Source organism: Boleophthalmus pectinirostris, unplaced genomic scaffold (assembly GCF_026225935.1).
Source record: "Boleophthalmus pectinirostris isolate CB_2022bp ecotype Guang Dong unplaced genomic scaffold, ASM2622593v1 HiC_scaffold_14, whole genome shotgun sequence".
NCBI lineage: Eukaryota > Metazoa > Chordata > Actinopteri > Gobiiformes > Gobiidae > Boleophthalmus > Boleophthalmus pectinirostris.
This window is the reverse complement of record NW_026571047.1, coordinates 27,479,951-27,552,039: the sequence shown is the minus strand read 5'-3', so window position 1 is coordinate 27,552,039 and position 72,089 is coordinate 27,479,951. Positions and strand designations below refer to the sequence as shown.

Genomic DNA, 72,089 nt, shown 5'->3' with positions numbered 1-72,089 from the left:
TAGTCGGTTTGCATCTTCAAAGCTCAAAATGCTCTGCTCCAACTTCTGATGTCATGAAGCGGTAGTTTTCAAGTTCCCATATGTTTCAGACTATAAGGCACACTTAAAATCAACAGTGCGCCTTATGTATTAATTCTGGTTGTACTGACCCCGAACTGATTGTGATGGGGTTCTATCTTATTGTAATAACGATGGCGTAGTCAGAAGGATGTTTTTTGAGTGTTTAATTAGTGTTCCCAAATAAAGAAAGTTTGATGAGTGCTATACAACAAAAAGTGAAACAAGAAAAAGTATTTACAATATATATACAAACACACCAGCAAAAGTGGCTTTAAATTTCTGTTATCTTACCTTCCTCTTCCAGGTCCAGGTTTAAAACTGAGGGAGGGAGAGTGGCCAAAGCTCTTTTATCCCCCATGACTCCTCCCCCAAGCCAATTAACCAAGAAATGTGGGTTTTCACCCTTAAAACCCAATAAAGTCTGATAACAACAAAATTATGAAAAACCCAGAAAAATACAGTAAATTAAATGGCCCTTATAATCTGGTGTGCCTGTAGCAGCAAAAGGGAATTAGGAAATTAATATTTTATTATTAACTGTGTTTTTTTTAGTGATGACGTCGCAGTGGACGATTCGATGGCGAAAATGATCCAAGTGATTCTAGGAAAGTGTGTATGGAGTTTGAAAACACAGTGGGCACTTCTTGTGATTACCAGGATGGATAATGCACAAGGTAGATGGAAGACGAAGTTTTTCTTTTGAGAGAAGAACTTGTGTGCAACCAAGGCTACTGCAGTGGTTTGTGTGAAAATATGTACATCAAAACACAACTCCAGGTCTGTTTGTGATGAGGAAACAACATTATAACATAAATTAGAAAACAGCATAATATGGACGCCTTAAAATACTGAGAAATGAACTGAGAAACTAATTCAAGAATAATAAAACTGGTTTATGCCGATAAAACTACAGGGTGAGCAGTTTTTTTATGCAGAATAAGAAAGAAGGAAATTATGGTACTTCAAAATTTGCAGTCTTTGCGATATGATAACTGCCAATATGCCTCTCTGTTGGCCCACAGCAAGACAACATATGCGGGACTCACTCGGATTGTTCCTTCTGAATGGTCTGCTATCTGTCTCCATGGAGATGTTACTGTCTGGAATCTTCCACATTAGAGCATTAAACTTCTCTATCTGCAAGGAGAAAAGCAGGGAGAAGGAAACACCACCGACCAAATTACAAGTCAGATCTTTTGAGTCAAGCTTGCTCACAGTAAAATATTCTTTGCAGTAAAATCAGACCTGGAATGGAAGATTGAGAAGTTTAAAGACCTACTGTGGAACATTTCGGGCAATGCAATAACACCACCACGGAAAGAGGCAGGTGAAAGCAGCACTCTGGATCATTAAAGTTCCACCGTGGCCATATTACACTACCGTAAAATACCAAATAATAGCCAGGGCGTTTATTTGTTTCAATCGTTTAACAGACCAGGCTTTTATTTGAGACCAGGCGGCAACTTGGGCCAGGCAATTAAATCCTTCCTCTTTCCAAAAACCTTACTCAGCAAAAATATGGTGCTCAAATTCTTTTTACTAATATGACTATAATTTTCAGTTTTTAACGGTGCAGGCGTCGCCATTTTACGATGGCCTGGCGATGACTTTGCCAACCTTGTCAGCATGATTCCTGTCGCCTCGTCCCTTTGCCACAACTTTCCTCTTACACCACAGCAGCTACGATGACATTGCTGCTTCCTCTGAATTGCCAAACTGAAGTAAAATTACCAAAACTCTTCTGCTTCCATTTCCAGGCTGTTATGCCGCGCCATCTTTTTTTTTTTATGTCACTTCGAAATAGCAACGTCATCTGGTCTCCACTTTTTCGGTGAAGGTGATGAGGGTGAACGGACGCAACGCAGAGAATATAGCCCAGAGGTCACCAAACTTTTTTTCTGGGAGCCACATTATCGCTCCTGACCGTGATGGGTTCCAGGGTCGGGTCGACTGTATAACAGAATTGTACGACCCTGACGTTTTCTTAGAAAACCGCCGCACTTTCTTTACAGATCAGACAAACTGCACGGTCCTTGAACAAAAAAATTACTGGTTGTCCACTGTTCTTTGAAAACTCGGCACTCTCTGTCAACTTTTCATACTTTAACACTCACCATTTTTCTGTCCTTAACTGCACGACAGAACTCAGGTGACGAAAATTCGGCAGCAAATTAATTTTTTTATTTAAAAAAAGTCAACAAAAATACAAGATGCAGATGTGTTATTATTTGCCAAAAAGTAATAAAAAAAAAATAGGCCATGACAACTCGAGGATTGCCTCATATGGCCAGTTCAAGTGATGGGGGCAGAGGAGCTGGGGGGCAGTTAAAGGGACGTGGTGGGCAGGAGTCGACCCACAGGCCTTAGTTTGATGACCCCTAATACAGCCTATCCATTCAGTCACACAACCAGTCTGGTAAAGGCAGGACTTAACTGGAGTCCAACTGCTCCTATGTCGTCTATAAACATCATGCTCTCTGTGGTGTCGCTGCACTAATCATGATATTTTGGTTAAATAAAGCACAAAAAAAATGGGAAATGGGAGTTTGAGCAGCTCCATCGGCAGCAGCCAGTCAAACACGTGAATGAAACAATACAACTCCAGATGTTTTTGAGGAGGTAAACGCATTCTAACATGGCTTAAACGTCAGAAAAGCCAATTCTGCATAATACTGGACCTTTAATCTATGTTCTAAACTGGTGATTATTTTAAAAACACACACGGGAACAGAAAAAAAAACTGAATATATATATAGTCTTGAAAATTATACTGACTTTTACCTTTTCCTTCTCCACAGACTGACACACTTCAGAGACCAGCGGCCAATAAAGCATCTGTCATCGTCACGTCCATCTCCAGCCCCTCCATTTTGGACAGTCCTCCCGGTTACCACGGCAACTTCAAAATAGCCAAAACGTGCAGCGGCATCGCCAAGGACCCTCTGGACATCGCGCGGTTAGAGGCTACGGCTTTACCATGACGCCAACGGAAATACAGACATAAGTGACAAGTGTGCAATCTGTACGTGTGAATGGGAGTGTTATCGTAGTAGCTCTTATATTACGCTTTTTTCTTTTTTTTTTCCCAGGCGAGTGGAACTAGTCTTGGGCTTCTTAGTCTTGGTATTGAATAGAGTATCTCAAAACTATAGGGATTTCATGATTTTTAATGTTACGAAATAATTTTATAATTAATTCACGATTACTGACACCAAAAGAAAACAGGAAAAACCTTTAAATATGGATTTTATGGTAAAAGGTGCTAAATAAGAACAAAAAAAGACAAAACTAGAAAAGCACTCAGAGAGCGCAGACCTCCGCCAAGGACTACCCCCATTTTTTATATAAATTGCGATAAAAATCAGTCTTCTGGATCAGATCCGGATCAGCCTTTGGAATATGAAAGAGGATCACATTGTCCATCCCTGAGTCAAATTTCATGGGGTTTGGTCAATAATTAACCGAGATATTGAGAAACAAAATTTTTGGCCCCATTTACCACAATGTTAACTAAAATTTCAAAGTGATCCAGAATCCAGGATTTCTTCCGGATCACCCCCAAAATGAAATCAGTTCTTCCTTTTCACATTTCCAACAAATCCTGAAAATTTCATCAAAATCGGTTCATAACTTTTTGAGTTATGTTGCTAACAGACAAACAAACAAACAAACAAACAAACGCCAGCAAAAACATAACCTCCTTGGCGGAGGTAATGATGAAATGTAAAGTATAAAGTATTCATTTTGCATCGCATTTTCTCAGGTAATAACTAAAATAGAAGCTACGGAGCTACATAATGCAGTTGTTTTAAGTCTAAAAAACTAATTTCAAACACAAAATTCACCAGTTGCTTTAATAACTTAGTGGTTTATAAAGTTTCAGAAATAGATTTTAAATAAAGTTAAAGGTCTTGTGTTCATTAGTGAAAGACGCACTGTGCAACTTTTCTGGTGGAGGGTCAATCAAACGCTTTTTTCCATGGAGATGTCATTGTTTTTTTATCTGGAAGGTTCCACAGTATAGTATTAAACCTTTCTATCTTCATGGAGACCAAACCAGAAATTACAGGTCAGATCTGTGGAGAGGCAGCCCTACCCAGAGTCAGAATTAGAGTGTGGATAGGGACGAATTTTTCTGTCCGAACCCGGCTCACGTCCGACAGAGCAGTGATTGAATCCGACCCGAGCCCGACACAATTAAAATAACAATATTTTCGTAGGTCTAATAACACATGTAGGATATTGTTTGTGTTCCTCAACAATACACACGGACACAGAGACGCAAAATACAAACTCGGGATATGGCGAAAATAATAAGACTTTATGACTCGCCTTTCGTAAAATGGCAAATTTAAAGTGCCACATTATCCATAGAAATTGTCCTCTACAAATAATGACACCAAGTCCACAAAACCGCTCTGTTAAAGGTTGTATGGAGGATTTTTTTTTGTTTCAAATTGTCAATGATAGATTATAGAGGTGCAGTAGCCTTGTAATTATGATGACCAAAAAAAAGAGAATAAAAATTCATCAACTCTGGACGTGGTGGGGCTAAACATTTGCCAATAGATAACGACACTGCCTCGTTATCTGTGAGCTGACAGGCTGTCAATCAAATCTCCCTACGTTTTCTAGCGTAACTGACTTGCCTGCGCCACCGGTACGTGGTTTACGTACGACTGTCACGCAGTCCACAGACGCAAGACGCACAGACGCTGTTTACTCCACCAACGCAACAGTTCTTAGCGGCTTTTTTTGACCTATATCTTCCTCGCAGTTCGCACAAAGTTTGTTGCAATGGCGACAAGAATCCAGGAGCAGTTCGCCGCAAAAGAAAGTCTGTTTTTGAGGTCGCTGAAAGAAGAAGACAAGGGGAAAAGCAGCGAAGCCAAACTAAGGTGATTCTTGAAGATTCATTCCAGCGATGGCGCGACTGAAGCAGACGCAGGGTCTAAAGACTGACGCACTGGTCCACAAATTACTCCTGGACAGGAAACTTCTGCTTATTATGAAAACGTACTTTATTTCCAAGAGTTAGTCAAACGTTTTTCAGGACATGAAAGCGATATCCTATGTCTGAAAACGTAATTTTCAAGGCAAAGAAAGAGTCCGCTTGCTGCTGTGTGTTGTAGCTAGTTCATTCGCACTGAATCTCCGCGCAACCTTCTCTGCACCCCTTTCCTGCTCCTCTCCCCGCTGCCCGATCCGCTCTTCCTCCCTGCTCCGCTCTTCTCGACCGCGAACGAAATGTCCGCGCACCCCCCCCCCCCCCCGGCTCCTCACTTCTCCGTCTTGCCTAACCAACACTGTAGTTAGTTGTTTACAAGTCATGTGCAGCACCGGCTGTAAACAAACCTGTTTCTGGCGTAAGGAGGAGGAGGGAGGAGGCGTTTCTACGTAGGGAGCTGTAGGGGAGGGGGGGTGGTTTCACGCATGCGCAACATTTGAAAAAGGACAAACAGTCGCTGGATTTCTCGTTCCTTGGAAAATCCTCTATACAACCTTTAATCCAGTTTGAAGCATTAAAAGTAAAAAGGCGAGTAGTTCCACGTGTGTTTATTTACATCCACACTGCGCACAAATCAGGGTGAAGCTGCAGATTAGCGGTAGTGACTCTACTTCCTGTGGACTTGATCGCCAATATTTATGCTTTATGGCCGACATCCCGTCAGACTTCGGTTGGGTTTCCATGCTCTGGTCAGAATGTTGTTTTTCTAGATATTTTTGAGCTATAAAACCACCTGTAATTGAATAAATGTAAGGTAGAGCTGTTTAAAGTCAAACTGTGGAACATTTGAAGCACACTAATGACAAATCCAGAGAAACAAGCAGGTCACAAACTCTCACCAAAAAGTTACGCAGTGCACCTTTAACACGTAACTGTTTAGCCCTGAGCAAGATTTCAAACTTTTAATTAATTTACGTATTTAAATTTTTTGGGAAAGTCTCTGAAAAATGAATGGGGGGATTGGGAAATGTTCCGGAACTGGGAAGTGGGAATTCCCTGTTGAGCTCCAAAACAAAAACAACGGCATCATGACACAATCCCAGACTTTAGTTTGTGAGTCATGGTGCAATACTACAGCGCAACAAAGGACAAAGTGGGCAGAGCTAAAAGTTCAAACTAAAACTTGTTCCTGACTCGTGTTCTAAATCAGGTAGAGGCTCTTTAATTCAAAATTGTCCAGTTCCTCTAAAAATTCTCCAGATTTTTGTCCATTATCATCCAAATTAGTCATTATACATAATAAATCAGACTTTACTCAGCTCAGCTCCATTTTTGATCTTTTATTAACAGCTTAAATACGTATTTTTTATGGATTTTGAGCGAGCATTTGTCAGTAAAATTGTTCATATTCCAATAGTGGATTTGACAGAACAAATTTCCAAAAGGAGGTTACTGAGTATTGTTACCATAGCAACTCCACAGCTTGCACAAAATTAGTTAAGCGGCTTATATTGAGTCTTTTGTCAAATGCTAATGCTCTTGGATCTGTTTAAAATGTGAACTTTGAACAGATTTCTTGTGTTAAAACAAAAAACGCAAATCTAATCTCAATCACAACGGTATAGCTATTTTAAAAGGTGCATTGTGTGACTTTTCTCCATGGTGATACTGCCTGGAATGTTCCACAGTGTGACATTATAAAGCAGATGACACCACGGGGCAAGTTACATGTCAGATCTATAGGCAGGAGTGTCCACTCACAGTAAAAACACAAGTTTTTAAGTAAAAAAAAAACTGTTATTGAGTCCCGTATTTTTTGAACTACAAATCGCCCCAGAGTATAAGTCGCACCAGCCAAAGAATCTGTTATGAAAAAAAAAGAAAAACATATTTAAGTCGCACTTTCTGGGTGAAATTTACTTCACAAAATCAGAGACCAGGAACCGACATTTCATCTTGAAAGACAAGTTCTAGTAATAACAATAGAACAGAGAACAACAGACTGTTAACTTCACATATGAACAGTTCTTCAGATAAACTATAACATAAACAACAGAACAGAACAAGTTTAACAAACTCTCCATCTCACTCCAAATCACTAACTCCATTCAATTCTTCATCCTCGGTGTCACTTCTGAGCAACTCCACGACCTCCGGAGGTAAACAGAGCGACCACTTCCTCTTCTGTGTCGCTGTCATCAGACTCAGAATCAGTTCCAGTTAGAATTATTCTGGCCTTTCTGAATCCCGACAGGATGGTTTTGGTGTCACTGAAGTCCAGGCTTTGTCCATCCATCCAGTGTCACAAGTTTCTCGCTCACTCTAAACTTTCTTTCTGCTGCTCGATTACTGTTTTTTCGATTTCACTACTTGCAGTTTGTAATCTTCAAAATATGATTTTCCTTTTGAGGATATTTGTGTTCAGTCTTCTCAGTCGTTTTAAATCTGTTTAAATTATAATTGTTCAATGTTACAGAAGTAATGTTGCGATTGACTGACATGAAATGCAGACAGGACAGAGGCTCTTTCTGCAGGAGACATGTGCAGTAGAGCCAAGTGACAGTGGTACAGGAGGAACAGGAGCAGCAGATACTGACACACAAGACTAGAACCTCTCACGGCTGTCAGTGTGAAACCTTTAATATGTAAGTCACACCGTGTAGTCTATGTTGCAAGACCACCCAAACCATGAAAAAAAGTGCGACTTAGTCTGAAAAATACGATAAATGCAAGATGGATGTGTTTAATGACATACTGGGACATTCCAGACAAAACAATAACATCTCCATGGAGAAAAACAAGTGGCAAACCCTCCGCCAGCGATGTTACACAACACAGCTTTAAATATTTTTGAAAAGATATCCAAGTAAAGTTACCATAGCAACTTCAGAGCTTGCACAAAAACGTTATAACCAGACGATGAGCTAAAACACAGTTAATTAAGCTTAAAATATGACCTCCAACGCTCGGCAGACTCTTATTTTTATGAAGAACGAGACAAGAGCCCATTTTAAGCATGCTTTTGTGTGGATGTGAATGCGTGTGTGTCTCTTAACATATTTGACACGACAGAAGCGAAAACCAGCTGTTTGTCTGTAGCCTTAAAATGTGAAAAACTATATGTATATATTTAATTTCAGTTTACACTAAGTTTGATTCAGACCAGACTGTTTCTCTCTGACAAAAATGAGGTCAACTACACAACAGCAAAAAGTAAATAATACAATGTGTTGAGAGAAATTCATTTTTATACACTGCAGTTGTGTTGCCAGTGTACTACGAGGCAAAGGAATTCGTGAATTTTGACTTTGAGCATCTGTGCATGACTGTTCAGACATACTTTTCTGTTTAAAATAATGCTGTATTTCCCAGATAGATTTTGGTAAAGTTAAAGGCAAATTTTGATTATGCAAAATTGACTCTTGGAGCTTTTAGTCATGTTAGAATACTGGTACCTTCTCAAAAACAGACCTGGAGTTGTGTTTTGTTTCATTCACACATGTTTGAGTAAATCTTTATTATTAGTCTGTCTACATCTCCAAAGCTCAAAATGCTCTGTTCCACCTCGTGATGTCATGAAGTGGTAGTTTTGAAGTTAACAGCTACGTTTTACCTTTGTTCAGTAGAGATGGGAAATTCCAGAGCTGAAATTATCAAAATGAACAACACAGTGGATCACTTCACTTCTAAGAGTCTTTTCGGTTTGAGAGAAGAACTAAACATGCAGGGTTTGTTTGTCAAATGAGTGAATAAAATAGGGCTGAACGGTCTATTGTTTCGGATCGAAAATCGCAATCTCAGACAACACCACGTTTTTTTGCAGTGCTCCTAAAGCCCAATTTAAGAGCAATGTTTAGTTCTTTAGTTTAGACTCACACTGCCGACATCACCTTGTTGCTGGTCGTTGATTTATGGATCTGCGTCGAGGTCTGTGCGCCGCGAAGTAATTCACCAGCACAACGTGAGGAGGCGAGGATTTAAACCTGGCGTTCGTGTAAAGTTTAACACGAACCATCTCCAACGTGATAGAAGCACAGACCAGACTCACCATCAGCAGAACATCTTCTGTCCCAGAAAGAACACTCATATTCCACTGAGTCGTGTTCTTTATTCCGACAGAAGCTGAACCGCATTAGCAGCACAAGAAGCGAGCTGTTTTTTTCAGCGTTTATAGTTTATGCCAGGGGTGTCAAACTCATTTTGGTCCGGCGGCCGTATCCAACCAACTTTGATCCCAAAGGGGCCGGATCAGAAAACTCATGGCATATAAACCCCAAAAATAGCAATGAGTTCAAATATTTGTGCAGAGAAACACAAATCTATTACAGAAATCTTTTTTAATTGATGAACTCTTTCTTTTACATAATATTATAATATTATGAACAACCTGAAACTTTAAGAAAAATTCTATTTCAACACAATGTTTTAACATTAACTTGTTTGCAAATAGGAATAAGTCAGTTTTTCTTGGAAAATCCTGCACTCAGCTCCACTTTTCTTATTTCTGACATTTTGCTGATGAGGGTGTCACAGTCAACAGTCGAAACGATCGTCCTTTAAGAGCGTTTGGAAAGAGCCAACTGTTCTTTTGTGCTGCTCTGGTGGGAGGGGCCACGCACAGAGGCTCTGGAGACGCTGCTATGCTAAGCGACGCAGAAAATTACCAATATTTTAATAAAAAATATAATTCAAATATTTAAGTAGAAAATCAGCCGAGGGCCACATTAAAGGTCTTGGAGGGCCGGATCTGGCTCCCGGGCCGTATGTTTGACACCTGTGGTTTATGCAAATGAGCCATGTGGTTTTAAGTTTAGTTTCTGTAAAACGTAAACAAATGTGCGCAAAGCTGCATTAAACACATTATTACTCAAGGTATATTGAAAGAAAGAAAAGCAGAGTACAGGAAATGTCTTTAGAGCGCTGGAAGAGACGACCAATCACAGCTCTTATTGTCTGCGTAAATTGGGCTTTATAGTCCAGTGTCAAATCGTTGGTGCAGGACTCTGGTATGATGTAAGTTTCTGTGATCTTTGCAAATGTTTATGTTCACTGAAAAATCGTGGATGAAATCGAAATCACAATATCTGCCAGAAAAATCGCAATTCAGCCCCAGAATGAAACAAAACACAACTCCAGGTCTGTTTGTGACGAGGAAGCAACATTATAACATAGATGAGAAAAAGGCGTCATATGGGCTCTTTAACATAATTCAATTTAGCAGTGACCTGTTTTTGGTCTTTAGCCAAATGCTTGAGAAATGTCAGCAAATACTATGATAGAAAAAGCCCCTTCCTTTGACATATGCTTTTACCGGTCTGAAGCTTTGCCAATTTATTTATAGGCCAATAATTTATGTTGTTAAAAGGTGCACTATGTAATTTTTCAGGGTGGAGTGAGTCTGCCATCAACTTAACTCCATTTTCATGTTAATGGTTTGACTAAAATATTCCACAGTATGGCATTTAACATATCCATTGCACTTATCCATTGCAATTACAAGCCTTGAAAAACCTGGATTCTTACTGTGTGATTTGACCTGGTGATGTAAACTGCTTGTCTCATGGATATAGATATAGATATAGATAAGTTTAATGCCATACTGTGAAACATTCAAGTAGAGCTGGGCAATTATATCAAATGAATTTGATTAATTCTGTTTTTTAACAATTGAGATTTTGAAAAATTGCTAAATTGTGAAACTGAGTATTATTATGGAACAAGTTTACTCCAGACTTTCTTACATACAAAACAGAGTTGGTTTGTGATTACAGTTAGTAGTTGTAGTAGTAGTAGTAGTTTATTTTCTTCGGTCAATTAACATAATCATACATCATATAACAATGATTTAACAAAAAACTAATTATGCATATGTTAATGCTTATCAATAAAGTCATTCTATAGACCGAAGGGGTTTAAAGCTGAAGTTTAACACTTGTTTTGCCAAACCCTATAAACAATTATATATCTATAGAAATGTAATTTAAAGTGGTTTACAACTTCTTCTGCCAGCTTCTGCCATTTAAAAGATGAGCAGTCCCTCTTCTGACTTTTTTGGCCATATTGCCCAACCCTTCTAGCCAGGCTGGTGCCACCTAGTGCCAATTTCATTTCTCTGCAGCGACTAGGTCAGGAATCAGAAAACACTAGACAGTTTGCAAGAACGCCAGAAGTTGTAGAGCGCGCACCGGCCAATCAGCGAAGAGCTGTGAAACTCAAGCGTCTGTCTGTGTCCTTTTGTGGAACAGCACAACAGTAAACAAAGCGGTCGAGATGAATGTAGACGAAGACAGACATTCTGTGTTGGCAACGATTCCCAAGATCCAGAATTTAAAACTGGAACAAAGAGAATGTTTAGTGAATTTTATCAAAGAGAAAGACTTTACTGCCCTTCTTCCTACGGGATTTGGTGCATTACATACGTCATGACCAAATAGCAGCAATTGGTTAAATAAAAAAAGTACCCGCCTACTGTCAAGCGAACAAATCCTAAAGCTGTGAGGTCAGACGGTTTCCACAAAGTGAAACCGTCTGATGAATCAGGCTACAATTCTACATTTTAGGCACAGAAAAGTTGCATAGTGCACCTTTAACCGAAAAGCCACTGCACTTATTAAAACCAAATAACGCACCACTCACACTATCTGCTCACTTGTGTTGCCACGCTGCAGTAGATTGTCACTTTTCAATATTTTTTTCACAAACGCTAAACGGGTCAAAACAATCAGGGCTTTCATCCTCACACAATACTGTAAACTGCTCGATGACATTCACTTCAGAACATTCACACTCCCATAGAAAATATTATAGAGTATGTTTGGGAGATGTACAGATTATAAAAATGTATTTTGTCACTTTAAAGTTCATTTTTGGAGTTTTTTTTCTGACACTGCTGCACCATTGACTATGATTGTATTTATTTTCTGCAAATGAATCAAAAGTAATGTATAATGCTATAAAAATGGACAGTAGAAGAACAGAGTGCCGACGAATTAATGAGGCGAGTATGTGGAGTTTTAAGTTAGTGATCCGTTTCTCTGAATACATTTTTTGGAATAAATAAGTCATTTATTTCTTTTATATGGAAGATAATTTGCTCCATTAGATTTTGAATTTTAAAACCGGCAGAATTTTTCAACTTTAAAAAAAGATGTCTGAATCATTTTTATTCTGAATTTTAGTTGCTGAAATTTCTTTTTAAGTATTCTTTTTCAATGTGTATAAAATTTTCACCTTTCAAATATTCCGCACATATATTTTCAAGTCCTCGAATTCAACAGTCAAAATTCAGAGTGTAAAATTCACAGTGAAAAAATTCAAAGATCCAAGATTAAAAAAAAAGAAGTAGAAGCCAAAGCAGAAGCGAATCGATCATGTGTGAGTGAGGAGGGCAGAGCCAGCTGTTTCCTATTCACCTACCTCAAATGTTTTATAAAATTTCAGTCTAAAAATGTACACTTAAAATTTCATCAACTAACTTTCAGAATAAAAAATAATTTGAATAGGTTTGAAAATCAAAATGAGAAATTCAACAGCATCTAAAACTCAAAATCTGATGAATCTTCCATACTTCTACTATTTAAAAAAGGAAATGTACCTGATTTTTACTTCATATATCTGAGCAAAATTTGAGATACTAAGGATTTGCGTGTGACATGGCAATGATATAACTTAATTTTTTTTGCAGCCACACTGGAGGTCAAGGTTGGGGTTGATCCGGAAGGTTTTATTCAGTTACTACAATATAATCATGGCGACTTTAAACAGCACAAACAACATAAAACTGTCTGAAATTTCCAGCCGTCATTAGAAATACATAATACTAAAGTCATCCTCCTGGGTTGTGGAAAAGATCCCTATCTAATTCCGACGGACGCTTTGTCAGTTTTGTCAACGCTCGCCCTGTGCCCAACCTCCTCAACTACTTCATTCATTCTACATCCTCCCACACCAACCGAGAACTGAAAAGTTACAAGGGGTTAGAGGCTTATAAATATTTTGTGATGCGTGAGATCTTTGTTGATCACCAAGCCAACGCATCTGTTCCTGATAACAGCCAAGGAAAGTACAATGGGGGTCAAAATCAGAGCTGTAGCTACCCCGGGCGGTGGAAATTGAGGGGGGGGATCAGTACGGGCGAAAGTGAGGACCGGGTCGGGTGGGATTCAGTGCCGGCAAAAGTGAGGACTGGCGAGGGTGGGATTCCATAGTGGTGAAAATGGGGACCACGGCGGGCGGAATTCTGTGCTGGCAAAAGCAAAAGTGAAGACCAGGACGCGCAGGATTCTGTGCCAACAAAAGCAAAAGTGAGGACCAGGACGCGCAGGATTCTGTGCCAACAAAAGCAAAAGTGAGGACCAGGGAGAGTGGGATTCTGTGCCGACAAAAGCAAAAGTGAGGACTGGGGAGGGAGGGATTCCTTGCAGGCAAAAGCCAAAGTGAGGACTGGGGAGGGAGGGATTCTATGGCGGTGAAAGTGAGGACCGGGGAGGCAGGATTCCATGTCAGCGAAAGTGAGGACCGGGTCGGGCGGGATTCAGTGCCGCCAAAAGTGAGGACCGGGGAGGGCGGGATTCCATAGTGGTGAAAATGGGGACCACGGCGGGCGGAATTCTGTGCTGGCAAAAGCAAAAGTGAGGACCAGGACGGGCAGGATTCTGTGCCAACAAAAGCAAAAGTGAGGACCAGGGAGAGTGGGATTCTGTGCCGAAAAAAGCAAAAGTGAGGACTGGGGAGGGAGGGATTCTGTGCCAACAAAAGCAAAAGTGAGGACTTTGGAGGGAGGGATTCCTTGCAGGCAAAAGCCAAAGTGAGGACCGGGGAGGGCGGGATTCTGTGCCAACAAAAGCCAAAGTGAGGACTGGGGAGGGCAGGATTCCATGTCAGTGAAAGTGAGGACTAGGGCGGGCGGGATTCAGTGCCGCCAAAAGTGAGGACCGGGAGGGCGGGATTCCATAGTGGTGAAAATGGGGACCACGGCGGGCGGAATTCTGTGCTGGCAAAAGCAAAAGTGAGGACCAGGACGCGCAGGATTCTGTGCCAACAAAAGCAAAAGTGAGGACCAGGGAGAGTGGGATTCTGTGCCGACAAAAGCAAAAGTGAGGACTGGGGAGGGAGGGATTCCTTGCAGGCAAAAGCCAAAGTGAGGACGGGGAGGGCGGGATTCTGTGCCAACAAAAGCAAAAGTGAGGACTGGGGAGAGTGGGATTCTGTGCCGACAAAAGCAAAAGTGAGGACCAGGGAGAGTGGGATTCTGTGCCAACAAAAGCCAAAGTGAGGACCGGGGAGGGCAGGATTCTATGGCGGTGAAAGTGAGGATTCCATCAGCGAAAGGGACTAGGGCGGGCGGGATTCAGTGCCGGCAAAAGTGAGGACTGGCGAGGGTGGGATTCCATAGTGGTGAAAATGGGGACCACGGCGAGCGGAATTCTGTGCTGGCAAAAGCAAAAGTGAGGACCAGGACGGGCAGGATTCTGTGCCAACAAAAGCAAAAGTGAGGACCAGGGAGAGTGGGATTCTGTGCCGAAAAAGCAAAAGTGAGGACTGGGAGAGGGGATTCTGTGCCAACAAAAGCAAAGTGAGGACTGGGGAGGGATTCCTTGCAGCAAAGTGAAGTGAGGACCGGGGAGGCAGGATTCCATGTCAGCGAAAGTGAGGACTAGGGCGGGCGGGATTCAGTGCCGCCAAAAGTGAGGACCGGGGAGGGTGGGATTCCATAGTGGTGAAAATGGGGACCACGGCGGGCGGAATTCTGTGCCAACAAAAGCAAAAGTGAGGATCAGGGAGCACGGGATTCCATGCCGGCGAAAGTGAAGACCGTACAAACAACAGGTCATGTGCTTTTGTGACGTAAACACAAAACCTTAAAATTGTATAAGCAGCTCTGCATCTATAAGAAGCCATTTTATTGTCCATTAATCAGGAGGTGCACAGTTAGAATGCTAGTCGTATTAGTATTACCATAACAGCAAACTCTATCTTTGTAAATGAGGAATAACTTTGGGCCACTATGAACCATTTTCACATTTTTAAAGGCAGTAAAAATCAGGTACGGCACCTTTAAAGATAAAAAAGTCTATAAACGTTTGAGAATACAACAAGCAAAAGAGTTTAATTTTAAATACTGATTATTGTTTAGTCTTGTTTTTGACTGTGTGGGGCCACCGTAGTCTTATCGGGCAAACACTAGTATATCCTGATGGTTTGGTCGGGTTCTTTTACCGTCTTCTCTTCAAAACTCATTGATCAATCATTTTTGGCATTACTGTAAATCAAATGTAAAAATATGTAAAGCATAAATGTACAAATCTGACCTGTTTCTTTGATGGAGTGAGTTTCCTCCTGTGATCGTTACTGTTGATTTGTTTGTAAAAATGTTTTGTGTTGTTTTATTTATTTTTATAAATAAAGATGTTCTTCTAAGTCTTTCCTTTTTATTACAACATAAAGGCAATAAGATCTAGAGATGGTTCGATATGGATTTTCTGTTTCTCTCACACAGAAATGAGTTTAAATACACAACAGCAAAAACTAAATAATACAATGTGTTGAGAGAAATTTGCTTTTATACACTGCAGATGTGTTTCTTATGTACATGGAGCAAAGAAACATATGAATTTTGACATTTTGAGCATCTGTGCATGATGTTCAGACATATTTTTCCATTTAAAATAGTACTGTGTTCTCCAAATAGATTTTGGGTAAAGATAAAAGTCGTATATTATACAAAATTGTCTCTTGTGAGCTTTTAGTCATATTAGAATGTCTCAAAAACAGACCTGGAGTTGTGTTTAGTTTCATTCACACATTTGAGTAATCCTTTATTATTAGTCTCGAAATCTTTGGTTCCACATTGAAGCGAGTTTTTAAGTTAACCGCTCCCTTTTACCTTTTGTTTAGTTTGCTTTTTATTATAACATAAAGACAGTAAGTTCTAGGAATGGTTTGGATATGGATTTTCTGAGTCAATAACAGCTTCGGATATTTGACTTGGAGCTGTAGACGATAACTGACGAGTGACGATACCACAGACGGTTTATAGAAATCCTATACAAAAAGCAAGTAAGCGTGGGGGGCGTTTCGACTCTGGTTCCAATTGACTTTACATTGAAAAATTGTCACCCCTCTCTCTGTAATTACTGCACCGAGCCTCGTCATTTTGGTCTTAAAGTGTTCCTATTAACCCGCTCGACATTGGGGTCTTCTCAGAGATAATCATTACACAATAAAATTAATTACATTTACAACATTAAGAATAAAAAAACTGCTGTAATAAGGACAATGGCTGCGCTAATAATTAAAGAAAATTAAACTGAAAATGAGTCGAGCTTTAAAACATTTTACATGGTCATCTGCGGTAATTGAATCCAACTTTCAAGAGCAGGGGAGCCGATTCCAATGAAATATGGCTTTATAGGGAACTGTAGATGACTGAAAATTAATCATGGGCCGAGGAAGTTGAACATCACCACCTAGTGCTCTTCCGGTCAGATAAATGTGACTATTTTCCACAGAAACTAACTTTTCAGCAAAAAGTGGTAGCTGTTTTTAAAATATAGTACTCCAAATGAATAAGATGAGCCGTATTTGGACTTTGTTGTCGTCTGTGAGCCATGAGAGGCGTAAGTGCCAATGCAATCCTGTCCTGACACACCTACATGACCCTGGTGTTTTTTATTTTGCGCTTTTGTCCGTAAATAAATTCCTTTTCCTAATATGGAACTCCAAATTCGCTCTTATAACTGCGAGCCTCGATGAGCTTCATTTGACTGGAGCTCAACACTATGGATAACGTCACACTCCCTTAGTCGTCTTTAATGAGTCTACGGTCGATACAGATATGATGTATTTTAAAAACCATCCGTCCACACATGTAAGTAAATTCACAAAGTTTTCTGTCGTTTCATGATTGTGTAAAAAAATGCAGCTACATTTTCAGCCTAACTGGTCTTTTGGTTCTATTCCATTTTTACACATTTGTCTGTTCGAAAAGACCAATTTGACAACGGGCACATAGAGATAATAAATATGACAGCAAAAAAAAAATATCTAGCAAAATTAAAATGACTAAAATTAAGAACATTTGACTTTGACTTCAGCTTAACAAGTCAAAGTTGTTTTTCTTAATTCAAGCAACATTCGATTTTGTTTCTTATTTTAAGTGCAAAAAGTTGTTGTTTTTCTTATTTTAAGAGCAGCAAGTTGTATTTTCATATTTTACGTACAAAAAGTCTTGCTCCACAGGCAGATGTTTGTATTTGTAAAGTGAAATTGACTCAAATCGTGATAAAACTTTCTTAATTCGAGTCATTTTAACTCGGCTAGATTTTGTTTTTTGCATTGTATTTTAATTTTCAGTATCGGACCAATACCAAAATCCTCAGATCATCCGTAATAAGTTCTGTTTTTGCTTCACAAAGACACATCGCCTGTAGTAAAAGTATTTGGTCTGTTGATGGCAGTAAAGAGCTACTGTCCCGTCCTATTTTGGGGAAGCTGTCTTTTTAGATTCACCTTAACCGTGCTCTCTCTGTCTTCTACTGTACAGAGTGTAGGGCTTCCAGATATAATCAAAATCTCAATTTGAATGGACAAAACTGGCAAAGTACGATCATTTCCTTCACTAACAATAAAATATCCAGTCTTATTTATTTAGAAAAGTTACATAATGCTCCTTAAATAGACAAGTACCATTAACTTTTTTATCATTTGGCTTTTTATCCAAAGTCAAACCTTTTTTTTTTTTAATCTTTTAAACTTTCTGAACAGGTCTCGCATGCTTTTATTTCATCACACCTGGACGACTGTAACGCACTTTATTCTGGCATTTCACGAGACGCACTTTACCGACTACAGTGAGTCCAAAACTCCGCAGTGCGACTTTTAACAGGAACCAAAAGAATAGAGGACATAACCCCAGTCTTACTTCAAAACTGTAATGTGTTTTTTATGACGTGTTATTGTCATTTCAGAGTAATTTGTTACGTTACAATATTACTGTTTAAAATGTAAAATATTACACGACTATTACAGCACTTTAAGTTACTCTCATCAAAATAACTGTGCCAAACTTTTGTGAAGTATATGGACTAAACCAAGACTAAACCAGGTCTAAACCAAGACTAAACCAGGTCTAAACAGGACTAAACCAGGACTAAACCAGGACTAACCAGGACTAAAAGGACTAAACAGGACTGAAAAGGACTGAACAGGACTGAACCAGGACTGAACCAGACTAAACAGGACTAAACCAGGAACCAGGACTGAACCAGGACTAAACCAGGACTGAACCAGGACTGAACCAGGACTGAACCAGGACTAAACCAGGACTAAACCAGGACTAAACCAAGACTAAACCAGGACTAAACCAGGACTAACAGGACTGAACCAGGACTGAACCAGGACTGAACCAGGACTAACAGGACTGAACCAGGACTAACTGAACTGAACAGGACTGAACCAGGACTAAACCAGGACTAAACCAGGACTAAAACTAAACCAGGACTAAACCAGGACTGAACCAGAACAGGACTGAAACCAGGACTGAACCCAGGACTAAAACAACTAAACCAGGAAACCAGGGAACCAAGGACTGAACCAGGACTGAACCAGGACTAAACCAGGACTAAACCAGGACTGAACCAGGACTAAACCAGGACTGAACCAGGACTGAACCAGGACTAAACCAGGACTAAACCAGGACTAAACCAGGACTGAACCAGGACTGAACCAGGACTAAACCAGGACTAAACCAGGACTAAACCAGGACTAAACCAGGACTGAACCAGGACTGAACCAGGACTAAACCAGGACTAAACCAGGACTGAACCAGGACTGAACCAAGGACTGAACCAGACTAAACCAGATCTAAACCAGGTCTAAACCAGGTCTAAACCAGGACTAAACCAGGACTAAACCAGAAACAGATCTAAACCAGGACCAAACCAGGACTAATCTTGGACTAGATTAGGACTTGGAATCTAGGACCGCCCCTGAGAGAACCCAGAGTCCGTGGAGCAGGGTATCCACATTTCACGATTTGGTTTTATTTATTTATTTATTTACGCTATGCTGTGGTTTTGCTCTTTATTTTATTTCACTGGTTTTATTGTTTTGGGACTAGTATGATTAAATCCGAGCGTTTCTTTTATGATTGTATTATTACTGTTGTCATTATTATGTATTTATGCAGCACTTTGGAAACTGTTTGCTACATAAATAAAGTGGATTGGATTGACTGGAATTAAACAATTCAAAGAAACGCTTCAAAACCTCCTTACATAAACCCTTTACATGGCCTGCTTTCATTTGTTCTGCTTTATGGGCTTTGGACTCGAGGCGATCCCAGCTGCTACGGCCACTGTCGTCTGGAAAACTGAAATCATCTCTATCCATAATTCTATCAGACAATGGCAGTCTCGCTAAGTACTTACACGCCTAATCCCACAACGCTCGGCTGTACGTTTTATCCGTCCCAAACCCTATATGAACTCATTAATCCCTGTTTAAACGCAGATAGGGAATTGTAATGGTAAAGGTCAGTTTTAGCCCTCAGAGCACCAAACAGCTTGGAAGTCCAGCTGTCACAAAGCGCTGTGCGGACACAACCCCGAGCCATGTTCTGCAACGCGGGACTGTATACACACACACGTATATATACATAAAATGGATTACAGGGTGCGTGTAGTGACCACTAGAGGAGCAAACCGGTACTGCAGCCTTCTGTTAGAGTGACGTCATTACAGTCTGTGCTCTTCACCACTGCTTCATCACAACATGCATTCATTTTGAGTGAGTGGGAGTAAAATAAAGACCCACTTTGACTCTCTGGCTTTACTCTGCGTGTTTTATTTATTGTTTTTATTAGGGATGTTCCGATTAGAGGTAAGATCTTAAGACCGAGCCCGAGCCCGACCCGACCCGAATTTCGGGTAAAATGTCAATCATTACTTCGGGTCGGGCTCGGGCTTCAAAATAATATATGTTTATAAAATGTATGCTAAAACGATGTGTGGATACTAAACTAAGGAATACTTGTTATAAAATAAATAATATGGATAAAACAGAGAAGTAATGTAATGTAATTGCTATTTAACTACTAAACAGGATCCGCAGAGCCAGAGCTCTGCGCACGTGAGCCCCTCTTAATTTAATAATCTTCCCCTCTGCAAGTCTGCATCTATTTTGACCTGGTATCCCAATATGGAGGAGCAAGAAGTTAAACTAAAGGCAGGAGAACTGAAAAGACAAACACGCACCGGTAAGAGTGAGGTGTGGAAAAGCTTCAAATTGATTGTTGAAAATGCTACAGAAACTTGCGTTGGCTTCGCTGAATGTCGTCAATGTGGCGCTTTGCTTTCATACGAGAGCAAAAAGACTGGCACCTCGACGCTGAGCAGACATCCTCCTCCCGAGTCCTCACAAATAAAATATGACATTTCGGGTTTGCTTCGGGCTCGGGCCTGCAAATCAAGTTAATTGGTCGGGCTCGGGTTTTAATACCCGCGGGCCGGGTCGGGTCGGGCTGGATTTTTTAGGCCCGATCTCACCTCTATTTCCGATCACACATTTTTTTGCGTCCGAGACCTTTGATTTTGAGCATCTGACGATACCGAGTCCCGACCCGATACTTCTATAAAACATTATGAAATTAATTAAGAGCAAAGAATAAGATCCAGGATGTTTGGGTGGATCATTGTATTGATTTCAATGTGTAATATTTGAGCTGAACTTAATGTGAAAAATCAAATGTCCAAAACATAAATTTTATTAACTTTTCTAACCGTGCACCATCATTGTTGAAAATCTTGACTTTTACCACAGTCTGGTCTTGGAATGTGTAACTTAGGCTAGACTGCAGCCTGAAGTGACCCAAATCTGATTTTTTGGCCTCTATGTGACCTGTATCTGATCTTTTAATGACAGTTTGAACGACACAGATTTTTTCAAATGTGACCCAGGACACTTGGATATGTGGTCCTGAAACCGATACATATCTGATCTTTTGACATGCGACTTCAGTGTGAACGGCCAAAGTGCATTCATCCACCTACACGTTATCAACAAGACACAAACGTCACTATTCTGCGCTGAAGTAGGCAGATATTGTTAATGAACTCCGTGTCACTGAAGTGAAGCACATCACCACTCACCACTCTTGGCTCCGTCTCCACATCCACACGTTCCTTTCAACGGACGTCGCTGCTACTGCCCCCAAAACGCCACGGCCAAAAACCTCGTCCTTCTCCTTCTCAATCTCCTCCTTAAAACAAGTAAGTTGTTCATGTTCTGGCTCCGGTACGAGAGAAACTTTAAAAATCTCCAGGTGCTCAATGCTCGCGACCATGTTTGGACAACTTCTGTAAACACAGAGACGCTCGCTGCGGTTGACTTCGTCGTGTCTCCAGTGCACATGTGGGACACGTTTGGGCCATTTGACGTTCACACTGGAGATCACATACAAGTCACATTTAATTGGAAATGTGAACGACCTCGCAAAAACATCGGATTTCACAAAAAAATCGGAATTGAGCATTAAGCTCTGCAGTCTGAAACTTAATGCACTGGACAAAACAGGAACCAGACCAGAATCAGATCAGACCTGAGACTAGACTCTGCACAATCTAGAGTTTGTATATTTGATATTATATGTTTGCATCACAAACCCACAGCGGAGCGCAAACACCACAACATCGATCTCAACGCTCTATAAACACTTCATGCCGCTATTCCCACTCTCCCACACAGAACCACAGGTAACAGCGCCCGAGCACGACAAGGTCCAAAAGTCCCAGCGTAGGTGCACCTTTAGTCGCGTTGACTGGACGTCCCTGAGCAAATCCCACGCCTCAGAAAACCTGTTGTGTGTTCTGTGTGTTATATATGTATATTATTTATCTGATACCTGGTCGGCACATAACGTCCGAGTCTGGATCGAGTCCGCAGAAATTGGCGCCGATTACATGATTGGATCGGGACAGCCCTGGTTTTTATTCATTATTTACTGTGTTTTATTGTGTTAATTCGTCCGTGCAGCACTTTGGAAACTGAAATAAAAATGTGCTATATAAATAAAGTGGATTGGATTGGACAAAAACTAAATCAATGTTATTTTCGGAGCCAAAACCAAAGTCTCTGATATTTGAGTTAGAGCTGTGATCGATACCAAATCTGGTGCTACAGATGTAAATATCTTAAAATCCAATGGCCCACGAAGTATTTTAAGTTCACAAATCTTTCTGTTGTTTAATCGGATCGATATTTGGACTTTTTAGAGTATAGAGGATCTGCTATCGGCTTTAAATCTCCAGCACAGGCCCATATTTAGTTTTTTTTAATCTGCTGCCTAAAAAAGTACACTCAAAGTTGTATATTAACACTTTAAAACGAAGAGATAGCTGCACAAAACATGACTACACAGCCGTTTTATAGAGGTTTGAGGTAAAAAAAAGAGTTTGGGATGAGTTTATAAATGTTAAAACAACATTAAACAACATAATTTGGGGAAAATAATCAAAATCGGCCTTACTATATTCAGCCAAAAATATTGACAAAACTTATTGGACTTATTAAAACTTATTAAACTTATTTATTCAGAAAAATTGGTATCAGCATCAGCCATGAAAAAAATCTAATAAAATAAACATTGGTTGCTCTAGTAAAAAAAAATACTGCAATATTTTTAGCCTATTTTCACTGCCCAGTCCCATTTCCCAAGTCCATTCTGTTCAAAACACTGATGTTATCTAATGCCCTGACATGTTCCGATAATCATGCACTAACAAAAGTGGTGGTTTGATGTCAGAAATGCTTTTAACATCATTTTGGACTCCACCGGGTCTCTACCTCTGACGTAACAATACTGGGAAAATTCAAACCGCGTATTTTTACAGAGGAAACCAGCGTAAATGAAACAAAACACAAGTTATAAAGTTATAAAAGTTATAAAGCACATACATCTATTCAGCGGGTCGGATAAATCAAAATATCGCCCTCTTCTTGAGATTTAAGGTGGTAGCAGATACGTTAAAAAGTATCGGCCAGGTATATCGACCCAACCGATATTTCTACTAACCACTAAGCGACTGTGCTGCCAAAAGAAACGCTTTATGAACATTGGGTCACTCAGACTGATACTGATCTACATTCCCTGGGGGTGTGATGGTATCTGCAGGCTCTGCTCTGTCTGAAGCCTCAATTTGAGCTTTATTTTAAACACAATAAAGACCCCCCTTTGCCCAAAATCCCATCCTCCTGACCTCCCCCATTTTCTTTTTTTTTTTTTTTTTTTTTAAGTGCATTCATAAATAATTTTTCCGCCATTCCGACACACAAGGTAATTATTAAGTTTATTTTCACAGACTGGCGGCGTACGGGAGGAGAGGCGGTCCACGCAGCATGGTTAAGTCCTGGTTTAGTCCTGGTTTAGACCTGCTTTTAGTCCTGGTTTAGACCTGCTTTTAGTCCTGGTTTAGACCTGCTTTTAGTCCTGGTTTAGACCTGACTTTAGTCCTGGTTTAGACCTGCTTTAGTCCTGGTTTAGACTGCTTTAGTCTGGTTTAGACCTGCTTTTAGTCCTGGTTTAGACCTGACTTTAGTCCTGGTTTAGTCCTGACTTTAGTCCTGGTTTAGTCCTGACTTTAGTTCTGATTTTAGTCCTGATTTTAGTTCTGCTTTAAACCTGTTTTAGACCTGATTTAGACCTGCTTTTAGTCCTGGTTTAGACCTGATTTAGACCTGACTTTAGTCCTGCTTTTAGTCCTGGTTTAGACCTGACTTTAAATCCTTGTTTTAGTCCTGGTTTAGTCCTGATTTTAGTTTTGATTTTAGTCCTGATTTTAGTTCTGTTTTAACCTGTTTTAGACCTGATTTAGACCTGCTTTTAGTCCTGGTTTAGACCTGATTTAGACCTGACTTTAGTCCTGCTTTTAGTCCTGGTTTAGACCTGACTTTAATCCTTGTTTTAGTCCTGATTTTAGACCTGCTTTAGACCTGCTTTTAGTCCTGATTTAGACCTGACTTTAGTCCTGTTTTTAGTCCTAATTTTAGTCCTGCTTTAAGTCCTGGTTTAGACCTGACTTTAGTCCTGGTTTTAGTCCTGGTTTAGACCTGCTTTTAGTCCTGTTTTTGTCTTGGTTTTAGTCCTAGTTTAGTGCTGGTTTTAGTTCTGGTTTAGTCCTGGTTTTAGTTCTGGTTTAGACCTGACTTTAGTTCCTGGTTTTAGTCCTGGTTTAGACCTGACTTTAGTCCTGGTTTTAGTCCTGGTTTAGACCCGACTTTAGTTCTGGTTTTAATCCTGGGTTAGACCCGACTTTAGTCCTGGTTTAGACCCGACTTTAGTTCTGGTTTTAATCCTGGTTTAGACCCGACTTTAGTTCTGGTTTTAGTCCTGGTTTAGACCTGACTTTAGTCCTGGTTTGACTTTAGTCCTGGTTTAGACCTGACTTTAGTCCTGGTTTAGACCTGACTTTAGTCCTGGTTTAGACCTGACTTTAGTCCTGGTTTAGACCTGACTTTAGTCCTGGTTTTAGTCCTGGTTTAGACCCGACTTTAGTTCTGGTTTTAATCCTGGTTTTAGACCTGACTTTAGTCCTGGTTTAGACCTGACTTTTAATCCTGGTTTAGACCTGCTTTAGACCTGCTTTTAGTCCTGTTTTTGTCTTGGTTTTACTCCTGGTTTAGTGCTGGTTTTAGTCCTGGTTTAGTGCTGGTTTTAGTCCTGGTTTAGTTCTGGTTTTAGTCCTGGTTTAGACCTGACTTTAGACCTGCTTTTAGTCCTGTTTTTGTCTTGGTTTTACTCCTGGTTTTAGTTCTGGTTTAGTCCTGGTTTAGTTCTGGTTTAGTGGTTTTAGTTCTGGTTTAGTCCTGGTTTTAGTTCTGGTTTAGTCCTGGTTTTAGTTCTGGTTTAGTGCTGGTTTTAGTTCTGGTTTAGAGCCCATGCAAGAAGACACGGTCCACAAGGCAAAAAATATTAAAAAAAGCTCCTCGCACATAAAATTACAATCACACGCTGTCACCTTTTTGTTGAAAATCAAACACATAAACACACTCACAGGCTCCTGAAGACGTGTTGACAGTTGATAATGTGTGCACTGTGTTGCCATGGTAACTTCTGAACGTTCCATCACAGCCAAACGTGTACAAAACCCCCAGTGCGATGTCAACGTATCATAAATACATAAAATATGACAAGTGACCTCTTCAAGCGCTGGACTCCTTCCTCTTCCTCTCCATCTAAGTCCGGCGACAGACACAGGACAAATTTAGTCAAAGCGGCTGATGACCCTTGAGCCTCTCGTCCGCGTGCGCTGCCCTCGAGTGGGAGATAAGAGCGAAGTGCGGATCTGGTCTCTACAATTATCAGACCCTGACACCGTCCACGTCGGGTTCACTGGGTGCCCTTGGACACACAGAGGTGACCGTTACAAACAAATATAAAGCAATAAATGTAAACTTCAAATATCAGTTCTGGAGAAGTGATTGAGTTTTGAGTGTGGCTCCGTTTCAGATCACGTCAAACAACTGCTCGCTCCCGGTCTTTTCCCGAAACGTCAGAACAGACAGAGAGACTTTAGTGTTTTTATTACGTAAAACCATCAGCGGAGGAGATCGGGTCGAAGACTGAGTCTAGTCCTGGTTTAGTCCCGGTCTAGTCCCGGTCTGGTCCCTGTCTAGTCTGGTCCCCGTCTAGTCCCCGTCTAGTCCCCGTCTAGTCCCCGTCTAGTCCCCGTCTAGTCTGGTCCCGGTCCGGTCCCGTCCCCGTCTAGTCTGGTCCCGGTCCGGTCCCGGTCCAGTCCCCGTCTAGTCCCCGTCTAGTCCCGGTCTAGTCTCTGTCTGGTCCCGGTCTAGTCCGACTGGTCCCCGACTGGTCCCCGTCTGGTCCCCGTCTAGTCCCGGTCTAGTCCCGGTCTAGTCTCTGTCTGGTCCCGGTCCAGTCCCCGTCTAACCCTGGTCCGGTCCCGGGCTAGTCCCCGTCTAGTCTGGTCCCGGTCGAGTCCCTGTCTAGTCCCAGTCCCCATCTAGTCCTGGTTTGGTCCTGGTCTAGTTTCCGTCTAGTCCTGGTCTGGTCCCTGTCTGGTCTGGTCCCGGTCTAATCCCGGTCTAGTCCCCGTCTAGTCTGGTCCCGGTCCGGTCCCGTCCCCGTCTAGTCTCCTCCCGGTCTGGTCCCAGTCTAGTCCCGGTCTAGTCCCGGTCTAGTCCCGGTCTGGTCCCGGTCCAGTCCCCGTCTAATCCTGGTCCGGTCCCGGGCTAGTCCCCGTCTAGTCTGGTCCCGGTCCAGTCCCTGTCTAGTCCCGGTCCCCATCTAGTCCTGGTTTGGTCCTGGTCTAGTTTCCGTCTAGTCCTGGTCTGGTCCCGGTCTTGTCCTGGTCCAGTTCCCGGTCTAGTCCTGCTTTAGTCCTGGTCCGCTCGGTGATTGTGGCGTACATATTTATCCTCCGCTCATGTTTGTGGCTCTCGCTCTGGTTCTCTGGTTTTTCTCTTTCTTCCTGATCATAAAGACGCTACGTCTCTGGATACTCGTCCCTGATTGGTTGACGCGGCAGCAGTTCAGCATTTTCAACTTTCTGACGCTGACGCCAAAACGCTGAAGACGCCGGACACCCTAGACGCGCATCCACTTAGACTTTACATAGAAACTCGACGCTCTGACGCTCTGGTCTGAACCCCCCTGTAGCGACAATATGCTTAGAGTGCTCTACGTGTATGTCTATGGTGGAATTTTCAGCTGTTACCGTGGTGACGCAATGCAAACAAAAGCAAAGACAGCTTGATACATTTAAAGAGAGTCTGAAAACTCAAGAAAAAAAATACAAAATAGATCTAAACGGTATATTTTCAGGAACCTGTGATCAATACAAGCTTTCATGGTCCTGTTTAGGAGTTTCAACGAAAAAGGGGAGAAAAAAATGTTGACTAATACTAACTCGCTTGCGACCAGTGCTGGGTATCATTAAGAAGTTGCCGATACGATACGATACATATCTCAGTACAGTGCACGTTCCATTTGATATGAATTGTGTCAAATCAATTCGATACGGTTCAGTAAAAAATAAAGGTTAAATCATGTCTGTGATACTAAAAGTCTTTGTTAAACCACTTCTTCTGCAAAGTGAATATGAAACAAAACAGTAAAAGAGTCAAATGTGTCGCATAAACAAGTTTCCTTCCACTAAACCACAGGTGTCAAACATAAGGCCCGGGGGCCAGATCCGGCCCTCCAAGACCTTTAATCTGGCCCTTGGGTGATTTTCTACTAAAATATTTTCATTATATTTTCTATTAAAATCTTGTTAATTTTCTGTGGTGTTTATCACAGCAGCGTCTCCAGCGTCTCTGTACGTGGCCCCTCCCACCAGAGCAGCACAAATGAAGACTTGTCTCTTTCCAAACGCTCTTAAAGGACGATCGTTTTGACTGTTGACCGTGACACCCTCATCAGAAAAATGTCCAACCTGAGAAAAGTGGAGCCGAGTGCAGGATTTTACAAGAAAAATTGACTTATTCCTGTTTGCAGACAAGTTCATGTTAAAAGTAATATTTGATAATTGTATTTTTCTTAAAGTTTCAGGTTGTTCATAATATTATAATATTTTGTAAAAGTAAGAGTTCAACAATTAAAAAAGATTTCTGTAATAGATTTGTGTTTCTCTGCACAAATATTTGAACTTATTGTTATTTTTGGGGTTTATATGTCATGAGTTTTCTGATCCGGCCACTTTGGGATCAAAGTAGGTTGGGATACGACCCCCGGACCAAAATGAGTTTGACACTCCTGCACTAAACAAACAACAAAACTGTAGCTCTGTAACTAAATTATTTAACATAATATACCAAAAAACACACTGGTGATGTATCGATACAGCAGCACATGATATTGATACTGTATCATCACATTAAACAATATCATAGGGGTGTTTAGATATACTGAAATATCAATATATCGTATCGTTTACTGTGATGAAACAATGGGCTGCTGTATCGATATATAGAGTATTTTTTGGTATATTTTACTAAATTATTTTGTTACAGAGCTACAGTTTTGTTGCTTGTTTAGTGGAAAGAAACTCGTTTATGACACATATTTGACATTTTCACTGTTTGGATGAATAAAATGTTTGTGTTTCATATGAACTTTGCACAAGAAGTGGTTTAACAAACACTTTAGTATCACAGCCATGATTTAGACATCATTTTTTATTGAACCGTATTGAATAGATTAGAAATATATCGTATTGAATCTTAAGATCACTGTATCGAGATATGTATCGTATTGTGGCCTATGTATAGAGGTATGTATCGGCAACTTCTTAATGATACTCAGTCCTAACGATATATCAATATTTCAATATTTTTGCACACTTTTACTTGTGACTGTAATTTCATGTGTGAGAAACTTGTTTAACAGGACAAATCATCTCACGTCTTCCAGTTCCTTCAGCACTCAAGTCTGAACTTCAGGACTGTACACGGTTACTCAAACATGCATCAATCAATCGAAAACAACTGAGTACAATAATGATAAATAGGGGTGTGCAAAAATATCAATATCATTTAATGTGATGATACGGTATCGATTTTGCAGGCTGCTGTATTGATATATATCGCCAAGAGTATTTTTTGGTATATTTTACTCAATTATTTTGTTTTGTTGCTCGTTTAGTGGAAGGAAACTCATTTATTTGACACATTTTCACTGTTTTGTTGATTAAAATGTTTGTGTTTCTTATGAACTTTGCACAAGAAGTGGTTTAACAAAGACTTAGTATCACAGCCATGATTTTTTAGCCTTTACTTTTTACTGAACTGCAACGAATCGATTTGAAATAAATCATATCAAAACGAAAACACACTGTACCAAGCTATGTATCATATCTTGGCCTATGTATCGAGATATGAATCGTATCGGCAACTTCTTAATGAAACCCGGCACTAATGATGAAAGAATACTGTAGTAACATGGTTTAAAACTCATAAAAGTCAATCTTACATAATACAGACGACTGCTTTTATTTATTTATTTATTTAATAGGGACAGTGCATATTAATGAACATCTACAACATTGCAGTGTAAATATGACAGATTATAGCAAGAACGCTAATTTCCATCTGTCGTCCCTCGGCAGGTAACACCACAAATTTAAACAAAGCAAAAACAAGTACCAAATCTATACTAAAAGTGTCCACAAGTCTGTTTTTTCTTTAGCCGCTCTTTTAAGTAGGACTTGAAGGTGGCAAGAGTTGGAGTTTCTCTTATTGACAGTGGCAGACTGTTCCAAAATGTTGTGCCTCTGACTGAGACGCACATTGTCCGAATGTTGTGCGTCTGTGTGGGACGTCACAGTTCCCCTGAGCTGTGGCCCTAGTTCCCATCCCACTCACCGTCTTTACTTTAATCAAATCCTGTAACGGAGGAGGGGCAAGTCCATGCAAAACTTTATAGACAAAACATCCATATTTAAAACCAATAACATTATTAAAATTAAGCAAATTATACTTGTCTAAAATAGTGCAGGTTTCTTGTCCAATATTTTTATGGCTTTTTTAAATAGTGATTCGATGGGTTTGAGTGTTGTGCAGCAGCGAGTGACCATGTGGTTCTGCAGTCGTCTATATGGGACAGAATCATGGAGTGTAAAAACATTTGTGCCGCATATAAAGTCATAAAAGGTCTTAGGGTTAGGGTTAAAATTAACAGTTTTTGTAAGGCGCTTAATGTGTTTTTTAAATGTCAATGTCGGGTCCAGCGTCAGTCCCAGGTATTTAAACTCTTTGACGAGGCCGAGTTCCACGCCGTCCAGGAAGACATTGGACCGCTGTAGATCAATAGTTTTTTTTCATGCAGACAGTTTTCTTTATGTTGAGTTGCAAGCATGAATTCTTGACCCAATTTTTTTAAAGGTTCTGTTTACACAAAATTAACTCTTGTGAGCGTCGATCCACGTTAGATTGTTGTTACCTCCTCAAAAACATATGTGGAATTGCGTTTGGTTTCGTTGACATCTGCGTTTTCTACATTTCCGAAGCTCAAAATGTTCTGTTCCACCTCGTCGTGTCATGCAGCGGTAGTAAAAACACAGTGGAGCACTTCCTGTATTACTGTATGACCAGTGTTGGGGAGTAACAGATTACATGTACTGGAGTTATGTAATCAGAGTACAAATTATGAGTAACTGTATTCGGTGACAGTTACTGTTTCAGTGAGTTGTAATTGGATTACAGTTACTTTTTTGAAATAAATGGATTACACAGCAGTATTTTCCTGTTTTCACATTTTGGGCTAAACCAGGACTAAACCAGGACTAAACCAGGACTAAACCAGGACTAAACCCAGAACTAAAACGAGGTCTAAACCAGGACTAAACCCAGAACTAAAAGCAGGACTAAACCAGGACTAAAACCAGGACTAAAACCAGGACTAAAACCAGGACTAAAACCAGGACTAAAACCAGGACTAAAACCAGAACGAAAACCAGAACGAAAACCAGAACGAAAACCAGAACGAAAACCAGAACTAAAACCAGGACTAAAGCAGGACTAAAGCAAGTCTAAACCAGGATTAAACCAGGACTAAACCAGGTCTAAAACCAGAACTAAAACCAGGATTAAAGCAGGACTAAAGCAAGTCTAAACCAGGATTAAACCAGGACTAAACCAGGACTAAAACCAGAACTAAACCATGTCTAAACCAGGTCTAAACCAGGACTAAAACCAGGACTAAAGCAAGTCTAAACCAGGACTAAAACCAGAACTAAAGCAGGCCTAAACCAGGACTAAACCAAGACTAAAACCAGAACTAAAACCAGAACTAAAACCAGGTCTAAACCAGGACTAAAAGCAGAGCTAAATCCAGGACTAAACCAGGACTAAAACCAGGACTAAACCAGCACTAAACCTGGTCTAAACCAGGACTAAACCAGGTCTAAACCAGGACTAAACTAATACAATATGACACTTAACAGTCGGGTGGACATAACTGAAGGCAGCAGTGATCTCATATAAAAATAATTTCTCTATCAATAATATTTTTTATACGGTCAAATAAAGACTAAATAAATAATAAAGAACAAACATGAACTTTCAGGATGTGGTCGGTACATTCATGTACTTTTAAAAAACATGACAATAGTAAGTAATCCAAAGTATTCAGATTACATTACTCACTTTAAGTAATTTAATGGATTAAGTTACAAACTACATTTTGGGGTGTGTAATCTGTAATCTGTAGGGGAATACATTTTAAAAGTCACCTTCCCAACACTGTGTATGAATGACATCATGAGTTAAACATGTGTGAAATGAAACACAACTCCAGGTCTGTTTGTGATGAGGAAACAACATTATAACAGATCAGAAAATAACGAAATACGGCCCCTTTAACGAGTCGTCGCACATATTGTCCGGCGAGAGGCCACGCTCCAGGGCAGATCCGGTTTATTATAGTTATTTAGGGTCAAATGCTTTTTCCAGTCAGTCGAGGTTTTATTACTGACCCCAAGTGGCGGGGGGAAGTATGCAGGAGACCAAACGTGCAGTCCCAAGAGGAGCGCATGCAGCTTTCACTCAGTCTGTTATTAGCCTGTTACATAACGATAGGGTCTAGATGTCTACATGCCGCTACAACCGTTTTAGAAAGAAGCTGCCGTTAAAACCAGGGATCATTTTGTGTTCAATTAACTCAGCGACGGGCTTAAATTTCAATGTTTAAGTTATTAGTGATTCAAGGATATCTTTTTTTTTTCCACTTTCTGGTTTGGTTTTAGTTTGAATCCAGTTTTAGACTTTCTTTGGTCTTGTTCTATTCTAGTCCCGGTGAAGTTCTGGGCCAGTCCTGGCTGATTCCCAGTTTTGTCACAATTCCTCCTGAACTAAATTAGAAATAAACTCAGCTTAGAAGCAACTTAACATAAAAACTGTGCAATAGATTGAATTTGCATTGGACTAGAAACTATATGGTAATGTAAGTAAGAGACAAAGGTTGTGTTTTGCAGGGCTTAATGCTCAATTCTGATTTTTTTTTTTTTTGTGAAATCCAATTTTTTTCCAAGGTCGTTCACGTTTCCAATTAAATGCGACTTGTTTGGAATCTCCAGGGTAAACTTTAAACGCATCAAGTGTCTCACGTGCACGTTGGAGGATCAATAAGAAGCTGCCGATACGATACATACCTCGATACTGTGCACTTTTGATTTGATACGATATATTTCAAAGCGATTCGCTACAGTTCGATAAAAAGTAAAAGCTAAATCATGGCTGTGATACTAAAAGTCTTTGTGAAACCACTTCTTGAGCAAAGTTATTATGAAAAACGTCCATTTTAATCATCAAAACAGTGAAAATGTCAACGAGTTTCCTTTCTCTAAAGAAACAATAAAACTGCGGCGCTGTAACAAAATAATTTGGTAAAATACGCCAAAAAATACTTGCAGATATATCGATACAGCAGCCCACGATATCAATACTGTATCATCACATTAAACGATACGATATATAGATATTTTGACATTTTTGCACAACCCTAGTGAACGAGCTCAGTGTTTATGGAAGATGCCTAAACGCTGGGCTTATCTCCAAAAATACGGTCCAGTTCTTGGTAAAACGGACAGGTTACACGTCCACGGTCGCTTCGTTTGTTTGAGTCTTTAGCCTCCGTGTATTTGGCTCGCAGGCTCTTTATTTTTCGTTGACAGTGGAGCCAGGACCGTCTGTAGCCGCGCTCGGACATTTCTTTGGCAATCATTTCAAAAACCGATAAGATTCCTCCAATTTGGCCTGAACACATCCATCCTGATCCCCCCCAAATATGAATAAACTCTCTAACCTCGCTTTCCCTCCACTGACGAGACTCCGAGCCTGACGTGTAGGTGGGATGAATGCGACCTGACCGTTCAGACTGAAGTCGCACGCCAAAAGATCGGATATGTGTCGGTTTTAGGAGCACATATCCAAGTGTCCTGGGTTACGCTTGAAAAAAATCGGATCTGTGTCGTTCAAACTGTCATTAAGAGATCAGATACAGGTCACATAGGGGCGAAAAAATCAGACTCGGGTCACTTCAGGCTGCAGTTTTGTCCTAGTTTAAGTTTTATCGCGAGAGTAAGTTCAACTAAAAAAACCTTTGAAGACTCTCAGGACTCTCCCCGGTTCTTAACCCGGGCTCAAATGTGCACACGCAGTTCCCAGCGGCGTCACCGGGTCGTCGTCATTGAGATGCGTTTAATGCCGTACCGTGGAACATTCCTGGCAGAGCGACACTATCTCCACGGAGACAGGCAGGTAGCGTGAGGTTATCCGGAGCACTTTTAATCCGGCTCTTAAACCACATCGAAACAAATGCTGTTCCGTCCCCGGTGTTAAGCCGGGACGATCCCCTCTCCACTGACATAATGGAGCCTCTGTGATAACATTATGAAGTGACAGAACAGCACCGCGAAGTGACGGAAAGAGAGAAGGAGAGAAAGAGGGAGGGAGAGAGAGAGAGAGAGGAAGAGAGGGGGAGAAGAGAAAGCGAGACACAGAGAGAAGAAAAAGAGAGATGGGAGAGAGAGGAGAAGAGAAAGAAAAACACAGAGACAAGAGAAAAATGGGGGGGAGAAGAGAAAGAGACACACAGAAGAGAAAGAGAGAGATGGGAGAGAGAAAGAAAGAAAGAAAGAAAGAAAGAAAGGGAGGGAGGAGAAGAGAAGGAGACATAGCGAGAAGAGAAAGAGATGGGACAGCGGGGAGAAGAGAAAGAGAAAAGAGAAAGAGACATGAGGGAGAAGAGAAAGGGAGACACAGAAGAGAAAGCGAGAGATGGGAGAGAGAACGAGAGAAAGAGAAAGGGGGAGGGGGAAGAAGAAAAAGATGGGAGAGAAGAGAAAGAGAGACACAGAGAGAAGAGAGAGAGAGAGAGAGAAGAGAAAGAGAGAAGAGAGAGAAGAGAGAGAGAGAGAGAGAGAGAGAGAGATGTAAGAGAAGAGAAAGAGAGACAGTGAGAGAAGAGAAAGAGATGGGAGAGAGAACGAGAGAGGAAAGGGGGAGAAGAGAAAGAGATGGGAGAGAGACAGAGAGAGAAGGGGGGGAAGAAACAGAGAGAAGAGAAAGAGAGATGGGAGAGAGAGAGAGAGAGAGAGAGAAAGGGAGGGGGGAGAAGAGAGAGACACAGCAAGAAGAGAAAGACGTGGGAGAGAGAAAGGGAGATGTAAGAGAAGAAAAAAGAGAAGAAGAGGAAAAGAGAGAAGAGGAGAGAGAGAAAGAGAAGAAGAGAGAATGGAGAAAGAGAGAGAAGAGAAAGAGAGAGATGGGAGAGAGAAAGGGAGATGGGAGAGAAGAGAAAGAGACACAGAGAGAAGAGAAGAGAGATGGGAGAGAGAGGAGAAGAGAAAGAAAAACACAGAGACAAGAGAAAAATGGGGGGGAGAAGAGAAAGAGACACACAGAAGAGAAAGAGAGAGATGGGAGAGAGAGAGAAAGAAAGAAGGGAGGGAGGAGAGAGAAGGAGACATAGTGAGAAGAGAAAGAAGGAGGGGGGGGAAGAGAAAAGAGAAAAAGAGAAAGAGAGATGAGGGAGAAGAGAAAGAGAGGACAGAAGAGAGAAAGAGAGAGATGAGGAGAGAGAACAGAGGAGAGAGAGATGAGGAGAGAGAAAGGAGAAGAGAGGAGAGAAGAGAAGAGAAGAGAGATGGAGAAGAGAGAAGAGAAGAGAGAGAGAAGAGACAGAGAGGAGAGAAGAGAGGAGGAGAGGAAAAGAGAAAGAGAAAGAGAAGAAGAGAAACAGAGAAGACAGAGAGTGGGAGAAGAGAGAGAGAAGAGAAGAGAAGAGAGAGAGAGAGAGAGAGAGGGAGAAAGAGAAAGAGAGAAGAGAGAAGAGAGAGAGACAGAGAGAAGAGAGAGAAGAGAAGAAGAGGAGAGAGATGAGAAGAAAAGAGAGAGAGACAGAAAAGAAAGAGAGAGAGAGAGAAGAAGGAGAGAGAGAGAGAGAGAGAGAGAGGGAGAAGAGAGAGAAGAGAGAAGAGAAGAAGAGAAAGGGAGAGAAGAGAGAAGAGAGAGAGAGAGAGAAAGGGGAGAGAGAAGAGAGGAAGAAAGAGAAGAGAGAGAGAAGGAGAGAGAGAGAAGAGAGAGAGAGAGAGAGAGAAGAGAGAGAAGAAGAGAGAACAGAGAAGACAGAGAGATGGGAGAAGAGAAAAAGAGAGAAGGAGAGAAAAGAGAAAAGAGAGAGACAGAGAGAGAAGGGGGGAAGAAACAGAGAGAAGAGAGAGAGATGGGAGAGAGAAGAGAGAATGAGAGAGAAAAGAGAGAGGAGACGGAGAGGGAGAGAAGAGAGAGAGAAGAGAGAGTGAAGAGAGAGAAAGGAGAGAGAGAAAAGAGAAAGAGAGGGAGAGAAGAGAAAGAGAGAAGAGAAAGGAGAGAGAGAAGAGAGGAGAGAAAGAGAGAGAGAAAGAGAGAAAGAGAAGAGAGAGAGAGAAAAGAGAAAGGGAGGGAGAGAAAGGAAAGTGGAGAGGGAAGAAGAGAAGAGAGAGATGGGAGAGAGAGGAGAAGAGAAAGAGAAAAGAGAAAGAGAGATGAGGGAGAAGAGAAAGAGAGACACAGAAGAGAAAGAGAGATGGGAGAAAGAAAGGGAGATGGGAGAGAAGAGAAAGAGACACAGAGAGAGGAGAAGAGAGAGATGGGAGAGAAAGAGAAAGGGAGAGAAGAGAAAGAAACACAGAGAGAAGAGAAAAGAGAAAGAGATGGAAGCGGGACAAAGAGCGAGAGATAAAAACAGAGAGAGCAAAGTGAGAAAAAAAGAGAAAAAAGCGAGAGAAGAGGAGGCAGAAAGAAAAAACAAATGAGATCGGTGGGAGAGAGAAAGTTAGAGAAAGAAAGAAGAGAGAAACAAAAGACAAAAGACAAAAGAAGACGCAAAAAGGAGAAAGAAAAAGAGCTCAAAGAGAAAAAAAAAATAGAGAGAGAGAGAGAGAGAGGGAGGAAGGTCTGAGGGGGAATGTGTCACTGTCAGAGGGTCTATATTGGCAAAGTGAATCCGTCCCTCAAGCATTTCAGAGCTTCAAGTTACAAACCTTATAAGGACCAAGCCCTATGTGTCTATGCACCCACTGCTATTCTTAGGCCCTGTCTGCAGCTAACCTTCAGCAACCCTGCAAGCAGCGCTCTCCAACCAAACCCACAAATTACGTAAATATATATATATTTTTTTGCAACTCAATTTCAGCTTTTGGTGCAATTTCTAATCAGTTTTTTGTGGTTTATCTTAAATTTATTGGCCGTTGTTGCCGTTTGTATCTCGCGTGTTTTTCCAGTGGCGTAGTCGGGTCCACCCCCACCCACACTGAAGGCACCCAACCAGCACCTCCAACCTCCACCCTTCACTCCAGGCTGGTTTGACCTGAGTAGACCGGGCGAAGAGAGGGTGCCGCGGCGGAAAGGTGGTAAATAAGGGGGTTAGATTCCAGCGTCCCGAGCAGCAGGGTGTTCCCGATCCCGGAAACAGGAGGAAGAAAAGAGAAAAAAAAAAAAGAACGCGTGGACTTCGTAGTTTGAACCCAAAATGAGCTCTACGTATACGGTCAGTTTGAACGGCCCCGCTCCTTGGGGCTTCAGGCTACAGGGAGGCAAGGATTTCAACATGCCACTGACCATTTCCAGGGTAAGAAACGAAAACAAAAATGTATTAAAATGCGCGAAATTTAAGAAACGTGCATGAATTTGTGATTGTCAAAAGATCTGTCTTAAAGCTGGACTGTTTAACTTTTCGATCGGAGCTTCCGTCCAAACGTTTTTCTGCGCGGATTTGTCACTGATGTGCCTGGAATGTCCCACAGCATGACTTTAAACAGCTCTACTTTACATTTATTCAATTACAAGTGGTTTTAGAGCTCAAAAATACCTCAAAAAAACACAGATTCTGGCTTTGAGTGGGTCGCCTCTCCACAGATCTGACCTGTAACTTGGTCTGTTTTGGTCTAGAAACGTTTAAAACCATACTGTGAAGTATTCCAGACAAAAAAAAAACAACATCTCCACGTAGAAAAGCACTTGACGGAGCCAGAAAAGCTGCAGATATTTATAGTAAACAAACGATTAAAACTATAATCGGCAGCAAAAACGACACGATACGAAGCAAATTTTTGCATGGCATTTTTTATAAACTTTAAAACACATTTTAGTTTTAAACACAGCTACTACAAATAAGTTAAAATACCTAATTTCGTGCTGCAGTCTGTAAAAAGTTTAAAGTTTAAAAGCAAAGTTTCTCAGGTCATTGCCAAAACGATGCATTTTAAGTTTGCATGTCACGTTTTATCCAATTAAAGTGAGTATAATTTTGTATATTGTTTTGATAATTTTGATGTGAATGGAACAAACTTTTAGAAAACTTTCGCAACGTGTAAATAAAAGTTACAAATTTGGGCATGCATCGAAAACTAATTTGGAGTTTTCGTAGCCCACAGCACAACCTTAAACCTTAAACCTACTACTGTTTCTTTTCAACCGCCAACACATTTGCCGATTACGTAACGCGAATATAAGTACTACGGGATATCCATACATGTCCAGAATGACATTGGTCCCGTAGTTACGCGTTTGTGAATACGGACCGGAGAAGGCAGGTGCCACTTAAAAGCTTACAGGAGCCAGCAGCGGCGGTTATGTAATTTTAAGTGATGATGACACGGAGCTCACATGTAATTTCCAGAATAGACCTGCACTGCTGGACTCAAATAGTTCGGACACGAGGCGAAGAAGAAGAAGTTAAAGCGTTCGACTTCGGCTACACTTTAATTTATCTGTATATAAATAAGCGAGATGCAATCCATGAGTCCAAAAAAGAAGCACTGTTGGCGTAGAGAAGAACAAATCGAAATAAAATGTAGTATTTTTGAATGGTTTACGGTCAAATTGCACCACTACAAACAAAAAAAAGTTATTACAAGTCACAATGTTATGTTGCATGTTAAATTTCTTGTCTTTTTTTAGAATTTTTAAAGGTTTTTTGACAGTAAATTGTAACCGATTTGACAAAAGTGTGTGTGAAAGCTGTGCAAATTTACCAAGCTTGGAACAAAGACTAAACTCGCTAGTGACCCCTGGTGGCGATTTAAACTTGTAAAAAAAATCAATAAATTGTACAAACATTTCACTTCTAACAAAATACCTAAGTCCTCTGTGGTTTTAAATAACAAACCATGAGATTTATGGGTTTCAAAATGTCAGAAAATGAGATTATTGGACGATTTAAATAAAGAAAAGTCCTCAAAAAAAACGTCACGTATAAACAGGAAGCTGATCTGTTTACATACATTTTTTTCCCGCGATTTCCACCTTCTTTAACAAGCCGCGGCATAACTATTTTCGTGTTTCAATCGCCGTTTTCAACTTCGCAAATCTCAGGCGCCTTAACGTCGTCAGCGCCAGTTTAAAGTTTCAGAGTTTGTCGTATTTTTGTCTCTCTGCATTCGCGTTTAATGTGGAAAATATCTGTCACGTTTTCTAGAGTTGAAGTTTGCAGCGAGGGCTCGGTTTGGTCTGGCACAGCAGTCAGAGTATTTACAGCAGTCCCTTTAAATAGCTTCAGAGGCGATGGGGAACACTGTGTGGGGTAGATCTTGTGTTACCCCCTGTATTAAAGCTGCACTAAGTAACTTTTCTGCTTATCTGATCATATATGTGTTAATCCAGACACTAAAAACACCTTTCTTGCACCTGCTTGTTAATAAAAACTCCTTAAGTGTCGACAAAAACCTTGAAAAAACATTCCTATGGGCTCACGTTCCCGCAGATCTGACCTGTGACATGGCCTGGTCGCGTCGTCCGCTTGTATCCATGGCGACGTTTAATGCCACACTGTGAAACAATCAAGGCGAAGTAATAACTAGCAGCTGCGCGACTAAAACTTCGCCAAAAAGATGAAATTATGACACATGTTAAAGTTAAAAGCTGCATTGTGTAACATTTTGATTGATGGTCCCTCACCTGCTTGTTTCTATGGATACGTTACTGTCTGGAATGTTCCACAGTGTGACATTAAAGAGCTCTACCTTACATTTATTCAATTACAAGAGGTTTTAAAGCTTAAAAACACACCTAGAAAAACTTGAGATTTCTTTCTATTTTCCATGAAGGTAGAAAGGTTTGACGGACCTTTGACGGACCCCCAACCGGAAAAGTTACGCAATGCACCTTTAAATTCCCTCACACTGTTGACATTTTTATTTGTAGATAGATAAATTTGCATTATAGTTTGATCCTTGGCTTTAAAAATCCCAAGGTCAAGCCGGATCGCTCCATGATCTTGCATTGTCCGTTTTGTGCGTATGGTTAAGTCCTATAAGCTCCGCGACATAAAACATAGGGGTTTGACACGACCAGCGGGGCTGCAGTTACACTTTGACGTAACGGACGTGGTTTGGATTTCAATCTACTTTTGCCAAGAACTAAGAAAAGACAGAGGAATGAAGACGGGAAATTCCATACATTTTGCGAGTCAGGAGATCTTTCACTAGATTCTGAACTCGCGAAAAGGTGAACTTGCGCAATTTTTCCAACTTGTCTCGAAGGAAATCCAAATCCACGTTAGTTCTACAGCACATTTTATAAACAAAGCAGCTTCCAAAGATCACAAAATGAAGACGAGAAAAGGTAAAAACTGCTAAAATTTGGTCGTACCAGTCCTAAAACAATAAAAACCAGTCCAAAAAAAGCAGAAAATAAGTCAAATAAATCAAATAATGTTACTGCTTTGCCTGGAATGTCCCACGGTATGACTTTAAACATACACATCTAGCAATACAAGTGTTTCTATTGCTCAAAAATACATTAATTCCTTCTGTGAATAGGCCGACTCTCCACAGATCTGACCTGTAACGCAACATAGTGCTGTAACCTGCTCGTCTTCTTCGTGATTGATAAGTTTAAGCTGTAAAATTTTCACAGAGACAAGCAAATAACGAACGGTCCACTAGAAATATTATGCAGCGCAACTTTAAATTAAAAATATCGCGTAGTTATTGAGTGATTTTATATACGGTGGGGAGTTTATCTCGTCTGATTGACAGCGAGAAATCCCAATTAGTGATATGTTTACGGGCAAGTCCAGGGGTTGCATTACCGTCAACAACTTGGTATTTTAATAGGGCCCCTGTTTAAGTCCTATATAAACAGATATTTTGAGACTTAAACGAATGCCTTAACAACAATAAAACCAACTTTGAAGTCCGCAGTTATTGTTTTAACCTTATTTTAACTGCTTTATCGTGGTATTTTGTCAGTGTGCCAGAAAGTGTGCTCAAATAATATTCCATCTTCCATGCAAACTAAAATGGAGATAGTGGTATAGAACTGATTTTCGGTTTCCGTTTTCGATTTTCGGTGTTCGGTTGGAGGTCCGTCAGCTTCTTGTTACTATGGATACGCCATCGCTGGTCTTGGAATGTCCCACGGTATGGCATTAAACACATCGAACTTACATTTATTCAGTTACAGGTGGTTTTATAGCTCAAAAATTCCCCCCAAAAACCCAAAACAAAACAGGCATTCTGAATGTGAGCGAGATCTGGCCTGGTTTGGTCTCCATGACGACAGTAGCTTTAATGCCACACTGTGAAACATTCCAGACAAAGCAATCACAGCTCCACGGACCAAAGAAAAGCAAACAATGCGCCTTTAAACTTAGTCTGCTGTAGTTATTTCTTTTTAAAGCCACAAATATTCTCTCTAAATTCTCAAAAAAACATGGATGATACTGAGCTGTACTTGTTGCATTTAAACATACTGCAATTTTTTGAGGATTAAATTGTGGTTAGAGCCAAAATCGGACTCCCGACTCCGTGATTACTCGATGACAGGGCCGGGGAGGGGAAGCTAGAACTGTTTTCAAGTGACGATTATGTCCGCAGACAAGAGAACAACTGAGGGGAAAATTGGTCTCATTTTTGAAGAGTAGCTCGCTCGCTCAGATACAATTGCTAATTTCTCCTGCATTTAGCAAAACCTTCGATCTCGGACGCACAATTTCAGCAACAGCAGCCGCTTCGCTTCAGGGTTACGCTGGCAAATTAAACAGCAAGTTCATTTTTGAAGATGCAGTGATTATGGTTTAGGAACAAATATTTCGGTTAAAAGTAGCAGGAAATGTCAAAGCGCTTATCCAACTGTAATTATCAGGGACTATATAAAAAACACAGCATTTTCTCATATGTACAAATACCTTTTTAAACTTTAATCCAAGTTATAATGGTTTTCCCTTCATCATTTGCTCACACAAAGTTGCATTTCGATTGATCCGTACATGTTGGAATGATCCTGTATTGTAATTTATTCAAGAATTGAGTGCTTAGAAAATTTCTGTTTTCACCTACCCCCTATCCCCGCCCACTCCTCTGTAATTACTTGTGATTAAAAATTAAAAATTCAGACTCAAAATCACAATTCTAGGATTCAAAAATGTCACATAGTCATTTTTTTTTTATAATACAACAAAGTAAATGAAAATCTGCTGCTCACTACACTGAAATTGTGAAGTCAATTTAAACATTTTTAAGTCAATTTAGATCAATATTAAGATTTACAATTAACAAAATGTAAAATAATGATCCATACATGTTAAATTTTACAACTAAATACCCAATAAAATATATAACATTGCCCTTTAAAGGCTTGTAATATTATGGGAGCTACACCACAAACTAAAATCTAGTAAAGTTTTTCTAGCTAAAATTACTTCAGTTAAAAAAAAAAAATCTTATTTGAGTAAATTTCACACAATGGAACATGATATTTTGTATTTAAAATAGGAAAATACATCTTTTTACACTTAAGAAAAACAACTTTTTGCACTTTGCTTGAATTAAAAAATAAATCTTACTCAGAATTTTTACTTATCTTATTTTTACTGACTTGGTATTTGAAGTTTTAGTATTATACCAGTACTACGCCAAAATATATAAACAAACTAGATGAATCTAAATGAAAAAGCACCTTAAGTAATCTTTGTAAAAAATTATAGCTACATCTGAATAAACACATGGTAATATTAAAAAAATTACTACTGTTTCAATTTTTAAAAAAGTACACCCTATTAACTAAACAAAAAAATTCATACCAAAAAAATTTAAAATTAAAATAAAAAATAAATCTTACTCAGAATTTTTACTTACATCTTATTTTACTTACATAGTATATGAAATTTTTGTTTTATAACAGCGATATGCCAAAATACATAAACAAAATAGATTAATCTAAATGAAAAAAACACCTTAAGCAGTCTTTGTTTAGAATTATAGCCACATTTGAATACAAAACACACTGTAATACTAAACAAAATACTACTGTGTTGATAAAAAAAGTACATCCTATTAACTAAAAAAATAAATAAAAAATTGAAATTGTGAATAGCATCTGAATTTGTATAAAAAAAAAAAAAAAACATGTTGCTTGAATTAAAAAAATAAATCTTACTCAGAATTTTTACTTATCAAGTCGAATCTATGTAAATAAAGTAAGTAATTGTAACTTGGATATTGGATTTTTTTTTTTTTTTTTTTTTTTTTTTTTACTTTTAGCAGTGTACCTGGTCTTGATTTGAACATACAGTGGAATGAGTGATTGTCAGGAGCAGATGTGGGTCTCCTTCACATGTACAAGTGTGTGACCGTGTGAGTGTGTGTGTGTAGGGGTGTGTGTGTGTGTGTGTTTGGGGGAAGGGCCGCGGGAGGGGGGCACGCGGGGGTCAATCTGAGCGAAGCCCCAGGCATCAACAGAGCGGTGTATTTATATCTGTTTTAACGAGTCCGCTGTAAGGTTAGACCGGCTCTCAGCGCACACCTTAAAGTGCCAATCGCAGGTTAGAATACTAATAATTAGCCAAAAACATAATAATTATAATCATGTTAACCAAGATTCGACTCAAAAATGTCACCTTGCTTTTACGATTTTTATTAAATTGGTGATGTTGACCGTGTTACCTAGCAATCATAACATTAACAATGCCCAAAACTATCTAAATTACGCAATAGTTACGATTAGATAGATTTTTTTTTTTTAAACATAACTGACAACACCTTTATTTTGTTAAATCTCACCTTATTCTTACTATTTTTATTAATTCTGGTGAAGTTGACCCTGTAACCTAGCAACCATAACATTAACAAGGCCGAAATCTATCTAAATTACACAATAGTTCTGATTGGACTAATACAAATAAATGATAATGCCTTTATTTTGTTAAATCTCGCCTTGTTTTTCTTTTCTTTTCTTTTTTTTTTAGTTAAGTTACTTAATTTAACTTATAATTACATAACTATATAATATTACTTCCTGGCAGCAGATATGAAGATTTCCAGTTGACCTTGTTATCTAGCAACCATAACATTAACAAGACCCAAAACTATCTATCTATATCTAAATTACACAATAGATATGATTAGATTGATAAAAAATAACTGACAACACCTTTATTTTGTTAAAAAAGTAAAAAAATAAGGCGGATTTATTTTTTATTTTGGTGAAGATTATAATTATCGATAATTATAGAGGATTATAAAAGATATGTCAATGTCTTAACTGTTACCTAGCAACGACTAACAATGGTCAAATCTATCTAAAACTAAATTACACAATAGTTACAGTTAGACTAATAAAAATAACTGACGACACCTTTATTTTGTTAAATCTCACCTTGTTTTTACTATTTTAAAATTTTATTTTGATTAAGTTTATAATTTCACTTCCTGTTGGACACTGGCAGCAGATATGAAGCTTTCCAGTTGACCTTGTTACCTAGCAACCATAACATTAACAAGGCTCAAAACTATTTTTATTTATTTTTTTATAAATATTTTTATTAAGGAATCACAATATACTCATACAAGATTTACAAATCACAATTATTTTTCCTTTTATATTTTTCTTATTTTCAAAAGGAAAACACCATCTTTCTAATAAATACCAAATCCAAATATTATCAAAAATGAAGCAAAGGCAAACAATCAAAAGATAATAATAATGGCTCAAAACTATTTAAATTATACAATAGTTCTGATTAGACTGATAAAAATAACTGACAACACCTTTATTTTGTTAAATCTCAACTTGTTTTAACCAGTTAAAACTGTTACCTAGCGACCATGATGTTAACAAGGGCCAAAACATGAATAAATTATGCAATAGTTATATTTAGACTAATAAAAATAAATGATAACACCTTTATTTTGTTCAATCTCACCTTGTTTTAACCAGTTTTTAAAATTTTATTTTGATAAAGTGTATAATTTTACTTCCTGGATGGACACTGGAGCTAATGCTATAACTGTTACCTAGCAACCATAATGTTAGCAGTGGTCAAAACTTGAATAAATTACACAATAGTTATAATTAAACTAATAAAAGAACTGACATCACCTTTATTGTGTTAAATATGGCCTTGTTTTTACTATTTATAATGTTTTATTTTGATGAAGTTTATAATTTTACTTCCTGAGCTAATTCTATAAGTGTTACCTAGCAACCATGATATTAACATGGGCCATAACTTGAATAAATTACACATTAGTTATATTTAGACTAATAAAAATAACTGACAGCACCTTCATTTTGTTAAATAAAGGTTTAAACTGTCTTTGCGGGTAAATTATCAATGAATTTTTGACACATATCTGGTAGAGGTATTCAGTTTTAAAACTTACTTCTACTTTCCTCTTTATTTTTGCACTTTTCTTCTCAACTTTTTTCCCACAAACTCACTTAAATGACCTAAACTATGAGCTAAATATTGAGCACAAGTACTGTCCCACCAAACAAAGTAATAATAATAATAAAAAATCATGAAAATCTGTCAAATTAGCTCAAACACAACCCAAAACTATTCCACCATCTTCATTCATAAACGTATCGCTGTATCCAGAGACTTCTCCATCTATTATAACATATGAGCTGCCATGAGACTGGTGGCAATCCTCTTAATAAAAATGCTTCTTTACTTCAGCTACTTTAACAGATCGATCTTATTTCTTAGGTTTGCAACATCAGCTCTTTTTTGTACATAAGGAAATGACAGAGTTTACGATATTGGTTGAGCAAGCAAGTGCTCCATCACCGGGAATAACACAAGTATGAATGATGGATTTGGGTTTAATAATAGCGGGATCTGGAGAACTTTACACAACCACAAACTGACTGAACATTTTCTATTTATGTATTAGTGACAGCCAAATCAACGTATTTCACTCAAACTAAAGCAAAAAACTGATACTGAGATTCTAATCAACGCTAAAATGAAATCGAAACTAGATCCTCAATTAAACAAGTACTGACAAAAATACAAAATTAAGCCAAAATTTTACCTTTTCTGAATGTTTAAATAACAATATATTATTCTTTTCACCTTTAAGAGCGAAAAAAGACAGCAATACGCCAAAATATGTAAACAAAATAGATTAAAAAAAAGCTGCCTTAAACAAACTTTGACAACTATTGATGAATATGAAAATGGACCCCGTAATAATATTAATATTAATTTGATAAAAATGACATCCTACTCGTCTAAAAAAAATAATATTGAATTGCCTTAGCACACGTTTGAAATTTTAGCATTGTGGCAACACCAAGTAAAAAAAATAAAATAAATAATAATAATAAATTAATTAAATTAATTAAAATAAATAAATACATTAAAATAAAATGAAATAAAATTAAATAAATAGATTAACCTAAACTAAAATCTGCATTAACAATCTTTGACAACTATTGATACATTTTGAAAATGGACCACATAAAAATATTAAAGAAACGACTATTAATTTGATAAAAATGACATCCTACTCTCTAAAAGAAATAATATTGAATTGCCTTAGCACAAGTTTGAAATTTTAGAATCGTGACAACACTAGGTTAATCTATTTTATTATTATTTTTAATATACTTTGACTTAAACTAAAATCTGCTTTAACAATCTTTGACAACGATTGATAAATTATATGGATGACATGGTATTATTAAAGAAACTACTAACATTTTGATAAAATTACATCCTACGGTCTAAAAAGTGTTAATTAAAAAGTGAAAATTAAAATTAAAATTGCCTCAGTATTTGCTTCAGGTTCAAAATCAATTAAATTTTACATTGTGACAACACTATGCCAATACATGTAAACAAAACAGGACATGATCTGAAAAAGCTGCTTTAAAAAACAATGAAAACCTCTGATAAATTTGAAAATACTTTGACATTCGTGGGGTAAAAATCCGCATTAAAATTCCATCACAACCATTGATAAATTCGCAAACAGCTGAATGTGTGTGGGGTAAAACCGTAGACGCTGACCTACTTTCCTTTGCGGTAAAGAAGTGGTTGTTTTTGAGTGTCTAGTGTTTGAAACTCTGCCTCTCCGTGAATGTGTGTCAGTGGCCTGGGGCTGACCTGTGCTTCTGACCTGTCCATAGATAACTCCCGGGAGCAAAGCAGCAGGAGGCAGTCTAACTCAGGGAGACATCATCACTGCCATCGACGGCGTCAGCACCGAGGGAATGACCCACCTGGAAGCACAGAACAAGATTAAAGCTGCTACGAGTAAACTCACACTCACAATGGTCAAGTAAGTACGAATGCGGATGTGTGAAAGTACAACGAAACGCTTTAGTTATCGTCGTAAACATCAGTGTTCATACTTTTTGTCATTGTATTTTAGCTGAAATCAAGAACATATTCTAACACAAATCCTATCCTTCAATACCAGAGACCAAAGCCACACCATAAACAAACTCAAAGTCCACTTACCGAACATGAAGCAATGACGTTTAATTCATCATAAACAATAACCGTGTTTTTTGGACTATAAGGCGCACTGTTGATTTTTGAGAAAATTTAAGGATTTTAAGTGCGCCTTATAGTCCGAAAAATACGGTATTTTTGATTTTGTCGACTAAATCAGTATGACATTTTCATCATTCAACAATGTCTTCCCTTATTGTCAAAAACAATTATTTTATAGGATGATTCTGGGTCAATAACTTCTGAAAACGCAACAAAACAACATGTGCATAGTCAGTGTTTCACACAAGAGCACAGTGCCTTTCCCTTAAGTGTAATTTTCTAAAAAAAACATCATCTTTATGCAATCAAAAGTGAAGCTACTAAGTGAATAAACATTTTACATTCTTTGATGGGAGCATTTCTATGCAACAAGTACAAGTGTTTGGCTCCATCTTGTGGTTCTACATATGAATTACACTTCACAATTCAGTTTAATTTTCTATACATTTCTATTAAAAGGTATGTATCAGTGTATCTCCACGTTTGACTACCCCAAATTTAAGACTTTTTAAAGACCTTTTTAAGACAACTTAAATGAAAATTAAGACCAACATCACACCCATTATGCGGGCGAAAAACACCAGACTCACTTCTCACTTTAAATAACAAAAAAATATGATTATTAATAAAATCAGAACTCAATTATAGTAGTATGAATTGCTTGTAAAATAGCCCAAAAAATCATTTATAACATTCTACCAAGACAAACTAACCTTTCACAATGTCTTGTCTCGCTTTGTCTTTCAAATTTTCTTCCCAGAAACCAAAGTATTGTTTGCGCATACTCCAAATTAGACTTTCATTCATGTTATGCGATTTCACATTGTAGTTTCTTTTTTTTCCCTCCCTCCATTTAACATGCAGCACTGCAGCCTGGTTGAGTTAACAAAAAAAATAGGCTAATGAAATTTAAAACCTTTGTGAAAAAAATAAGACTTGGACAACATACATTAAGAGTTTTTGAGGCCTTAATTTGGGAACATGAAATTTAAGACCTTTTTAAGACCCCGCGGCTACCCTGTGTACATGCGTAATGTTTTGTTTTGTTTATGTTTTCAGATCACGACGCCCTGCACCAGTACCCACAGCAACACCCAGAATGGACTCCCCCATGCCAGTCATCCCCCACCAGAAGGTAAACAAAGCAATATGTGTCCAGCCTCACGTGATTGACAGCAAGAAATCCAAATTACCAATAAGTTTTGACCTCTACTATAAGAAATTATCACAACTACTACACACACACACACATTTTTTTTTTCTTTTTACCTGCTTTAATGTACTATTCACCCCCCTAAGGAGTGTTCAACAGGGAATTTAAACATCTCTCCATCTAAAAGAGAATCAGAGCCAGTATCTGCAGTGACACCTCCTGGCCAGCGGGGGGTGTACAATTCCCCGATCGGTCTTTACTCTCCTGAGACTCTGGCAGAGATGAAGCAGATGCAGGGCAGGGCGGGCGGAGTTGCAGCCGCTCTGTGGTACGTCATTTAAATTAGTTGATAACTCTTAACAACAACAACAACAACAACAAAAACCCTAAAGGAGAAGTAAGCGAAGTTTTAAAAGCATCAGTAAAATTTGTGGAGATTATGCTCGTACAATTTATTATTTCATTACAATATATTAGATCTGGTGATAGCGCAAAAATTATAATATTTTTCCTCTTATTAAGACATTTTTTAATGCTGCATAACTTTTTGGATGTGTCATGTCACCTCCATGATTCCATAAAAATAGAAAATGAAAACAATACTTCGGAACATTCTTTATGGAGATGTTTTCTGCCGTACAGAGTGATATTATTGCCAAAACATGGAGACAAAAAAGTGGAGGTCCTTCTCTAGGCCAAGTAAGAGTAAGGTTTGTGGAGATGCAAGCCCACTTAAAGTAAGGATGCGTGTTTTTCTATGATTTTCAGGGCAATAAAAACATCCAAAAAGTACTGTTTATTTTAGTCAATTTTTTGGCTAAAATGTTATTTTAGTACGACCTAGTGCCTCCACTCAATTTCATTTCTCTCTAGCAACTAGGTCAGGAATTGGAATACACTAGACGGTTTACAAGAACACCGGAATTTGTAGACCACGTACCGAGAATTGAAGAGCTGTGAAGTAATGACGTCAAACTCAAGTGCCTGTCTGTTTCCCTTTTGTGGGACAACATTAACAGTAAACAAAGCGGTCGAGATGGATGTAGACGAAGACAGACATTCTGTGTTGGCAACGATTCCGAAGATCGAGGATTTAAAGCCGAAACAAAGAGAATGTTTGGTGAATTTTGTCAAGGGGAAAGACGTTATTGCCCTTCTTTCTACAGGATTTGGCGCATTACATACGACAAATAGCAGCGATTGGTTAAATAAAAAGCGTCGTCAAGCGAACAAATCCTAATGCTGCGAGGTCAGACAGTTTCCACGAAGTGAAGGCTACATTCTACATAGTACAAAGGAAGAGTAAATATAGGGATGTAACAATAATTGAAATATTGTGATCAAATCATTGTCAAAAATCTCAAAATAATATCGTGGACCGTCACAATATATCAAATCACAAGTTCTGCTGCTTAAATGCATGGTTTTACAGTAGCAACAACTTATAAACATCGGGAACTACATATCCCATGATTCATTTCAGTGCAGAAAACATGAAGTTAAATGTTTTTTACTTTAATTCTTGGGATTATGACGGAAATAATTCACACCAAAATCTTGTCAAGGTATTTTAAAAGCAAAAAAAGTGTCCCATCTACAATTATATCAGCCTCTTGAAAATATCGCAATAAATATCATACATATGTTAAGCCCCCAAAATATAGTCTAAGTCTACGGTAAATATGATGACTGGCTGAAACGTCCTTACTTCTCCTTTAAATACACGATACACTTGGTTGAGTTTGGATTGCCTCACCCGCTCCTGTGTCCCCTCCACTTGATATTAACCACACTGTGATAAACATGGAACGTTCCGATGCCGTCCCTGGCGCGTGCGAGGCCACGTGGGGGTATTTGCGGGTACATGCCCTCACCCACACCCCCCGAATGCTGATCTGTGCAGGTAACGCAGCTAGATCAGATCTCTGTAACCGGAGTTTGATCACGTTTGAGTCCAAAGGGTGACGCTAAAGGTCGCTGATGTATTACAGCAGCATCTGAATGTGGCTTTAATCATCTGAGGCAGAGAGCGCACTCAGGCCGGTTTGGTCCTGGTTTTTCCTGTTCAAGTCCAGGTCTAGTGCTGGTCTAGGTAGAGGTGGAGTCCTGGTTTAGTGCTGGGCTAGTCCTTGGTTCAGTCCGGGTTCAGAAATGGGTTTAGTCCTGGTTTAGACCTGGTTTTGTCCTGGTTCAGTCCTGGGTTCAGTCCTGGGTTCAGTCCTGGTTCAGTCCTGGTTCAGTCCTTGGTTCAGTCCTTGGTTCAGTCCTTGTTCAGTCCTTGGTTCAGTCCTTGGTTCAGTCCTGGTTCAGTCCTTGGTTCAGTCCTTGGTTCAGTCCTTGGTTCAGTCCTTGGTTCAGAGATGGGTCTAGACCTGGTTTAGACTTAGTATAGTCCAGGTTCAGCGATGGGTATAGTTCTGGTTCAGTCCAAGGTTCAGTCCTGGTTTAGACCTGGTTTTAGACCTGGTATAGTCCTGGTTCAGAGATGAGTTTAGTCCTGGTTCAGAGATGGGTCAGTCCTGATTCAGTCCTGGTTCAGTCCTGGTTCGGTCCTTGGTTCGGTCCTTGGTTCGGTCCTTGGTTCCTTGGTTCGGTCCTTGGTTCGGTCCTTGGTTCGGACCTGGTTTAGACCTGGTATAGTCCTGGTTCAGAGATGGGTTTAGTCCAGGTTCGGTCCAGGTTCGGTCCAGGTTCGGTCCAGGTTCGGTCCAGGTTCGGTCCAGGTTCGGTCCAGGTTTGGTCCAGGTTCGGTCCTTGGTTCAGACATGGGTTTAGACCTGGTTTAGACCGGTTATAGTCCTCGTATAGTCTATGCTCAGATACAGGTTTAGTCCTGGGTTAGTCCCAATTTATACATGGTGAGTGCACAATTTGTGGAGTTGGTTTAATTTTTTTTTTAACTCTGTTTTCTTTTTTCACATTTCTATAAAATGTCATAACATTAAGTTTAAATGTTTTTATGTTAGTCAGTGTAAAATTATAAGGACAGAATTTGTAATTAGCTGCAACATAAGAAACTGAATAAATTACCGCAGAGTATGAAAACAACGTCCGATACATAAAACATAACTTTCTCAATGCAGAGGAGTGAGAACAGAACCACAAACTCTCTGGTGACTGGTCAAACTTGCTCATTATATAAGAATAAAAAAAAAAAAAAAAAACTCACTGAAAACAGATACTCTAATTATACGAACGCAGTGGGTCCCACATGTACAGTATGAAAACAATGAACAACAGATAAACAGAGGACACTTTATCTCTATGCAGATGAGTGAGAATAGAACCACAAACTCTCTGGTGGCTGGTAAAACGTGTTCAGTATTCGAGCGTAAGCCTGCAGTATGTGTATTACATGTGGGCGTGTGCGATGTGCTGCTCTGAAATAGTTGCCGAGGTTAATTGGGGCTGGTATCTAAAGCCCGTTTAACACTCAGATCTAGTATCAGTGCAATACCTCTACCCTCCTCCTGCTCCGTCGTACAGTTACGCACATGGTACAGTCAGGTGTCCCCAAAACGTGAGACCCCCCTACCCCCTATCACCCCCCCCTTACCCCCCTTTTACCCCCTCCGATGTCCTCCCACACCCTCCAGAGTAGAGATGAATAATAATCAATTCTGTAAATGTTTTTATTTTGTATTTATATTCTGTCAAAGTCTATGTTTTATTCTAACACTTTTATTTTTATGCAATTTATTTGATCACAATCTGCATTTCTAACCTTCTCCGCGATTTCGCCGAGCTCCAAGCTATTTGAACCTCAACGAAGACATTTACAGCCATGTTTTTGACGTATAACTAAAACAGAATACAAAAACAGATGTCAAGATCTAAAAGTTGTGTGAAAAATGATGAATTGTGAGTACATTTTTGGCGTTTTCTATTTATATTCTGTCAAAGTCTAACACTTTTTAAATTTTTATGTGATTTATTTGATCACAATCTGCATTTCTAACATCCTCCACGATATCGCCAAGCTCCGTTTCTAGTCGGTGACGTTTGTTTGCTGGTAAATAATGGAAATATAGCTTTTTCTCATTCTGATTTCAACCTCAAATTGAAACTGAAGCGAATACAAAACATCAAATGTATCATCTATAATAAGAAAAAGTAGTTTTATAATCACTTTTGTGCAATATTTGAACCTCAATGAAGACATTTACAGCCATTTTTTGGACAAATACCTAAAATAGAATACAAAAAGAGATGGAGAGATTTGTCAAAATGTAAAAGTTGTGTGAAACATGGTGAATTGTGAGTACATTATTGGCGTTTTATGTTTATATTCTGTCTAAGTCTATGTTTTATTCACTACTACAACACTTTTTTATTTTTATGCAATTTATTTGATCACAATCTGCATTTCTAACGATATCGCCAAGCTCTGTTCCTAGTTGGTGATGTTTGTTCGCTGGTTCGTTCTGATTTCAACCTCAAATTGAAAATGAAGTGAAAAGAAAACATCAAATGTATCATCTATAAAAAGAAAAATATTAGAAAGTGAAGCACGTAGTTTTATAATCACAATATTTGAGCCTCAAGGAGGACATTTATAGCCATGTTTTTGATGTATAACAAACAGAATACAAAAAGAGATTTGTCAAAATATAAAAATTGTGTGAAAAATTGTGAATTGTGGGTACATTTCGCCACTAATCCAACTCATAATTAACACTTTTTGTTATAGACCCTACCTAGACAACTACTACGACTACACGGACATTAAATTGTGTTATTGATACAGATTTTTGTCAATATAAAACAACTTTAAAAGCAAAAACTGCGAATCCAAAGTTGATTCATTGCACACGCACAGAGCCCCGTGAGCCCACCTTAGCCCACCTCACGCTGGGGACACAGCTGCTGCTCTCTGCTCTAGTTACACTCCCCCTCCTCCTCCTCTTCCCCTCCTCCCGTCTCATCCCAAACCGGACCGGGACCTCTCGTCTCTTGGCCGCCCCGTGTGGATCGCGCTCGGCACGTTTCACTCTCCTCACCTTTTACCTTTACGGCTGCCATCGGGGAAATATAAATAAACCGTTCACAGAGATCACAATATGGACGCTATGAAATTACATAACTGCGGACAACATGACACCACCAAAAGAGGTCCACGTTTTGATCCCTCCTGTTAATGGGCAAGACACTTTACCCACCCGGCCCATGGATTACATAGAAAACATCTAATATTCCAGTCAGATTGTGTGGATTTAAGTGTTTTTATTAACTTTTTTGTACATTTCTATCATCATGTTGTTCTTGAACTCATGTTGCAACACTGGAATTTCCAAATTATGGGACAAATAACATTTTTCTTATCTTAATAATTGGAATTTACGGGAAAACTTAAGTGAATTGTTGTATAGAGTGTATGAATAATGAACATATTGTAGAAATCAGAGCACTACTCTGTCTTTTAACTTCCAAATTTTGATTTTTATGTTTAAATTAGTCGATTAAATATCAAAAATATTCTTATAACCTTTACAGGAAAACTGGAACTTTCCCAAAACCCACAAACCTTTCACTCCTCCTTCTCAAATAGCGTTTTTCTTAACTTAATAATTGGAATTTATCGAAAACTTAAGTGTATTCTTTTGTGGAGTGAATAAATAATGAATATATGGAAGAAATAAAAGCATTACTCTATCTTTTAATTTCCAAATTTCGATTTTTAGTCGATTAAATATCAAAAATATTCTTATAACCTTTACAGGAAAACTGGAAGTTGCTCAAAATCCAAAATCTCTCTTCTCAAATGTAGTTTTATCTTTTAATACTCTTGTCACTACAGTAATATAACATCTTTTACAGTACTTTTTTGAGCTGTTCTATCACTTTTTGTATTTTAAATCGCTGTACAGTGACCTTGAGTGAAACTTAAGACGCCTCAAACAAACTGTACTATTACCGTCATATGTAAACAACGCACATTTTAATGCGATGATGCCAGTTTACTGTACAACGTTCATGCCGTCATTTTAAAGTCGTCTCTGTGAATGTCTGGAAGGGCATCAGGTGATCCGTGTGGCTAAAAGTGTCCCAGGTCACATGATCACCTCTGCTCCTGTCACTCACCCCCTCTACACTAAACTAATGAGACTGTAGAGATAAAAAATAAATACACGACTACGGCTGTGAGATTTTCAATTTGAATGGACGCAAAAGCTGCAGATTTTTAAGTACTATAATTTCCTCCACAAACACCAAAATATTCAGTCTTATTCTGTGTAAAAAATCTGTACAGACATGTTTTGAAATGTGATTCTTGTATTGGTTTGTCCATTCGGCAAAAATTATCAAAAATATCTGATTGCAACTTTTCGGATGAGCATTGCAATTGATTTATTTACATCGTGATACTAAGATTCTATTCAAATTTCATATTTTAAAACACGTCCAGAAGAACTGACATTAAAGAATGCAAGAACATGTTTTTACAGATTTCTAAATTACAGGGTTAGCTGATTTTTTCATGCAAGATAAGACAGGAGATTTTTGTTATTTATTGAGGAAAATTACAGTACTTCAAAAACTGCATTAACCAGCTGTTTTTAAACTGTGAACTTTTTGGACACAGTAGTATAAAAAAAGAGTAAAAAAAGTAGCAATAAAGATGGAAAGAGACAGGTGTCAATAAGGCATAAATATATAAATTTATATGTTCAAGTCAAAATAAAATAGAAAATAAGTAATAAAAATATCTCAGCTATATTAAAAAAAAAACAAGGATATGATGATTGGCCAGTGTTATTTAATAGAGCTAAGGAGCTGCTAAAAATAACTTTCATTAAAATGCTGATTTTTTTGAGATCTCAGGTCCAGTCAAAAACAGAAATTATCGAGTTCAACATTTTTGCATTAACCTTTTGGATATTTCATGGTAAAGTACAATGTAATCTATAAGGAAAACTGGCTCTTGCCCTTTTCCCACCTTGGAGAATGACATCATCTAAATCTGAAAACTACCAATTAAAACTAAACTAAAAAATAAATTGTTAACCTTATTTCAATGCTTGCAGGGGTGTCAAACGCACATTCACAGAGGCCAAAATTAAAAACTGGGACTAAGTCGTGGGCCAAACTAAATATTTATTGAAAAATTTCAACATCATCTGCATGTTTTCTCATCTTTTGAGATATGTAATGTTCAACTTTTTCTTATTAAAATAAATGTTTAATAATAGTTTTGCTTAAACACTGAATCCAGAACAAGCAAAATAAATAAATAATGTATCCATAGTCGATGTGTAGTTGACGGGCAGCTCTAATACATACTTGATATGATCTCGTGGGCAAATATAATTATATCGCGGGTAAAATTTGGTCCCCGGGCCCGAGTTTGACATGTCTACTGTAGAGGAAATTATGGTTTTCAAAAATTGTGATTTCGATTCAATTGCGATTAACCACTGGCTTTTAACGACTCTACATTACAGGTCAGATCTGTGGAGAGTCGCTCCTATTCATAAGCGAACGTACATGAACATTCACACGGACGGACACAAAATCGCAAATCGAATCGCAATACTTTGATATTTTTCCAAACAGTTTAGCCTTTCTGTCGACCTAAAAAATACCAGGATGACGACAAACTGAAGCCCTGCCTGTACGAAGGATTAACGCCGCATTGTAGTTGGATACTTTCCTACAAACACTCCCATTGTTGTGTTCAAAATACCGGGGATATTTAGAGCGTGTGTCTGTCTTCTGGTGTGTTACAGGTCATCGCAAACACAGCCGCAAAGTCAGTACCCACAATGCATCTGTGCTTGATCTGCATGAGCCTGCGGTGGACTCTAGACAGTGCTATTCCTGGGTGGTGTGTCGATGGGGCTATTTATAAAGTTTGTGAATGGGATGTTTCCATATTGTTTCAAAGGAACAATGCGTATGCTATTTTAATTCATCTTCTATAACCTTATCTGTCACAAACAAGTATTTAAAATGTTTGAGTGAGCTTATAGGGCGTATATTACTCTATTTTCTGTTTTAATATCGTTTCCTCATCAAAAAGCATGTCCAAAGTTGTGTTTTGTTTCATTCACACATAGGGAAGTAACAATAATCGAAATATCGTGATATCGTATCGTCTAAGTTCTCACAATAACATCGTGGACCATCACAATATATCGAATTACAAGTCTCTTTGCTTAAATTAAAGGTTGTATAGAGGATTTTTTTAAGGGAAGAGAAATACAGCGACAGTCCTTGTGCGCGTTCAGAATTACTGTTGAAGTTTCCTGTCTAGAAGTAATTCAGCGACTGACGCGTCAGTTTTTAGACCCTTCGTCTGCTTCGGTCGCGCCATCGCTGGACGAGATCTCCAAGAATCACCTCAGTTTGGCTTTGCTCCTTTTCCTCTTCTCTTCTTCTTTCAGCGACCTCAAAAACGGACTTTCTTTTGAGGCGAACCGGTCGTGGATTCTCGTCCGCCGTCGCGACAAACTTTGTGCGAAATGCGAGGAAGCGACAGTTCGAAAAAGCCTCCAAGAACCGCTGCGTAAACCACGTAATCCCCGCGCTCCGACGAATCAGTTATACTAGGGAGTTTGATTGACAACCCAACAGCCAATAGAAAATTAGGGAGCCTCATTTTCTATTGGCTGATGTTTATCTGGCCTCAACACGTCCACAGTTGATAGATTTTCGTTCTTTTTTTTTTGGTCATCATAATTACAAAGCTGCTGCGTCTCTGTAATGGTATTTTAATCTTTCACTGACAGTTTGAAACAAAAAAAAATCCTCCATACAACCTTTAAGAGTTATGGTGCAGCAATAGCTAAAAAAAAGACAGAGGGAACTACGTAGACCATAATCCTTTGCTCCATTTCAGTGCAGACTACAAGAAGAAATAACAGTTCTAAACACTTTTAAGTCTTAGTTTTTTGGATTAAGTCTCGTCAAGGCATTTTAAGAGGAAAAAGCACATTTAATTCTGTTTGCCTCCACAAAATATTGCAATAAATATCGTACCGAGAGATGTATATCATGAAAACATCGTACCGAGACATTTGAATATTGCTAAATCCCTAATCGTGAGCCTCCCCACCATATCGTGAGCTTTCCCACGATATCGCAATAAACATCGTACTGTGAGGTTCATACCGTGACGATATCGTATCGTGAGGCTTGGATATCGTTACACCCCTATTCGCACAGGTTTAACGCGCAAATCCAACATATTTAAGCTGAGTTCTTCTCTCAAACTGAAAACCCTCTGTTCCACCTTGTGACGTCATGTGGTAATACATGTTTTTAAACTCTATACACCTTCACAAGAATCATTCGGATGATTTCAGACCTGGTAAAAAGAGCTATTAACTAGAAAACTACAGCTACATGACATCACAAAGTGGAACAGAGCATTTTGACCTTTGGAGATGTAGACAGACTAATAAATAAAGAGTTACTCAAACATGTGTGAATGAAACAAAACACAACTCCAGGTATATTTTTGACGAGGTAACGACATTATAACCTGACCTAAAGCTCACAAGAGTCAATTCTGTGTAATATCGCACCTTTAAAATTGGTAAATAATTCTACACAAGCCTTTAAAGGTGCCTGGTACCCGTCTTAAAATGTGAAAAAACAGAACTAGTCCATTTTAAACAGTTTGCAGTGATCCAAAGTTCGTCCTCACTTACTCAAAGAATCCTATTTATTTACCGTGATAAGTTAAGCTTTCACAGTCCAGTGAGGAATTTTACCGTGAAAGTAGAAAAGCTAACAACAACCAGCATGTCAACGTGCACTTTCTGATAATCGAACAATAAAACAATTTATAATTAGACGCAGATAGGACGCAGACTTATTTTAACCTCAAAAACTGCGTAAACAATCCTCAAATACATGGGAAAATTGGATAAAGTCCCATTAACTGAACAACAGAATTACTAACATTGAAAAGTTATTGATGGTGAATGAAAATGTGTGGTTTGTGTTTAGTTTTTCATTCATGCTTCTCTTCAAAAACATGAATGAATGAATGAATGAACCATGCATGAGGGACTGCTATTGTTTTACTTGTGTCTTATTTTAGACGTGGGATGCTGTGGTTGAATTGGAAGTGTGGTTTTGGGTGATTATTTTTAGTATTTGCTTGGTTCAATAGCAGTGCATGTTTTTTTTTTTTTTTTGGTTTTGTTTTCTGGTCTGTAGTGACTTGCCTGAAGTTGTAACATGTTAAATTTAACTATTTTCAGACTTTTTAAAGATATTTACTGTTCAATATTTGACATTATAGAGTCAGAGTGATGAAAAGTTGATGTTGTAATTACATTTTCAGTGTTTTTAAGAGACGATGGCAGCTTCTCTTAGTCTAATTTTTTACCCCATAGTGTAAAAACTGATCTGAAACCTTTTTTTTACCTTCACAATCTAGAGGAAATCTGTCCGTGCCTGTATAATCTGTCTAATCTTCCACTTTTTTTTACCTTCACAACCTCTTTCCTTCTACTCAAAATCTTCACTCCTCTTTGCCGCACCTGCACCTGCACCTGCACCTGCCCCACACCGCCCCCTGCCTGTCACAGTGTGGAGTACACCCCCAGCTTCAACCCCATCGCCCTGAAAGACTCCGCCCTGTCCACTCACAAGCCCATCGAGGTGAGGGGTCCCGGGGGTAAAGCCACCATCGTCCACGCCCAGTACAACACCCCCATCAGCATGTACTCACAAGACGCCATCATGGACGCCATCGCCGGACAGTCACAGGCCAAAGGTCACGAGAAGTGAGTAAAACAGGGGCTGGTCGGTCTGTAGGGACAAAACGTGGACAATATTTGAGGCAGTTCATAGGCGTAGATCAGTGGGTTTCAACAGGATTTTAGGAGTAACAGACAATGGCAAACTATAACACTCTTTCTCGAGAAGTGAGTGCCATGTTTGAGGCAATTCATAGACGCAATTCAATGGATTTTTCAGAAATGAACAAGCAGGAGTTTAGGCATAACAAGCAACGACAATTTATACTCTTCTGTCTATAGAATAGGTTCTCACAATGGCATCACAAAACAAAATAATGTGACTTAAACAGAATAAGCACAGACAAAGAAGTAAAGCAGGTAGCAATCAAAGTGCAATTAGAAAGTTAAAAAGTCTACCAACGTTTTCTACTCTGATGACCAAAAATGAAAGTTTTATACACAAAAACTGTAATTGGACAAGCATAAAGCATAACTCAGAAAATCCAAACCAAAAAGGAAATAATTATAATAATTTTAGACAAAACTACTCCCCTTATTGGTCTGGAAAACGTACAGCAGTCATAAGTAAGTGAATAAGACTTTTGTTTTGTCAATAAGAAGCATTTTGATTTGATAAATGGCCATAGTCTTACTAAGAAAGATTTAGTTATTCTCAGATTCAAGTTAAGTATTAAAAACGTTAGAGTTTGTCAAATTGTTCCCATCAATAACAATGTTTAAAACAGAATAGACCTAAAGCATTCATGTTGCTGGCTATAAAAAAACAAAAGTATGTCCCACTTAAAACGCATAGAAACTAGGGATGTAACAATAACCGAGATATCGTGATATTGTATCGTCAAAAGTCTCACAATAATATCGTGCGCTGTCACAATATACCGAATTACAAGTTCCTTTGCTTGACCCTGCATTCGATTATCCTTATCCTTCCGCCACCTTTCCTGGGATGGTGTTACTCGGACCTTGGTGGCAGAAATAGTAGAACGAGGATTGATTCGGAGTCCCTGTGACGTGTAAATATAAAGTGTTTTCATTGTGTTTGGACACTTTGGTGGTTTAAACGATAATTTCGTCACTCGTATCACTGCAGTACTTTACCGTGTCCGTATCACTGCCTGTGGGTTTGGTAGTCGGTGTTGTGGTGAAGCCAATATTGAACAAATATTTGATTTAACGGGTGGTAACGGAAGAGAAATCATAACATAAAATGAAGTGCAAAAATCTAATTAATTAAAGTGGCAGTGTAAGATGAGGGAACAGTCGTAATCATTATCTGTGTAGTCCAACACACAAAACATAAAAATACGCTTCAAGCTCAGATGTGATGTCAAATCCGAGGTCCAAGTGGGAGTCGGAAGATAATCAAACGCAGGGTAAATGCATCTTTTTATAGTAGCAACAGGTTATAAACATCAGGAACTACATATCCCATGATTCATTTCAGTGCAAACAACATGAAGAAATATGTTTTTTACTTGAATTCTTGGGATTATGACGGAAATAATTCACACCAAAATCTTGTCAAGGTATTTTAAAGGCAAAAAAGTGTCTTATCTACAATTATATCAGCCTCTCCAAAATATCGTGATAATATCGTACCGAGAGATTTGGATATCGTTACATCCCTAATGGAAACCAATGTAAACAGCAATCAGCATGTTATAAAGATCAACAGTTCCACATCCCAATAAACCAGGAAACTTCAGACTATTTTGTATCCATGGGTTTCAGAATGATAAAAAAAAAAAAACAAACAGGAAGGTTACCCAAGCGATAAATCCGCTCCGGGCTTTTCCTTGTCGTCTTTGTCTGTGCCTCTGTTTGTCCCTTTCACCCACTCTCCCTTTGCTCATCTCATCCACAACCAACCTCCACAACCACCCCACCTCTGCCGCCCCACCTACCCCACCCAACCTCTCCCCTCCCGGGCATGACCGCAGCGAGGAACCAGCTGGCTCTCCCTTGGCGTAAGTACCAGCTCCACCTCCGTGCCCTCCGTCTACTTTCCTCTCCTCCGACATCCGCCCATCATGTCTTCATTTTCCTAACAGCTTGTGCATTGCCACATGTCTCTCCTACTAATCCAAAATGGGAAAATAAAAGTCTAATGTCTGTATTTTTTTTTGTTAATGTTGTTTTTGGGGAGATTTGTGTACAAACGCAGTAACCAGGAAGCAGGTTGTGCGTTTAAAAAGTACTTTTGAGTGTGAAAATGTTGTGTACGGTGATATTGCGGTTTGGACGTCATCGGGACAAGCATGGGAATGTTCTTGGTGATTACAGTAATTATGATTTATATCTAAAAAGTAACTGAAATACACCTTGACTTTGCTAACGTTCACTGAAAAATATTAAAAACACAACACAAAAGTACTACAATGTAAGATCCAAAGACAGTAGAAAGGACGGACCAAGACACAAGAGCTCATTTGATAAGCTCTTAAACAAATATTGTTAAATTTTCACTAGTCAAAATGTTATTTTTATTAACCGTACACCAATTTTTACTATAGGTGGCATTTATGTAATATTTTAAAGTGCATTATGTAACTTTTCTGGTTCAGGCTCTGTGATCTGCTTGACTCAAGGGAGATGTTATTGCTTTGCCTGGGATATTCCACAGTATGGCATTAAAATGATCTATGTTGTATTTAAGCAGAAAGTTTAAAATGCTCTAAAGTACCTTTGAAAACTTGCATTTCTACTGCAGGTGTGGTCTCCTCTCCATAGATCTGACCGGTGACTTGGCCATATAAGTTTAATGCTGTACTGTGAAACATTCTAGGAAAAGAAATACCAGAAAAGTTACATGCATATTTAACACATCACACAAAAATACATTATCAAATCAGTTCGTGCCGTATTTTTTGGACTATAAGTCACTCTCGAGTATAAGTCGCACCACCCAAAAAATGCATAATGAACAAGAAAAAAACATATACAAGTCACAACAGACTATAAGTCGCACTTTTTAGGGTGAATTTATTCTATAAAATCAGAGACCAGAAACTAACATTTCAACTTGAAAGTGAAGTTATAGTAATAAAAATAGAAGAGAGAACAACAGACTGTTAACGTCACATATGAACAGTTCTTCAGATAAACTATAACATAAACAACAGAACAGAACAAGTTTAACAAACTCTCCATCTCACTCCAAATCACTAAATCCATTCAATTCTTCATCCTCGGTGTCACTTCTGAGCAACTCCCAGACCTCCGGAGGTAAAAGGAGCACTGTTTCCTCTTCTGTGTAGTTGTCGTCAGACTCAGCATCAGTTCCAGCTAGAATTATTTTGGCCTTTCTGAATCCCAACAGGATGGTTTTGGTGTCACTGAAGTCCAGGCTTTGTCTATCCATCCAGTGACTTCCAGGAAAGTTGGTGTCACAAGTTTCTCTGTCATTCCAAACTTTCTTTCTGCTGCTCGATTACTGTTTTCGGCTGAATATTTCACTATTTGCAGCTTGTAATCTGCAAAATGTGATTTTCGTTTTAGGGGCATTTGTGTTCAGTCTTCTCAGTCGTCTTTAGAAATTTGTTTAAATTTAAAATTTTCAGTGGTACAGAAGTAATGGTGCGATTGACTGACATGATACAGACAGGACAGAGGCTCATGCACAGTAGAGTGAAGTGACAGTGGTACAGGAGTAATAGGAGCAGCAGATACTGACACACAAGACTAGAGCGCCCAAACCATGAAAAAAAGTGCGACTTATAGTCCGAAAAATACGGTAATATACAAACCTACCACAAACCTATATTGCAGTCCATTATTTTCTACTGTCTACAGTAATACCTATGGTAAAGTTCTAATCAACAGAGCTACATCTGAATTAAAAACTTAACATTTTATAAAACACAAAACTGACCATAGTGCAATGATTGTCCATCTTTGGTACAAGTATATAGATTATAGTATATCTTACAGTATAATAGCCTTAGTTATTTGTTTATTTAGCTGTGGTCTATGTTTATCCTTAATGGTGCACTGTGTAACTTTAGTCCGTCATCTGCTTGTTTCTATGGAAATTGCTTTGCCTGGAATGTCGACATTGAACTGAATCTGTCTCGTCTCGAATCAATTACAGGTCATTTGATTGCTTAAAAATACCTTGAAACACATTTGCTTTTCCACAGATCTGACCTGTAACTTGGCCTGCTGGTGTCACCTGCTTGTCTCCATGGAGATACAGAAGTTCAGTGTCATACTGTAGAGCCTTGGCATCTCCATGGAGACAAGCAGACACCAGGAAAGTCACGTGGTGCATCTTTATGAATCATGTGTCTCCGTGTACAAAGCTGTGTAACTTTTTTGGTGGAAGGTCCGCAATCTGTTCGTCTCCATGGAGATAGAGGAGTTTAATGCCATACTGTGGAGCAGGGGTCCCCAACCCCCGGGCCACGGACCGGTACTGGGCCATTGGTCATTTGGTACTGGGCCTGCAAAAGCGCGAACCCCCCCTCCCATACGCGACGTGGACCATGCCTCCTTCTGTACGTCGCCCCACTAAACCAGAACTAAAACAAGGTCTAAACCAGGACTAAACCAAGACTAAACCCGGACTAAATCAGGTCTAAACCAGGACTAAATCAGGACTAAACCAGGACTAAACCAGGACTAAATCAGGACTAAATCAGGACTAAACCAGGGCTAAACCCGGACTAAATCAGGTCTAAATCAGGACTAAATCAGGACTAAATCAGGACTAAACCAGGGCTAAACCAGGTCTAAACCAGAGCTGAATCAGGTCTAAATCAGGACTAAATCAGGACTAAACCAGGTCTAAACCAGGACTAAACCAGGACTAAACCAGGACTAAACCAGGACTAAATCAGGACTAAATCAGGACTAAACCAGGTCTAAATTAGAACTAAACTAGGTCTAAACTAGAACTAAACTAGGTCTAAACCAGGCGTAAACTAGGTCTAAACCAGGTCTAAAACCGGGTCTAAAACGAGTCTAAAGCCAGGACTAAACCAGATCTAAATCAGGTCTAAATCAGATCTGAATCAGATCTGAACCAGGTCTAAACCAGGTCTAAACCAGGTCTAAACCAGGTCTAAACCAGGTCTAAACCAGGTCTAAACCAGGTCTAAACCAGGTCTAAACCAGAACTAAACCAGGAACTAAACCAGGGCTAAACCAGGGATAAACCAGAACTAAACCAGGGCTAAACCAGGGCTAAACCGGAACTAAACCAGGTCTAAATCCAAGGCTACAACAGGTCTTAAACTAGAACTAAATCAGGTCTAAAACCAGGACTAAACTAGGCCTAAAACTGTTCTAAAACCAGGACTAAACCAGGACAAAAACCCAATCAGGTCTGCAAAATATTGCTGGATATAAAACGGGTCCGTGGCACTAAAAATGTTGGGGCCCACTGCTGTAGAGCACTGACATCTCCATGGAGCCAAACAGACACCAGAAAAGTTACACGGTGCACCTTTAAGAATGATTTGTCTCCATGTACAAAGATGGTCTAATACTTGCGCTAGGATCAGTAAAGTTACGTTTAAGTCCACATTTCTAACGCTGTGTCTTACCTCCATGCTCTCAGTGCGCTGCCCATTAAAGACCCTGTGGTAGACTGTGCCTCGCCCGTGTACCAGGCCGTGATCAGACCATCCGAAACCCCCCAGGACATGAGCGAATGGGCCCGCAGAGCAGCCAACCTCCAGAGCAAGAGCTTCAGGATCCTGGCACACATCACCGGCACCGAATACCGTAAGAAAATGCACAGTGTAGTCAGTTTGTTGTTAAAAATCCATAGTTAAAGGGTTTGTATGATGACCATTTTAACTGGGTAAACTGGCAGCATTGTGGTCCTGGCTCCAGCTGCTGTACTATGTGACATCACTCAAGACTGCCTTTATTACAGCCAGCCAAGCAAAATGGACTTTTAAAAGAGTTACTTAAATGTACGGTACTGTATTCTTTGATGAAGTTAACCAGGAGATGGATGTCAGTGGGCGTAATGAACTATGAACTGGTATAAAGTTTTGTGTGTTTTTTTTTTTTTTTTTTCTGTGATAGTAGATTTTTTAATTTATTCTTTCATTTGTACAGTGCAAGATCCAGATGAGGAGGCTCTGCAGAGGTCGAGGTAAGACTTCTATTTTCAGGCCCAATTATTCGCACCATTTATTTATCTGAAAAGAGCAGAATGTTCAGTTTTATTTAGCTTCAGCGACCACGCACAGGAACAAAACACACAAGAACACAACAACACTGTGCTGAGCCTCCAGCAAGAATACAAAGAGGACAGTTTTTCACTGAGTTTGTTTGTTTTTAACTAATACGTTAAACATGAACTATGGAACTTTCCTTGTTGAGGTTCTGCCACCTTTTTGCATCCATAGAGATTACATTGCTTTGTCAAGAATGTTCCACTGTAGGGCATTATTTATTATTTATTCATCTCTATGGAGACAAGTACGTGATGACACCAGGTCGTGTTGCAAGACGCCTGTAAAATAAAAAGCAAAAAAAGCAACGATAAGATAAAGCTTTACTGTGGAACATTTCAACCAGAGCAACTGCATTTCCATGGAGACAAGCAGGTGGCGGATCCTCCTCCAGCAAAGTTACACAGTGAACTTTAAAATCAGCTTTATACAATTTCACTCAAGAAAATTCAAACAAATGCAGTTTTTAGAAGTAGTAGTAGCAGTTGCAGCACTAGTAGTAGCAGTAGTAGTAGCAGTAGAAGTAGCAGTAGTAACAGTAGTAGCAGTTGCAGTACTAGCAGTAGTAGTAGTAGTAGCAGTAGCAGTAGTAGTAGTAGTAGTAGTAGTAGTAGTAGTAGTAGTAGTAGTAGTAGTAGTAGTAGTAGTAGTAGTAGCGTAGCAGTAGCTAGCAGTAGTAGTAGTAGTAGTAGTAGTAGTAGTAGCAGTAGTAGTAGCAGTAGTAGTAGTAGTAGTAGTAGTAGTAGTAGTAGTAGCAGTAGTAGTAGTAGTAGTAGCTAGCAGCAGTAGTAGTTGCAGTACTAGTTAGCAGTTAGTAGCAGCAGCAGCAGCAGTAGTAGCATTAGTAGCAGTTGCAGTAGTAGTAGTAGTAGTAGCAGTAGTAGCAGTTGAAGTACAAGTAGCAGTTGCAGTAGTAGCAGTAGTAGCAGTAGCAGCAGTAGCAGTAGTAGTAGCAGTAGTAGTAGAAGAAGCAGTAGTAGCAGTAACAGCAGCAGTAGTAGTAGTAGTGGTAGTAGAAGAAGCAGCAGTAGTAATAGCAGCAGTAATAGCAGTTGAAGTACTCGTAGCAGTTGCAGTAATAGCAGTACTAGCAGTAGTAGCAGTAGTAGCAGTAGCGGTAGTAGGAGGAGGAGTAATAGTAGTAGTAGCAGTTGTAGCAGGAGCAGTAGTAGCAGCAGTAGTAGTAGTAGTAGTAGCAGTAGTAGCTCAACTGTACAATACCAACACATTCCGGATGTGTTTTTTCAGAGAGAAGTTCGAGTCTGAGGTGAAGGGGCCACGCTTTGCCAAACTGAAGAACTGGCACCAAGGTCTGTCATCACAGATCCTCAACGTCCAGGAGTAGAACCAGCAACCGCCAACCACACCACAACACAACACACCAACACGAGTACACAAAACACACAGAAGAAGAAGGCGAGAAGACCGCCATGGACATAACGGTGGAGAATTATTTAAAAATGTTTAAATTATGGAGAAAAATGAGGAGGAAGGAGACTTGTGAATGTGACGTAGTTTAGCGTAGTAGGATGTAAGACTTTAACCGTTAGCGTGAGAATGCTAAGTGTAAGCTCCATATTTACTGTATTTGTCTGCTGCTAAGATCTGATTTTGCATTTGGGTTTTAATCTCTCTGTTTTTGTTTGTTTGTTAGTGTCCGTCTTTCTCGAATTGAAGAGAAATTGTACAAAAATAAGTGAAATAAAAGTGGCAATGAGCAGTTCTTTTATGCCCCCAGTAACAGTGTTATATTAGCCTACTCATGATGTAGACTGCTGGCATGCTTTAACAAGGCACAAAAGGATGAATATGTAAAAAATGCACTCAGAATGTACTAATATCAATGTGAATAAATGTAAATTATTAAAAACTAAAAAACTGCAAAGTGTGATTGTCTTTTATATGAAGTATTTCACTGGTATAGGCAAGTTTAAAACCAAATCAATCAAAGTAGGTGGACAATGTTTACAGTTGAAGTAAGCAGTAGTAGTAGTAGCGCAGTAGTAGTAGTAGTAGTAGTAGTAGCAGTAGTAGTAGTAGCAGTAGTAGTAGTAGTAGTAGTAGTAGAGTAGCAGTAGTAGTAGTAGTAGTAGTAGTAGTAGTAGTAGTAGTAGTAGTAGTAGTAGCAGTAGTAGTAGTAGTAGTAGTAGTAGTAGCAGTAGCAGTAGTAGTAGTAGTAGTAGTAGTAGTAGTAGTAGTAGTAGTAGTAGTAGTAGTAGTAGTAGTAGTAGTAGTAGTAGTAGTAGTAGTAGTAGTAGTAGTAGTAGTAGTAGTAGCAGTAGTAGTAGTAGTAGTAGTAGCAGTAGCAGTAGTAGCGTAGCTAGTAGTAGTAGTAGCAGTAGTAGTAGTAGTAGCAGTAGTAGTAGGAGTAGTAGGAGTAGTAGTAGTAGTAGTAGTAGTAGTAGTAGTAGTAGTAGTAGTAGTAGTAGTAGTAGTAGTAGCAGTAGCAGCAGTAGGAGTAGTAGGAGTAGTAGGAGCAGTAGTAGTAGCAGTAGTAGTAGTAGTAGTAGCAGTAGGAGTAGGAGTAGTAGTAGGAGCAGTAGTAGTAGTAGTAGCAGTAGTAGGAGTAGTAGTAGTAGTAGTAGGAGTAGTAGGAGTAGTAGTAGTAATAGTAGTATTAGTAGTAGTAGCAGTAGCAGCAGTAGTAGTAGGTAGTAGTAGCAGTAGTAGAGTAGTAGCAGTAGTAGTAGTAGTAGTAGTAGTAGTAGTAGTAGTAGTAGTAGTAGTAGCAGTAGTAGTAGTAGTAGTAGTAGCAGCAGCAATAGTAGGAGTAGTAGTAGCAATAGCTGTAGTAGTATGAGTAGTTCTAGTACTAATAGTAGCAGTAGTAGCTGTAGGAGCAGTAGTAGTAGTAGTAGGAGTGGTAGGAGTAGTAGCAGCAATAGTAGTATTAGTAGTAGTAGTAGTAGTAGCAGTAGTAGTCAGCAGTAGGAGTTGGAGTAGTAGGAGTAGTAATAGTTGTATTAGTAGTAGTAATAGTTGTATTAGTAGTAGTAGTAGTAGTAGTAGCAGTAGCAGTAGTAGTAGTAGGAGTAGTTCTAGTACTAATAGTAGCAGTAGTAGCTGTAGGAGCAGTAGTAGTAGTAGTAGTAGCACTAGTAGCGTGGTCACCTCTCCACAGACCTGACCTGTGATCTGACCTCGTAGCAGAACCTTCTATGAAATATTCGAGGCAAAACAATAACATACAGTATCCATGGAGACAAACAAGTGGTGTATCCTGCACTAGAAAAGTTACATAGTGCATCTTTAATAATAAAAAACTAAACTTTTTACTTGAGATTAAGATTTTTTTTTTTTGTCTTTATTATTCTACTGTAAAGATTTATAACTCCACTAGCATTAAAAGTCGTGTTGCAAATAGTGCACGCCTGCTAGCTTAGCATCCAGTGATAATATTTTGTGAAAATAATTTAATTTGAAAACTAAAAGAAAGATAAACCATGAATGTTGTTACAAACCTTAAAAGAAAGTCCAGTTTTGAGGATAACACAATTTTGAGAGAGATAATCAATAAAACGTTGGTCATTTTTGGTGAAAACGTGGCTTAAATTGGATGAGCACGTGAGTTTACCTGCGATGACAGAAGACACGCTCCTGGTCCAGTGGCGCTTTACTGCCCCCTGCTGGATTATATAAACTATTGCCACGTAACAGGACTGAGAATTTAGTATTTCTAGCTCCATTTTACAGTGAAAATCATTATCTGGCAACTCATATAACTGATATAGGAAGGAATGTAGAAATTATTACATATAAAAGTAAAAATAAATGGACTTGTATGGGTGGGGAAGTTGCATTAGGCCGATAGAACCAGCAGATGGCGTCAGTCAATTTTCTATAGATTTTATTCCTGGTACCTCAAGCATTGCTGCTACTTTTGCCTAAGTTCCTAATAGCTCCTAATTACAATGAACAGATCAATGACACAAAAAATAAAACATAAGAAATAGGACAGTTGTTTATATTTTATACATTTATATTAGTTTTATTTTATTTTATTTTATTATGATTTTATTTTATTTATTTATGATTTTTCCCCTTTGCCTTTATATTTACTTTATTTTTTTTTAAACTCTATGATCTATGGTCAGATTATGTTCAAATTAAGATAAAATAAAAGTCAGATTAAAATCTCAGATAGAGTAGTGCCTTCAGTTAGCATCACATACCCACAGAATATTGATCAGCTGCAAAGTACTACTACTACTACTACTACTACTACTACTACTGCTGCTGCTGCTGCTGCTGCTGCTGCTGCTATTAGTACTACTACTACTACTACTGCTGCTGCTACTAGTATTACTACTACTGCTACAACTACTACTACTGCTACTACTACTACTGCTACTACTACTACTACTACTACTACTGCTGCTGCTGCTGCTACTAGTATTACTACTACTGCTACAACTACTACTACTGCTACTACTACTACTACTACTACTACTACTGCTGCTGCTGCTGCTATTAGTACTACTACTACTACTGCTGCTGCTACTAGTATTACTACTACTGCTACAACTACTACTACTGCTACTACAACTACTACTACTGCTGCTGCTGCTACTGCTACTACTACTACTGCTACTACTACAACTACTACTGCTGCTACTACTACTATTACTACTACTACTACTACTACTGCTACTGCTGCTACTACTACTACTTCTGCTGCTACTGCTACTACTACTACTACTACTACTGCTGCTACTGCTAGTACTACCACTAATACTACTAGTATTTCCACTACTACAACTAGCACTACTACTACTGATAATACCACCACTTCTACTACTGCTACTGTTAGTACTACTACTACTACTACAATTACAAACACCTGCAACTATTACTAACACCACCACTACTACTATTACTACTATTACTGCTATTACTACTACTCTGTATTTACTTTTAACCACACTGAAGTCTTTAGGGCCCAAAGATTTTATCAATCAGCAATAACAAAATAAAAACACGTGTCTTTGTTTCTTTCATATTTAATTTGTTTTACTAATGCAACTTTAGTGTTCAAAAATCCTGACAGACATTTGAAGAATTTAACAAAAACATACGTCACACAATCATCTTAAAAACATTCGACCGAGATGTGTTCACCTGTAACACAACTTCCAAAACTTCATTCACAAAATTCACTCAAGAAACAGGATTAATGAGAAAATGAGAATCAATATGTGACTCAGTACTATCTGCTCTAGTATCTATTATCAAATTTTGCTTGTTTCCGTGGAGATGTTATTTATGGAAACAAGCTGGTGACGCTGCCAGGCCCAGTTACATATCAGATCTGCGGAGAGGCAAGCCCACTCCTACGTTTTTCAATGTATTGTTTTAACATCTGTAATTGAATAAGATGTTGTATGTTTCTCCAGTTACAAAAACATATTGAAACGTTGACAAAAGTTGAGAATCTCATTAATTAAAAGGAAATGGATTCAAAACTTGCAAAACTTGAAATACTGTAAATTATTCCAGTAATTTAAAAGGTCCTATATTACACAAAGTTGACTCTTGTGAGTTTTAGGACATGTTATAATGTTACCTCCTCAAAAACAGACCTGGAGTTGTGTTTTGTATCATTCACATTAGTCTGTCTACATCTCCAAAGCTTAAAATGCTCTGTTCCACCTTGTGATGTCATGCAGGGACAGTTTTCAGCCACGTTTTACTTTTTGACTTTTCACATTAAAACAAATCCGCATATCACCGTATCACCGTATCGGAAACAATCTGCGTCCAGACACGTCGTTTCTGTTCCGCAATCAACGCCTGCCCTGTCCACACAGTAACGCAAAACCGCCTGAAACGCTCATCCCGTGACAGGCTGGTGTCATGTTGTCACGATGTCCCAACGTCACGTGAGCGGTAAAAACAAGGAAGTCTGAAGTTGCAGCAGCTGATTTTGAGCCGAGGGAGATGGCAAGTGTTTTCGTGGACCAACAACTAGGTTCAGTACTTAGCGTAACACTGGATTTTAAGACGAGCATGGCGGCTCAGAGTGAGGACTGACTCGTTTCTGTGTCTGCAATCCTTCACTATCCACACAGCTTTGAGCATATTTATTTACATTTTACAGGAATTAAACTTAAAACCACATGGCTAAGTTGCATAAACTGAGCGTTAAAAAAACAGCTCACTATTGTGCACTGATGCGGTTCAGCTTCTGTCAGACTAAAGGACACGACTCAGTGGAATATGAGTGTTCTTTCTGTGACAGAGGGGTGTTCTGCTGATGGTGAGTCTGTTCTGTTCTTCTGTCGCGTTGGAGATGGTTCATGTTAAACTTTTCAGAGATTATGCGGTCTATGCGTACGATCATACGCATAGACCTTTTATATGAATGGACATATATTCTAGCTTCTTAGTGTTTTGGTGCTGAATTAGCTACTTCGTGGCTAATAGACCTACATCAGTGTATCAGCGTTTTCAGGCGTCCACACAGTGCCGGATCAGATCTGTACTCAGATGAATTTGTGGGAGCTGGCGGCACCAGATCGTTCCGTCTCTGGAGCTGTTTTCCATTGGATTAGTGTGAACAAACACTGCATCCACAATGAAAACGACTCGAATATGAACTAGTGTGGACAGGGCCTTTCTTTAGTAGAAATAAGCATTTCTAGGGCTGAAATTGTCTAAATGTGAGAAGGTGTATGGAGTTTAACAACACAGTGGAGCACTTCCTGTATTACCACATGACATCACAAGGTGGCACAGAACTCAGCTTAATTATACAGCGTTTGTGTTAAACATGTGTGAATGAAACAAAACAGAAAACTTCAGGTCTGTTTGTGACGAGGAAACAACATTATAACAGACCAGAAAAAAGTGAAATATGGGCCCTTTAAAATTGGAAAAGGCAACGAAAATTATTTAATATCTGTAAAATTTGACACACCAATAATTAGAAAATCAAAATCAACCTTTCAATTTGATCAAAACACAGCTGACCTTTTGAAACCAGTTTATTTCTTACCAGTGTTAAATCCCCAAAAATCCCTTTTGCTTTTCTGTAGTGTCAGATTTGATGGAAAAATCAGTGACATTTATGAATTTGACATATTAAAATGAATAAAAACACAAATTAAATCATAATAAAACACGTCATCTGATGGTGGTTCACATTTGAATTGCAGTCTCCTCTGTACCATTCGCAATCATTCAAAGTCTGAATTAACTTTGCTTTTATAACATATATTCCCTAATTAAAACATACTTTGAGTTG

At 39.0% G+C, this 72,089-nt stretch overlaps 2 protein-coding genes across 3 annotated transcripts in view; both read left to right on the top strand.

Moving 5' to 3' along the window:
* Nucleotides 1-3,144, top strand: part of LOC110159514 (melanopsin-A-like) — a 170,616-nt gene extending 167,472 nt beyond the window's left edge. Inside the window, exon 11 of the mRNA XM_055150565.1 lies at nt 2,859-3,144. Coding sequence (XP_055006540.1) covers nt 2,859-3,041 — 183 coding nt within the window. The 3' untranslated portion in view covers nt 3,042-3,144. The remainder of the gene's footprint in view (nt 1-2,858) is intronic.
* A 32,942-nt stretch (nt 3,145-36,086) lies between these two features.
* Nucleotides 36,087-66,731, top strand: ldb3b (LIM domain binding 3b). Of its 2 annotated transcripts, XM_020928809.2 has the most exons (10): nt 36,087-36,157; nt 36,283-36,629; nt 46,421-46,572; nt 47,850-47,925; nt 55,671-55,693; nt 58,485-58,682; nt 60,599-60,625; nt 64,219-64,385; nt 64,728-64,764; nt 66,095-66,731. In XM_020928809.2, exons 2-10 carry the CDS (start codon nt 36,531-36,533, stop codon nt 66,189-66,191), a joined length of 876 nt encoding a protein of 291 aa, XP_020784468.1. In that variant the 5' UTR covers nt 36,087-36,157; nt 36,283-36,530; the 3' UTR covers nt 66,192-66,731. The 2 variants fall into 2 exon arrangements, with proteins under 2 accessions (XP_020784468.1, XP_055006336.1); XM_055150361.1 differs by lacking the exon at nt 60,599-60,625.
* Nucleotides 66,732-72,089: the final 5,358 nt, after the last annotated feature.

Excerpts from the sequence above, each read along its gene's own strand:
- ldb3b (XM_020928809.2), top strand. The coding sequence starts at position 36,531 with ATGAGCTCTACGTATACGGTCAGTTTGAACGGCCCCGCTCCTTGGGGC. Across the intron at positions 47,926-55,670 it reads CAGTCATCCCCCACCAGAAG|GTCATCGCAAACACAGCCGC; the intron begins GTAAACAAAGCA and ends GGTGTGTTACAG. Across the intron at positions 64,765-66,094 it reads GAGGCTCTGCAGAGGTCGAG|AGAGAAGTTCGAGTCTGAGG; the intron begins GTAAGACTTCTA and ends GTGTTTTTTCAG.